Below are 72,089 nucleotides of genomic sequence, written 5' to 3' on the forward strand. Positions count from 1 at the left end.
AAAAAGAGGACAGGGGCCTGTTAAGATTAAAAAGATGGGAGGGGTAAGTATATTGAAATTTTAATGAAAAAAATAAAATATTGCAAAAGCCAAAGTGCACAGTAGCAGTGAGCTAAAAACCCATTATCCGCTAGCTTGCTGATGGCCCAGTAAATTTTTACTTGTTTAAATCTACCTAATTAGTCCAAATAAAAAATTATAAATGGGAGGCTTAAATGGGAAGGATAGACGGGCTTGGGCTACCAATACCTGCCCGTTTAAGTTTTAATTTTTTTTAAATATTTTTATTCTTCATTAAATAACTACATGTAAGATTGTGGGATTGAATATGATTGATATTATGTAATGTTATTTCATATTTGGTCTGTTATTTGGTATGCAAAATTTATTGACAGTTTCACAAGATTGCATACAAGGTTGCTATGCTAAAAAAACTGTCCAAAAAAAAAACTAAACGAGTTATCCTATAACCTGGTCAGTCCAAACGGATTGTCTCGTAATCCATTTAATACGGGCTTAAATGGGCTGCTATCGGGTTATGGGTTAACTCATACCCTTTTATAGGTTATGGACTAACCTCTGGGCTAGTTCATCCCACTTGTTGTTTAGCCCTAGTGCACAGTAGATCCATGGCATAATGGACCAACTTTTATTATATATAATTATATCTCAATATGTTGATTTTTTAAAGAATTTTTTACTTTTTTTTAATATTATTTTGATCAAGTTTTGGTATTTTCTGCAGGAACCAGCAATTGCTTCTTTAGCTTGTTTTGGAAAAAGTGCCCTACTTTAGAAGGCAACTTTCGAAACCAGCTTTTGGGTGGACTATTTTCTTCCTTTAGGCAGAACACTTTCAGGTCAAAAACCTAGTCCAATGGTTGATCCCAATTTCTTTTTTTAAACAAAAAAGAGTTACTCCAACATTATTATTATTATTATTGTTATTATTATTATTATTATTATTCAATGATTTAATTGAAAATAAGCACCTTGGTATTTAGGCTAAATGATACATCTGGTCTTATAATTTTGTATAAGGTTTTAATTTGGTCTTTTAATTTTAAAAAGTATATTTTTAGTCATTTAATCCTAAAATTTTTTTTAAAATGATGAAATTAAGATCTTAAATATTGATAAAATATTCTCAAATACTAATATATTAAGTTTAATTTTCAAAATATTTGTGATGGTTACAAAAAAAATCATCATTGAAACCTAATAATTTTAGGGTTAAAGAACCAAATGCATGTTTTTTAAAGTTAAAGGACTAAATTGAGACCTTGTGTAAAGTTAAAGGATTAAATATATACTTTAGCTTGGTATTTAAGCTAAGGATATAACTTTTCTGTTTTAAATAAGTATTTAAAAAATAAACAGGTTACTCCTATTATGTACTACTATTAAAATCAACCAAATTAATTACAGGTTAATGTCTGGCTATGTGCTAATTTATATCAATGCTCACCTTTATATAATCAAATCATAGGAAAAAATAGACGGCAACAAAAGTCATAGGAAAAAAATAGAAAATGCATTGAATTGAATTGATTGTCTATCAAATACATATAAAATTATAAATTGTAGCAATTAATACAAATTATAAATTATAAATGGGATTTTATGGAAATGCGTTGAATTAAATTGATTGTCTACCAGATACATATAAATTATTGCAAATAATACAAATTATAAATTATAAATGGGATTTAATTCAAAGCAATTAATGTGAACCTGAAGCAATCAAAGTAATTAATATAATTAATTGAAATTATATCACTTTGCCACATACAGTAGAAGCATAATTATTTTCAAACAATGTGTCAATAACTATTACTTTTATATTATGTCCCGTTATTGATATCTATTATGTTAAATTCACAATTATACATAGTTATGTATTTTAAGTTTTTTTTCATATGAGTTTATAACTATGTGCTATTAAATGCTAAATATAATTAAAGGACTTGACATAACAAATATAAACAACTTGATATAAATATTATCTTGTTTTTATTCTTAAGAATATATTCTAAAAACTAAACGAAAAAAAAGTGTTGAATAGTCCAATAATGCTTGAATCTCCCCTGGTAATATGGAATCCCAATTTCTGTTTTGACCAAATATATGGAATCCCATCCCATCCCAAATGGATATACTAAAAACAAGTAAAATGTCTTATTCCGAAAAAGAAAAAAAAGGCAAAATAACTGGGAAGAGAGAGAGAGAGAGAGAGAGAGAGAGAGAGCAAGTTGCTGGCCTTTTTAAAATATATTAGTTCAAATGATCAAAAAAAAAAAAATATTAGTTCAGAAGTCTGCACAGATCGAAAAACCTAAATAAATAAAGACCAAATCCCTCGTACACTCCCTATATTTAGCCTCCTCTGTTATGCCAATTTCAGAGCACTTGCCATCTTCTCTCTGCTCTCTCCCTCTCCCTCCCTCTCTCTCTCTCTCTCTGCGTCTGTGAGGTCCCAGGACGCTCCGTTTAAGAGCTCAGCCATGGTTGCCGCCGAAGTAATGCCCGAGACAAACCTCCAGAGTGTCTCTCTAATGGCAAAGGACCACACTTTGTCTTCCCCCAGAAGGTATTCCTTTCATTTCTTCTCTCTGTTCACACCTGCTCTGTTTCCCCCTGTTTGAAGCATCGCCGAACAGAACCAAGAGAATGAACTGAAACTCACCGAACAAATCTTGTTTTTCTCTACAGATTGGAAGGAAAAGTGGCTATAGTGACCGGAGGAGCGAGAGGAATAGGGGAAGCAACGGTAAGATTGTTCGTGAAGCAAGGAGCCAAAGTTGTGATCGCCGACGTTGAAGACGCACTTGGATCTTTACTTGCAGAGGCATTATCTCCTTCAGCCACGTTCTTCCACTGTGATGTCAGCTCCGAAGACGACGTGGAAAGCTTAGTGAAATCCACAATCTCTCGGTACGGCCAGCTCGATATAATCTTCAACAATGCCGGGATGTTAGGAAACCAGTCAAAGAACAAGAGCATCGTCAACTTCGACTCCGACGAGTTCGACCGAGTCATGCGAGTGAACGTGAAGGGTGTGGCTCTCGGAATCAAGCACGCGGCGAGAGTGATGATTCCCCGGCTATCTGGGTGCATCATATCGACGTCAAGCGTCGCCGGAGTTATGGGAGGACTCGGTCCTCATGCTTACACAGCTTCAAAGCACGCCATAGTTGGGCTCACGAAGAACACAGCTTGTGAGCTGGGGAAATATGGGATTCGGGTTAACTGTATATCGCCATTCGGGGTGGCGACTTCGATGCTGGTGAATGCGTGGAGAAGCGGAGACGACGGAGAAGATGAAGCAAGTCTGAACTTTGGGTTGCCAGTGGAAGAGGAAGTGGAGAAGATGGAGGAGTTCGTGAGAGGATTGGCGAATTTGAAAGGGACAACGTTGAAGGCGAAGGATATTGCAGAAGCTGCACTTTATCTCGCGAGTGATGAATCAAAGTATGTAAGTGGCCATAATCTGGTGGTTGATGGTGGAATCACCACTTCAAGAAATTGTGTTGGCCTCTAATCTTAGTTTTGATTAATTTAGCTTTGGATTAGACCTATCTTTAGTTGTAATATATGCTTTCAATTATTACTTTATATATAGCTCTCTGCTATCTTCCCCCTAAGAGGGAAACATTCACTGTGGTTTTAGTTGGTCATGTTTTATTTTTATAGTTGTGGTTCAACATGTAAAGGACTTGTTTAGGATGTTGATCTTTTGGTATTGTACTTTTTTGTTTTGCTTTTATGAATATTATTTACATTTATGCTGTTATGACGAAATTTATTTTTCATTTCAGATTACTGAAAACATCTTCTTTTTTTTTTAATAAACAACAAAAACATATTAATCATCCTTATATATTTTATTCCTTTCGGTTCTAAATATAAAACCTATTATTTTAGTAGAACTTACACTAAAAATTAGGTTTTATATTTCAGATCGGAGAAATATTATATTCCATGCTTGACGTTTTTAAGGCAATTATACAAGTTCTTTGGACGTTAAACTGAGTTGGAATGTATAACATTGTTTATAGTTTTATAAATTCTTTAATAAATGCGTTAGTTTTTTTGTGGCCAAAAAATAAATGCGTTAGTTTGATAAGTGAATCTCCATCCATTCTGCTCAACCAAAAAAAAAAGTGAATCTCCAATTTTAAATATTTTCATTGTCATGATTATTTCTATAATACTGACACGCCCATATCCTGTCCATTTGATGATTTTAGGAAAAATATGTAAAATAGTTTCCATTTGTTTTCTTTTTAAATTTGGAAAGGAGTCCAAACTGATCCCGTGGGAATAAAACCTTCCACTAAGACAATGCACCATTGTTATTTGAAAATTTTATTGATTAGAACAACGTTATATGTTTTTGTATAAAGAAAGTATTCGTACTCCAGTACACGAATTTAGATGTTTATGGCTAATAAAATTTTTAAATAAGGACTTTTTACTGATTTTCACTTGATTTTATACATTCTAGTCCCCCTATTCATAAGAGATTAATATTACCTTTGGTAGTTGATATAAGTATTAGTGGATATTAAAAAAATTAGTTAAATTAGTTTATAATAAATGTGTCTTAATTTACTGAAATTATTTTCTTTAATTATGTTCATTAAAAGTTAAAACTATCCATTGATTAGGAACCCTTTTGATATGTGCTATCAATACGGATACTTCGAGTAAAAAATTATTACCATGAATTTGAAAGGTAAAGCGATTTTATATTTAAGATCAAGGTAAGTAATATTTAAGATTGGAGGTAATAATTCTACTAATTATCTTTAAAACTTATATATAGTAGAGAGAAAAATACGCGATGTTTTTTTTTTTTTGCCTCATCACAAGATTCAAATCTTTTATCTTCAGAAAAATTAAGTATCTTTTACTTAATTTTCCGCCTAATCCAACTACTAATCAATAATCATACAAATAAAGATGGAAGTAATATTTTAGCATAAACCCGCTGACGGGAATAAAGCTTGGATCTTGAAATGATACGGATCTAATTAGGTAGGGAAAGTACAATGAATTAGAGAGATTAATAATATGCCATGCCATCTGAACTTTAATTAAAAAAAAATGAACACAGTGATTAATGGCGCAAAAAGACAATGATATGGTATTAAAAGTTTAATGGAGGAACTGAATAGATGCAGCTAATAAAAATTGAGCTGTCTTGCATCAATCAATTTCATTCCCTTCGTTTAGAAAAAGTCAAACAGCCTTTACTTTTAACTCTATTCTTGCCTGACTAGTTCAAGCATATTCTAGATATAAATTATTTATACGACAAAGTCTTATTTCTAAATATAAGTTATTTGTAATATATTTAATGTTTATTTTTTAATTTTAATTTTATTTAATTTTTATTGAAAGTAGAGAAAGAAATGAGAAATATGAAAATAATTTGTAAATATACTATGAGAGAGATTTTTTAATAAAAACAAAATTGAAAAATTTTGTCAATTTAATGGTACATTTTTTGATATGTCAAAATATGTTACAAGTGATGATAATCAGAGTGATACTTCTTTTTATCTACTATATAAACAATTTCAATTAATTCATCATAATAAAAGAACTGCGATAAGAACTCATTAAGTATATTTTAAATTGAATTTTTTTTAATTTTACTCATATTAAATGAGGTGGAAAAAAAAATAATTACATGCATTTAAGCATTGGTAAGGGAAACAGAATTAACAAATAAATAATAATTATTCTCTGAGCAGGTAACTTATATTTTAAATTAAATTATTACTCTAAGAATGATTTATATTATGAATTGGAATGGAGTGTGAGATTTTAAACCTTAAAAACCACTCCTCTAGCCCTATTTACAAGACAGAAAAAAAATATTTTTTGTCTTATTTATAAGTCATTTTATTAAATTTTCATCATGAATGTACTATATTGTCCTTCATTTATCATAATGTAGATAATTATTTTTTTTGAAAGACGTATATATTAAATAGAGGTAAAGTTAAAAATTTGCTATATGTTAATAAAGAGTTAATACAATTTAAGATTTTTTTTTATTTGTATAAAATATGTTGGAAGTACCTTATAAATAGGACAAGAGAAGTAGAATCAGTTATGAAGTGTATAGTGGCTTGAGACCCATACGTTGAGAATTGAGGTGATCATGTTACTGAGCTGGACCGAGGCGTGCTTGGCTAATTAAGAGCTAAGAGGGTTTAATAATTAGGGAGCCGCCGAGGGTTAGTGTTGAAGTTAATTAGGCTTTGATCAATTAAGGGGGTCAATGTCAGCAATGATCAATTAATGAAAGTGGCCTTAATTAGTTGTGACTTGTGAGCTTTGACTTTTGACTCATCATTCTCAACCTCGTTCGATGATTCTATTTTTAAATTAATTATATATTTATATTTATCATCGTTTTCCCGGCACCCTGATCCCGTATCTTGTCTTGGACCACACGCCGACACCCCCCATCTTTTTCAATTATTTACAGCCATAAATTAATATTACCGATAAGTATTTAAATACTTAGAAAGTATATCACTTAGCATCTAAAGATTTTTTTAGTTTTTATATGTCTTAAAAATTTATTTTCATGACAAAAATACACTGGTTGTTATCTATTGTTAAGTTTGACCATTAAATTATATAGTTTAACAAATACTTTTAATGATCAAACTTAACGACGAATAAATGTTCAATGCAGAAATGCTATGAAATAAAGAGTCAAAAAATTTCAGATACTGAGTGCTCTTTTGTGTATACTTTTAGAGTATTTAATCACTTTATCCCTTAATATTATTTCTGATCTTTAATATAAGAACTAGTTTGATATTTAATTTGGTTTTAAATATAAGATCTCAATATATTTTGTTTATTATATTTATTTATTTTTTTCAATATAATCTTTATAGTAGTTGCAACTTACGCATATTAAAAATTTCATTAAATGGTAGTTTCAATATACATAATTGGTAAGATTATTTTAAAAAAGACAATATCTATTTATTATAAGTAATTTATTTAAATTAGTCCATTTATTTTTATATTAATGACTGGGGCTACTAATCAATAACAAAACTTGAGTTCGGGTTAGTCCCATCTTCTGTGATTTTGTTCCCCAAATGAGTGGGTATAATCGTAAAGCTGGTTTTCCTACTCATTTCCTGTGTCGTCGCTTTTTCGTAAATAAGAATATATTATACAAAAAGACAATTCATTTACCATCACCTTTGGTCCTATTGTGTTCTAACCCCCATATACTAACTCTCTCCTTAATATAAAAATTAGGTAATTAATTTAAAAATATTAATAAAATTAGTTAAGTTAGTTATTTATAATAAATGTGTGTGTTGGCTTCACTAAGCTATCATATTTAATCATGTGTATTAGAAATAACATTTGATAGGAATCATTTAATGTGTACAATCAATAAGGATATTTTAAAAAAAAATTATAAATTTGACAAACAGAATGTGTTGAGATATTATATTTAGAACTAAACTAACTCAAAATTAGCTCTTATATTAAAAATGACAATACTCCACCCGAATACTCCTGGCCTAGTGGTGACTGGCTAGGCCACAAGTGAGGCGAGTCTCTGCTCTTTGAGAGCGGGGGTTCGAATCCTCACTTGTTAAAAAGGGTACAGGGGAGGGCTTTACTTGTCGCCCGGCCCGAATCCGGACTAGTCGATCGCTCGGGTACAACTGGCCCAAAGAGGCTGGGGCCCAGAAAAAGCGTGGTTGGATACCGGATAGTTTATATCAAAAAAAAAAAGACAATACTCCCTCCAGTTCATAGTATAAGATATTAGTTTTTTTGCCAACCATAATACAAGACATTAGTTAAACTTTTTCACAAACACAAGAAATGTTAGATGAGTTATTGAATGTGTTTTAAATGGACAAAAATTACTTATTTTATCTTTATTAAAGAATGTGGTTGTAAAATTCTTTTATCTCTTTCCCGCATTAAAAACACTTTTTTATAATAAGGGATAAAAGTGGAGAATTATAATTAATTATCATATCAATTTTTTATATTTTAAACCAAATTTTTTTTCAAAAAACTTTTAATATTTTTTTATTAGGCATAAGTATATTTTTATTGAATTCAATTTTGTTTAGATACTATGGAGCACTCACTGAATGTAGACACTTTTTCCAATAAGAATTTAAACACTGATACGTCATCAGTAAGTAAAACTATGGGATATTTGGATAAAATTCAAATCATGATTTTAAAAGTTATTTTATGGTATAAAAAGTAAATATGTTGAGAAGTTTATCTCGATTTACAGAAAAATACTTTTTAAAATTTTTTTTTTTTCAAATGCCAAATGCCCCTAACTCATTAAGCCAACCCTGTTGGTGACTTCTTTTATTTTCGACTTGGAGTATACCATTCTGTTTCTTATTATAGGTAACTTGTATTTTAAAAGTTTGTTGCAAAATATAAATCACTTTTAGTATAATTAATAATTTTTTTTAATTTTATCTCTATTAATTTAATAAAAATTAATTAATTAAAGTATGAAGTAATAGCTCATTGAAACACGTTCCTTTCTCTTTCTCTTTTAACTTTTTATTTCCTATACAATCCATCCTTTTCCTCCCCTCTCTCTCAACTTTGAATAAGGATAAATTTAAAAAAATAGATTAATTTAATGTATTTTTTGATTTGTGAATTTAGAATATAAATGATTTATAATAAGAAACATACTGGTATAATGCAAAGACGGAAATAGCGAGACAGAATAGTACAAGTGTACAACTAATCCGCCACACAAGGTTGAAATTTGGTATAGTGATTTGCCGGCAGGTCAAGTCAATAGAGAGAGGAGAGAGAGAGGCGCAGATTTCAAAACACTGTGGGGATGGCAGAGGAAGCTGTCGATGGTCAAGCCTTAGGAGGGGATGAGTTGTAAGGCTATACCTAAGTCATTTCTTCTAAAATTATTAGATAAAAAGCATTGGACAGAGACAGTGTTTAAAATAAATATATGAATTGTAGAATCCACGTTCAAACTTTACTCAAATGTCGAAGCTGTCAAAGATCGCGTGAATCATTTGTTAATAATATTAATTTAGGGTTTGATACAACCTCAATTTGACAGACTAGAAAGGTTAAGAATATCGAACACGAAACTGCTGCGCCCACGTGCACAAGCGACGCTACTTTGCCCTACTAACCCTAATTTGGTGTCAATTAAACCAGCATTTTGACAAACTGCTGCTTTAATTGTTTACATAGATTAATATAAATGGTTGAAGTTTGAGAATTGAGACAACCAGTTTTAACCAAATTTGACACTGTTCTGTTATATGTAGAATTTATCTCCTATATCTTCATATATATGATAGTTACTCACCATGACACTAAAATTGTTTGTTTAATTGCCAAATAAACTGTAGTATGCGGTTTTATGTGAATCTTTTTTTTTTTAAATCATATACAAAATTTATATATGAATCTTTTATTTGTGTGAGTGTGTTAAAGAAAGAAAGCCTTTTGATATGCCTATTTCTTTTTGTAGACAAACGTTTTATTTAAGATGTGTATTGTATCATTAGACGTGTCTCATGCCTCATCGTGATCAGTAAAAAAGAGTGGTTATCAAAGGAGAAGTGACTCGTTCTTGAAGTGTTTAAGTCTTATAAAATAGAACCAAAATGAAACCACAAAAGTAGAAAGATGAAGACAAGAGAATGAGATTGCTTTTGTATTTCTTCACTTGCATTACAACACAAATGACATGCCCTATTTATAGGCATAGTCTTACAAATAGGTTACAATTGTTCTTAAATGACAAATAGTGGATAATCAATCCCATGAATGTGAATGGAGGTGAGTTACAAGAGTGAATGGGTAGTGGAAGAGTAATGGGTAGTGGAGGAGTAATGGATGGTGGAGGTAGTGGAAGTTACTTGGAGAAGATGAAGAGGAAGGGGTAAATGGACATCCACACAATATTCATAACACTCCCCCTTGGATGTCCATTATACAAATATGTGCCTCGTTAAAAAACTTCAACTAGGAAAAACCCTATGGGATAAAAACCTAGAAGAAGAAAAAGAGTACATATTTATTGATATGTTATTCAGTGCTGCCTCATTAAAAACCTTACTAGGAAAAACCCAATGGGATAAAAACCATAGTCAAGGAAAAAAGAGTACAGCATGTGTTAACTCCCCCTCTTGGTAATATCAGTTGATATCTCTGAGTCTACGACATCCGATATCATGAACAAGCTTTTCAAATGTTGTACAAGGAAGTGACTTGGTGAACAAATCTGCTAGATTTTCATTGGAACGGATTTGTCGGACGCCGATTTCACCATCCTTTTGAAGATCATGAGTGAAGAAGAATTTTGGCGAAATATGTTTTGTTCTATCTCCTTTGATGTACCCTTCCTTTAGTTGAGCAATACATGCAGTATTATCTTCATATATAATTGTCGAGATCATTTTGCTAGAAGACAAGCCACAAGTGGTTCGTATGTGATGTATTATCGATCTTAACCATAAACATTCTCTACTTGCTTCATGTATTGCAAGAATTTCTGCATGATTAGATGATGTGACTGATATGGTTTCTTTCATAGAACGCCATGAAATGGCTGTACCACCATATGTGAACAAATAGCCTGTTTGTGATCTACCGACATGTGGATCAGACAAGAATCCAGCATCTGCATAACCAATGAGGTTAGTTTTGGGTACATTTGAGTAGAACAACCCCATGTCCATAGTACCCCTGAGGTAATGAAGAACGTGCTTAACTCCATTCCAATGTCTTCGTGTTGGTGACGAGCTATACCTTGCTAGTAGGTTAACAGCAAATGATATATCAGGTCGTGTGTGACTAGCAAGATACATGAGTGCACCAATTGCACTAAGGTATGGTACTTCTGGACCAAGTAGTTCTTCATCATTTTCTTGAGGTCTAAAAGGATCCTTATCTTTCTCCAAAGACCTTACAACCATCGGAGTACATAATGGATGTGATTTATCCATATAAAAACGCTTTAAGACCTTTCTTGTATAGGTTTCTTGATACAAAAAGATCCCATTTCTTGAATATTCAATTTGCAATCCAAGACAAAATTTTGTTCTTCCCAAGTCCTTCATTTCAAATTCTTTCTTTAAGCAACCCATAGCTTTTGCAAGCTCTTCAGGAGTTCCAATGATATTTATGTCATCAACATAAACCGCAATTATCGCAAACTCATTTCCAGATCTTTTCATAAAAATACATGGGCAAATTGGATCATTCTTGTATCCCTCATCTGACAGATATTTGCTTAAACGGTTATACCACATACGCCCTGATTGCTTCAATCCATACAAAGATTTATTTAACTTAATTGAGTATTGCTCTCGAGAACTTGAATTGTATGCTTCCGGCAACTTCAATCCTTCAGGGAGTTTCATATAAATATCATTGTCAAGTGAGCCGTATAAATAGGCTGTAACAACATCCATCAGACGCAAATCGAGTCCTTCTTTTACTGCCAGACTTATTAAATATCGGAAAGTAGTTGCATCCACCACTGGTGAGTATGTTTCTTCAAAATCGATACCAGGTCTTTGTGTAAATCCTTGGGCAACAAGGCGTGCCTTATGTCTTACAATTTCACCATTTTCATTTCTTTTTCTCACAAAAACCCATTTGTATCCGACTGGTTTTACATCTGCAGGTGTATGGACTACAGGTCCAAACACTTTTCGCTTTTCCAGTGAATTCAATTCAGCCTCAATTGCATCTTTCCATTTTGGCCAATCTTTTCTTTGTTTACATTCACTAATAGACTTTGGTTCATGATCCTCATCATCATTCATCACATCAAGCGCTATATTATATGCAAAAATATCATCAACATTGACTTCATTTCGATCCCATCGTATTCCATTCATAACATAATTTATTGAGATCTCATCATTTTCGCACATTTCAGGTAGTTGATTTTCTTTTGGAATTGAGACATTAGCATTATCTAATGACTCCTCTTGAATTGCAATTCTTTCTTGATTATCCTCGACTTGGCCATCTACATTTTTAGCTCCTTTTCTCTTTCGAGGATTTTTATCTTTGGAACCAATGGGCCTGCCACGCTTCATGCGTGCTTTAGATTCATTTACAATAGCAGGTTGTCCAACAGGGACATCAATTTTGATAGGAGCATTAGCAGCTGGAACATGTGATTTGGTCACTTTCTTTGGGTCAGTAAATGCGTCTGGCAACTGATTAGCTAACCTTTGTAAATGAATTATCTTTTGAACTTCTAGTTCACATTGTTTTGTACGAGGATCAAGTTGAGATAATGAAATTTCCTTCCAACTAATCTCTTTTTCCAACTGCTTCTTTTCTCCCCCTAATGTTGGAAATTTTGATTCATCAAAATGACAATCGGCAAATCGAGCCGTAAATAAATCTCCTGTTGATGGTTCTAGATATTTTATTATAGAAGGAGATTCATATCCAACATATATTCCCATCCTTCTTTGGGGACCCATCTTAGTACGTTGTGGTGGAGCAATAGGAACATATACTGTACTCCCAAAAATTCTTAGATGGGAGATATTAGGTTCCTGACCAAAAACCAATTGTAAAGGGGAGGACTTGAGATAACTTGTTGGCCTGATACGAATTAGTGTTGCTGCATGCAAAATTGCATGTCCCCAAGCATAATTTGGGAGATTTGATCTCATCAGTAATGGTCTTGCAATTAATTGTAGTCGTTTAATTAATGATTCTGCAAGTCCATTTTGTGTATGAACATGTGCTACAGGATGTTCAATATCAATTCCAAGAGACATACAATACTCATTGAAAGCTTGTGAAGTAAATTCACCAGCATTATCCAAACGTATTCTTTTGATTGGATAATCAGGAAAATGTGCTCTTAATCTAATTAGTTGAGCAAGCAACCTTGCAAATGCTAGGTTTCGAGAGGATAATAAGCAAACATGTGACCACCTTGTTGATGCATCAATTAAAACCATGAAATATCTAAATGGTCCACATGGTGGGTGTATCGGTCCACAAATATCCCCTTGTATACGTTCTAGAAATGTGAGAGACTCACTTTCTATTTTTGCTGGTGATGGTCGAATGATTAACTTTCCTTTAGAACATGCAGCACATGAGAAAACATGTGATTGTGGAATCTGTTGACTTTTCAGTGAATGTCCACATGAATTCTCAATTATTTTTCGCATCATAATAGTCCCGGGATGGCCTAACCGGTCATGCCAAATGTTAAATTTATTCTCACTTGTAAACTTCTGGTTTACAATAGCATGTGTTTCAATTGTGCTAATACGTGTGTAGTATAAGCCTGAAGAAAAGGCAGGTAATTTTTCTAGAATGCATTTCTTATCAGAAATTAAGTTTGTGATAACCAAGTATTCTTGATTTCCTTCATTTATTGTTTCAATATGATATCCATTTCTGCGGATATCCTTGAAGCTCAATAAATTTCTATTAGACTTGGTAGAGTAAAATGCATTATCAATATGTAATTTTGTTCCTTCAGGTAGTAATACATCAGCTCTTCCAGAGCCTTCAATCAGATTTATACTTCCAGATATAGTCTGAACATTGGCTTCTCGCATTACCAGAGAAGAGAAATATTTCTCATTTCTGAGTATTGTGTGAGTTGTTGCACTATCAACGAGACACAAATCTTCATTATTGATGTCAATAATGGTCATTCTTCATGAAAAAAAACATAGGAAAAGATTAAAAAGAAAACATTATTAATAAAAGAAAATATAATTTTATCATGAATAAAAACTCATAATTATATTTATTTTGGGGGTAATAACCTTACAAGTACAGAATTTATTGTGGTAGGTGAAAGAGCACACTTATAAGCAAAACATGAAAATATGCTTAATTATAGAAACTCAATTACATCAAGATGACTCATTTTTTAACACTTCCATCACCAATTAAGTGATCAATTCTTCCATCAGGATCGGCAAAGAAATCAGCAACATCCAAGTGAGTAACATCCATGTTGCCATAATCAGAATCGCCTTCTTCTCCTACAAAATTTGTTTCCACCTTTGGCTCTTTGCCTTTATTTTTATTCTTATTCTTATTTTTCAGCGATTCTTGGTAGAGGTCAACCAAATGCTTTGGCGTACGACAGGTACGAGACCAATGACCCTTGCCACCACAACGATAACAAAGATTTTCAACATGATTATTATTTCCACTAGATTCTTTTTGGTGATGCTCATCATTATTTGCCCACTTCTGGTGGGAACGACCGCCTCCACGACCACAGCCACGTCCACGGCCACGACCACGACCCCGTCCACGTCCACGACCATGGCCACGGGTTGATTCAGTTGCCACTACATTCACTTCTGGGAATGGAGTGGAGCCAGTAGGACGGGATTCATGATTCCTCATTAAAAGCTCATTATTTTGCTCAGCCACAAGCAAGCAAGAAATTAATTCAGAATATTTTTTGAAACCTTTCTCACGGTATTGCTGCTGCAGGAGCACATTGGATGCATGAAATGTGGAAAATGTTTTTTCTAACATATCTTCATCAGTAATCTTTTCTCCACATAATTTCAGTTGAGAACTAATTCTAAACATTGCAGAATTATATTCGATCACAGATTTAAAGTCTTGTAAACGTAAATGCATCCAGTCATAACGAGCTTTAGGAAGGATTACAGTTTTCTGATGGTCATACCTTTCCTTTAAATTGTTCCAAAGAACAAGTGGATCTTTTACGGTCAAATATTCAATCTTGAGCCCCTCATGCAAATGGTGACGTAAAAAGATCATGGCTTTGGCTTTATCTTGGTTGGATGCTTGGTTGCCTTCCTTGATTGTGTCTCCTAGACCATTGGCATTTAGATGGATTTCCGCATCTAATATCCATGATAAATAATTCTTTCCAGTAATGTCAAGAGCCACAAACTCAAGTTTCGTGAGATTTGACATGATGATACTATCATATAAAAAGTTAAATGAAAATTAATATTAAGAGAATAGAATAGTTATGAGACAAATCAATGTGAATAAGAAAATGGAATAATTATAAAACAAACCATTATAGAAATGATATAGAAATTTACCTTCTAGTTGATTAGCCTTACTACAACACCTTTCGATTACAAGAGCGCTTCGTGCTGATAACGTCTTATAAAATAGAATCAAAATGAAACCACAAAAGTAGAAAGATGGGTCCCCAAAGAAGGATGGGAATATATGTTGGATATGAATCTCCTTCTATAATAAAATAGAACCAAAATAGAACCAAAATGAAACCACAAAAGTAGAAAGATGAAGACAAGAGAATGAGATTGCTTTTGTATTTCTTCACTTGCATTACAACACAAATGACATGCCCTATTTATAGGCATAGTCTTACAAATAGGTTACAATTGTTCTTAAATGACAAATAGTGGATAATCAATCCCATGAATGTAAATGGAGGTGAGTTACAAGAGTGAATGAGTAGTGGAGAAGTAATGGGTAGTGGAGGAGTAATGGATAGTGGAGGTAATGGAAGTTACTTGGAGAAGATGAAGAGGAAGGGGTAAATGGACATCCACACAATATTCATAACATTAAGCACTATTTTCTTCAAGAAGAAATCTTTTGTCTCTTGTTGAGTTCTTCTATTATTCGTTGTTCCGTCACCTCGTAATCATACAGGAAAAGTTCATTTAATCTTCGAGAGTGCTATTTTCTGAATTATTGAGAGGTTGTAAAATACTCCCTCCGTTTCTTATTATAAGAGACATAACCGAAGTACGTTGATAAAAAAACAGTTAAAATTAGTTAAGAACAATTAATGTGTAAAAAGTATATTTTTTTTTCCAAAAATGCCCTCATTAATAAGGAGAGAGAGCATGAGAGAGATTAAATTATTAAAAGAAAGAGAGTGAGAGAGAGTGTGAGTTGGAGATAATAAATATGGGCAAAATAGTAAATTAACAAAAAAGTAGAGACAACTTGTAAGTGTCTCTTATATATAGGAACATGCCATAAGCATCAAATGTCTCTTATAATAAAGAACGGAGGGAGTATCTCTTAAGGACATTGTTTTGGGACACAACTCGAACGGTATATTATTCTTATGTTTGCAGATTTTTCCAACATTAGATAGTACTGCAGAAGCCACCATTTGTCATGTTATAAAATCAAATGTGAGTGATTATTTTACATTATCCTGTTATTATCATAAGACCCCTCTTAGAAAGTATGTGTATTAATTGGGATATAATATACTACCTCAGGTCCTTAATATAAGACCCTATTTGACTTTTATTTTGGTCTTAAATATAAGACTCCAATCCATTTTGTCTCTCATATTTACTCAATTTTTTCCAAGATAATCCTTTTAATAATTATAGTTCTAGTTAATATACTTGATTAGCAAGGATATTTTAGAAAAGACAACACCTATTTAGGACAAATAACTAACTCAACTTACTTCCTTAATCTCCTTAAATTAGTCAACTGGCTCTTATAATTAGGACCGGAGGTAGTATAATAGTAGGAGCAAATTAGTTAAGGTTGGATTTTTATGGAAAAATTGTTGAGGGCATGTTGGAGCAGTGGATCGGATGAGACAGACGAGTCGGATCGTTAGAAGGGTCCTAATCATGTGATGACAGCAACTACAAAGAAACTAGGATTCTCAAAATTAATATGTATTTTAATTTAAGTCCATGTTCATCTGGAACATCATATTATTTTATTCACCACCTGGAATGTTAATTAATTTATATATGCCCAACCAACATCTTGGAACAAGATCATATTTGATTGGAATAATCATCAAGACTATCCCTCAACTTGAGTTTTGCCAGACTGTTCATTTGGTGTAATCCCTATTATCCTATTAATTATTAATTAATACTCATTTGGTCCGGAACAAAGAGAGAGCAGAGAGTATATATTTATTAATTAATAATTACTTATTTATAGGGTAGAGAGCAAAGAGTTTTTTTATATTCTTAAATCTTAATATAAGTTGCCTCATTAAATTTATTATATGAATGTGTAATTTTACCTTTTATTTATTGTTCTATATACTTTTATTTTCTTAAAAAGGAGTATACATATTTAAATTGGGGCGAAGTGAGAGAGTTATTAAATTATAAGATACAAATAGTAAAGTTTAATTTGTGTGTTTTTGATTATGATGAAATGTACTGAAAATATCTTATAAAAATAGGAAGGCCTTGGTAATAATAAACAAAGTCCATGAAGAAACGGGGATATGAGTAGTGGGGTGAAATGAGAGCCCATGAAACTCAGGGCAGATCAAAGCCCATTTAATTGGGCTCAAGGCCCAGAACAAGCTCACACAAACACACACAAACGGGTGGGTTTTAATGATAAATGAAGTTAAGAGAGAAGGGTGGGAGCATTTGCATATGCCCTGATAGTGATGTTGAGCTTACTGTATATATATGGATGAATATGGGTAAAGAGAGGGGAGAAAGAAGCAGTGGACCCATGCCAGTTGGTATTTCTGAATTTGCAACTCACACACCAAACTTCTTTAAATCACCAAACCTACCTATCATTATATATCATCACCCCTTTTTAGTCTCTGTCCACATTTTATTCCAGCAGCTATTTAATTAATTTAAATAGATAAAAAACCAAATAAATTACTTAATTTAAACAAATGTAACATGATCTTTCTAAACTATCTTTAGGTAATACAGTATTACATTATATATCGGTTTATAAATTAGATAAATTAGTTTATGAAAAAACAATAAATATAAGAGATAAAATGAATTAATGTTTTATGTGTAGGATGAAAAAACCAACTTTGTAATTATCATAAGTCCACAGGCTTCTCCATATTTTAATTTAGATAAGCTTCATTAATCCATTTAACGTAACCCATATACTGAATGAAAAATGATCTTGTTTATTTTCAATATCTATCCCTTATCAATAATTTCAAACCCAGAGAATGAGGCCTATAGCCACATGGTATCTGGCAGGAAGTTATTAGAGATATATGGGATTCAACTTCTCTTTACTGATAAATTTTTAACAGACAAGAAGAACAAATAAGAGTGAAACCTTAGATAGATACATGGAAGCCACCGAACTAATAAGAGTAAAACCTTAGATAGTGGTGGATGCATGCAGCTTCCATCATTTGTCTGTTTCGGTCGGGTCCCTTCAACTCTCACCTCCATGCATCTAGCCATCTTCCTTCCCTTTCAAATCTATCCTTTTCAAAACATTATTACACACACACACACACACACACACACACTTTCTTGAAAGACATATTCATCAAACCAACTAAAAAGTGAACATACTCCTCCGGTCCTAATTATAAGACCCAATTGACTTATTTGAGGAGATTAAGGAAGTAAGTTAAGTTGGTTATTTATAATAAATAAGTGTTGTCATTCCTAAAATATCCTACTAATTAAGTATATTGGCTAAAACTATCATTATTAGAAGGATTATCTTGGAAAAAAATGCATAAATATAAGAGATAAAATGGATTGGGTCTTATAATTAGGACCAAATAAAAAGTCAAATTGGGTCTTATAATAAGGACCGGAGGAGTACATCGGTAATGAACTCATAATACTCCTCCGGTCCTTAATATAAAACCCATTTAATTAATTTGATTAGATTAAGGAAGTTAGGTAAGTTAGTTAATTATAAGAAAAGTGACACATTTTTCCTAAAATACCATAATCATCTTTCTTAATACCCTCTCTCATTCTTTTACTTGATTATGGTTGAGGGAGTATCTATAGGGGTAATTTAGAGAAAATTGATAAATATAAGAAATGGGTCTTATATTTAGGACCAAAACTAACTCAACAATTGGGTCCTATATTAAGGACCAGAGGAGTATAATAACATAGAAAAGTTATGGGTTTGATTCCGCCTGCAATCTTTATTATTTATGATAATTACATTCTAGAATGTTTTATGTTTAATTCCGAGGGTTAGAGTTGAGGCTATAAATAGCCTTGAATACATTTCATTTTGCACGTTTTATGATTTGAATAAACAGATTATTAAATCTCTCTCTCTTTTCTGAATTCTTTTCCCCTTTTATTTGTGTGGTATCCCTCCTCTCTTGTTGTCCTCCCGCCTTTAATCTCTCTCTCTCTCCTTTCTCTTTCTCCCCTTCCCCGTCTTGCATTACCATTAGTGCCTGCATTTTTAAATATAGAAAACATGCACACTTAACATCAACTTCGACTAAAATTGCCTGTCTAATATTTAGGAATTTTTAGAAAGATAATGAAGAATAACGAACAAGTATGTGAGGCGTGTATGGGTGTTATATATTGATGAGGTTTGACGGTGGTTGTGTGGGGTTTAATTTGCTGTGAATGTGATTGATAGGACCAAGAATGTTGAAACTACATGTACACGAGGGGCTTTTTAATGCCTCAATAGTTGGATCCAACTGTTTCTCTTAATTTCCTTGTCTATCAATTATTAGACCGTATCCGATATTTAATATAAGAGTTATTTTTTTATCTTATTTAAAAGGGACTTTCAACATATTTCATACAGACCAAGAAAAATTTTTAATTGCATTAACTCTTCATTAAAATATAATAACTTTCTAACTTTATCTTTATTTAATATATACACTTATTTTAAAAAAAAGAATTATCTATACTATAATAAATGAAGAATAAAATAATTCATTCATGCTAAAATTTTAATGAAATGACTTATAAATAGGACCAAGAAAAACTTCTGCTCTCCACCTTATAAATAGGATTAAAGGAATACTTAATTGATCTGAATAGATTAAGAAAATTAAGTTTATTATTTATAATAAATATGACTTAATTTTCTTAAACTATCATTTTTAATCATGACTACTCTTATATAGAAACCTAGCCCCTTAATATATGTTATCAATTTGGATACTTTAAAGAATGAATTACAAATTTGAGAGATAACATAGATTGATGTCTTATATTTATGACTAAATTTAATCTTTAATTAGCTTTATATTAAAGACCAAAAGTAGCATACAGCATCTTGCCTTATGTTAACCATTTGAGTTTTTTTTTTCCTTTTTACATGCACACATCACCTAGCATAAACTTGTCTAATCTATTTAGAATGTTTTATAAGCAGTTTTTCAATCATGATTTACGAAATACGAGATAAGTATGTGAAATTTTTTTTATCTCAGTTTACATGAAACATATTTAGAAATAGCTATATAAGCAGATCCATATGGGCGCTAAATCTTGGCGGATGTGCATGGGGCTTTTATTCTAAAGTGAAATGCAGTGAATAACATTAAAGTTATTGTTTAATTTGGTGTAAGGAGAAACATTTGCCAGGGCTCCACTACAATCATGTTGATTTCGATGTGAATGATTCAATTGTACGAGTCTTGAATTTCTTCCACATATATCTGTATGTGGCCCCTTCATTATTTAATTCATACACGTACCAGACCAAATCATTGGCTACAAAATATTTTCCACTCTCTCTTTTTGCTTCCTCTATATTCCTGACCGAGGAAATGCACACAGTTTGATTTGGTGTTTGGATTAACTATTTTTTCAAATGATTTTGCCGTGTTTGAAATAAATATGTGAGAGAAATTTAATTTTGATTTGCGTAAAAGTAATTTTTTAAGAGTTTTTAAAGGTTCAATTCCCAAACTCCCCTACTAGATATTACTACTTTTGATTTTATAGATATTAAGAAAATTAGTTAAATTAATTATTTGCAATATATATGTATTAGTTTCTTTAAAATATCTTATTTAGTAATATGATGTACAAGAGTGTGATATCAACAAAAAACTACTCCCTCCGTTCCTTATTATAAGAGACGAATAACCGAATTAGGTTGATCAAAAAAACAGTTAAAATTAGTTAAGAACAATTAATATGTAAAAAGTATAATTTTTTTTCTAAAAATGCCCTCATTAATAAGGAGAGAGAATATGAGAGAGAACAATGGTAATTTATTAAAAGAAAGAGAAGTGGGAAGGAGAGAGAGTGTGAGTTGGAGACAATAAATATGGGTAAATAGGAAATCAACACAAAAAGTAGAGACAACTTTTAAGTGTCTCTTATATATAGAAACATGCTATAAGCACCAAATGTCTCTTATAATAAGGAACGGAGGGAGTAATAAACTAACCCATATCACATTGGGAAACTGTACGTCGTTCGTTCATGATTATGATGGACAAGAGTCCTAATATTATTTTTAGGACCCAACCTAAGAATTCATTCTTAATGAAAAAAGAATATTGAAAGCAACGGATTTATCTCTTTCACTCATTTCCAGACTACCGTTGGCATCAAAGAGGCAACACGTACTGGACAAAACAATGAGAACATCGATCCTTCATATTCCAAAACTGAAGTCCTAGTTAAACCTTTTAGATTATACATACCTAAAACATCCCATCCAATTAAAGAATATTTTAATTTAAATAATAATTTAATTAACAATGTCATGATAAATATTTGAGGGTTCCATTTTGTTTTGTTGCTTTCAAAATAATACTGTGACAAAATTTTGGGGGTATCTACGTACTGGGTATTCCCATGTTTGGTTTGCACATAAATTCGGCCGAGAAGCTTAATAACAATGATCAATACTTTATTATCCTTTTATTTGGATGTTTAACTTATTTTGTCATCTGGGAGAAAATCCACACCGTCCGATCTCCAATCTCCACCGTCTATGCATTCTTTGACCTGTTCCTCCCACTTATAGTCCTATAAATACATCCAATTAAGCACTTGACCAGCATGCCCATGCACTAAGAAAGAGTAAGCGACTTCCCAATAGTCACAGCCCAAGAAATGCCAGCCAACGGCGATGTGGAGCTGACCACTCCGGTGAAGGCAGCCCCGGAGATGAACCAGAGGTTAGACGTGGCAGTGCAGAACAGGGCAACGGTGGAGGCACTGTACAAGGCGTTGTTGGGACAGGGGCACATGGACAAAGTGGCCAAGTTGATAGCAAATGACCTGGAGTATTGGTTCCATGGTCCACCGGGGAGACAGCACATGATGAGGATTCTGACCGGTGAGACGGCACCGAACAAAGCCGGCTTCCAGTTCGAGCCGAGGAGCGTGACGGCCATCGGCGACTGCGTTATCACGGAGGGCTGGGAGGGACAGGCGTATTGGGTGCACGTTTGGACGTTGAAGAATGGGTTGATCACAAAGTTCAGAGAGTACTTCAACACTTGGCTGGTCGTGAGGGACCTGAGGGAAACTCCGGCGGCACCGGTGGCGTGGGTGGAAGAAGATCAAAAGCAGGTGGAGAAGATAACGTTGTGGCAGAGTCAGCCTCGTGATCTCTACCGCCGATCACTTCCGGGATTACTCTTGGCCATTTAGCCACAATAATATCATCATTTTGATCTTTTTATAAACCAAAAAAGTGTACTTAGCATTTAATAACACGTTCATTTTCAAAAACTCAACAAATAGCGTCAAGCATTGTGAGTTCGGTACTGTATTTGGAATGTGTGGGTCAAATCGTCAAGTGCTCCGAAAAATAAATTTGAGAGAAAACAATAATAATGACTGTGTCAGAAAAAGAGAGAGAAAAACTATGAAGAATAAAGAAGCTTGAAGAAGCATATGCCGTAGTATATACATGGAATATATATTCTTGTGTTTTTAATATTTAATTTGCCTTCCTTTTCTTTGTGTCTTGCTTCTTTTTTGGAAGGGCCTTTCTTGTATTATTGTGGAAAAAGTGAAGTCATTTATCGCGAATTAACTTTCTTAGTTTAGAAGATCCATCATCCCACTTGATTCACCCTCTCTGTTACAAGGGGATTGACCCCAAAAGAGGAAATAGATTCTTATAAATTCATATTTGAAACATGTTAAAAGTAAAATGTAGAGGTTTCATAGAGTTTGACTTAAAAGTATATGTGTATATTGAAAAAGGAAAAAAAAAAAAACATAACACCCAAGCATTCATGACTTAGTGGTAAGAAGCTCGGTTTTGTTGGTTAAATATTATAGATTTGATCTCACTTGCAACTGTTTAGCTTGCTTTTTATGCTAATGATAATAATAAAGAACTTTATTAAAAAAATCAATAAAACTTTTGGGTGGGTTGAGGATGTTCGCAGCGTGTAATATAGTGAGAAGCTTGGCCATATGACTCTATAATGAATAATTAAATAAATAGTATGTCAGCGTCTACAGACACACACATATGGAATAAATCATTTATACTTGTACTACTCCTATTCTTAATACTCCTCCGGTCCTTATTATAAGACCCAATTTGACTTTCTATTTGGTCCTAATTATAAGACCCAATCATTTTGTCTCTTATATTTATGCATTTTTTTCCAAGATAATCCTTCTAATAATGATAGTTTTAGCCAATATACTTAATTATCAAGGATATTTTAGGAATGACAACACTTATTTATTATAAATAACCAACTTAACTTACTTCCTTAATCTCCTCAAATAAGTCAATTGGGTCTTATAATTAGGACCGGAGGAGTATAAAAGTTAGTTGACTAATTTGAGTAGATTAAGAAAATTAGTTAAGTTATTTATTTGTAATAAATAAGTACTACCTCCGGTTCTTAATATGAGATCTTGTTTGACTTTTATTTTAGTTTTAAATATAAGACCCCAATCAACTTTGTTTCTCATATTTATGCTTTTTTTTTTTTCAAGATAGTCCTCCTAACAATAGTAGTTATAACCAATACACTTAATTAGCAAGAATATTTTAGGAAAGACAACATATATTTATTACAAATAACTAATTTAACTTCTTTCCTTAATCTCCTCAAACTAGTCAACTAGCTCTTATAATTAGGACCAGAGGTAGTATTATTTTTTTTTTTCTAAAATACCCTTGCTAATCATACGTCATTTGGTAAAACATTTAACATATGCAATTACTATAAGGATTATCTTCAAAAAATAAATAAATATGAGAGACAAAATAGATCAGGATCTTATATTTAAGATCAAATTGAGAGTTAAACTAGCTCTTATATTAAGGACCAGAGATACTCCCATTAACCAAGGTTAGGGGTTCGATTCTTGCTTGGGCATGGAAAACGTTAAATCTCCTGGCCAGCTATTCCACCCTTCGAAGTACCTACAAATTAGTGAATCTAGATCAGTCTGGGCCGTTGATGTACCTGAAAGATGGTCTGCCTAGGATACCGGTTGAGATCACTCAAAAAAAGAGAGACTGGAGATAGTATTTAATCAAGAATTAAGGCATAAATCTGTCTGTTCATACTGCCGCTATAATAATATTACAATGCCACGGCTGTTTATTTAAGCTAATGTTCGTTACTTTTTAATGGTGAGCCTCACGTTCATTTATATTTTATAAATTAACGGGTGTTTGCTTAAATTAACCTTCGTAGCATTTTTGCGTCATTTTAGAATCTTAGAGTATTTTTGCACCTAAATGAATATTATGGTGTTAGATGTGTGCTCGGCCCTTAATTTAACTGCCAAGTAAGCATAAATAAAACAAAACAATTAATCAAGCAAGTAGCGAGCTAGGGATTTTAACATTTTGCTAAAAAAAAAAGGGATTCTAATAAAAAAGGTATATTTCTTAAGACGGCCACAAGAACAACCCTCCCAATTAACAAGAGGCTAAGCATATCCTATTCCTATTCTCTGTTTGTTTTCAACACACGCAATGTTATAATTGGCGTATGTGATGAACTGATGATATATCTTAAACTCGAATCTTGGTTCCGTAAGCTTCAAGGTTGTTGTCGTTGACCATAAATTGACAATTTATCAATATTAATATTAATATATTAAATGTTAAATAAACCATGAACCTTAAGCTACTTGTTCTTTTAGATTTAATATTACACATAAAAAAATGCAGTTTTTTTTGCCTGAAATAAAATAAAAAAAAAATGCGGTTAACCATTTGAATTCTACAATAGCTTAAAAGCATCCATAAAATTATTTAACTAACATCGCAAGTGGAGGATGAACAACTAATTTCTTAAACAAGCCATGCAAGTTTTGGTTCATTAACGTTCTTACAGGTGTCCGCGAAGGACTAGATTTAGGACATGCTTGAAATTTAGGATGAAAGAGACATATAAAGGAAGAATTTTAAAGGCTAAGTGAAAAATCGCCTTCATTATCCCTTCTTATTTGTCGACTTCCAAATAAAGGGAAAAAAAACCACGACCAAATCTTCCCTCCCCTGGTAACATCACGAGCATACCTTGAAGCTTTTAGGTATTTGTTTAGTGTCCTCTTAATAAAATATTCTTCTGATTCTTAATTCTAGTCCTTAATGTACGATCTGATTATTCAGTTGATTTTAGTTCTAAATGTAAGATTTATTTTTCATATTTATCAATTTTTTTAAACTACCTTTATTAATACTCTTTTAACTATAATTAAATAGAAGAGAGAAAGAGGATATTAAGAAAGATGATTATAATATTTTTGAAAAAAAATTTCGATTAACTAACCTACCTAACTTTTTTAATCTAATTAAATTACTTAAACAGGTTTTATGTTAAGGACCTTGTACAATTTTTCACAACCCTTAATGCTGTATTATTGACTTCATAATATAATTATATAGAAAAACCGCCAACATTCCAGTTCAAGACGGCGCCAGTTAGGCAGTTATAGCCCATGAATCAAACCACCGTCATGGATTTTATAATTTTTACAAAATAACATCAACATTCACTAAACCACCATTGTTGAAGGCTAGAATAATTATCTGTACCACACAATACACACAGTAACAGTTACCAAGCATTTTGACAAGAACTGTGCAGAAATTCTCATGTGGAGGACCTTTCAGATGCCAAATCAAGTAGCTTGCGGAAGAACTGGTGAGGATACATAGGTGGGTTCTCTGCTAGAGCCTGAGATAAGCATTGAAAGACAAAGTCAGCTAGAATCATCAGACGAATTGGACTAATTGGTTATTAGTTATGTTCCAGTTCTTGATTTAAAATGTCTGTGTGTTTACATATAGATCCCTTTTGTTGGATTTCATTTATTTCCTTCCGTTTGACACAAGGTTTCTTCCTCCACACACAGAAATTTCAAGTCTTTCAGATATCAAAACTGTGGTTTCACACTTCATCTCCCTCAAGCCATTAGGTGGGGCAAGACATAAAAATCTACCCAAAACCAGAAGAAAATCGCTCAAATTTATGTCAATGGCCTTTACGATTTACCGACTGATTTTAAATGCAGTGTGGAATGATGGCCCCATTCAACTTTCAGATGCACCAAAGTACGTAACTGGCGAATGCCTGATCCTTGAAAATTGAAATATTGCTTGAAAGATTAAGAAAGCAAAAGAATTTTATAAGTGCAGGAACTGACCTGATGAATCAGAACAGTGGAAGGTGTCATTCCAGGCACAGTATTCACCTCTATGATTAAAACCTACAAGTCATGAAATGATGGAGGAGTAAGAAAAATAAGTTGCAAGACAAAATGACTCCTTGATGTCAACAGAAATCTGTGAGTTCAGCATAAACATTAATAGCTCCTTCATTACATATCAAGGGGCATATCTGATCTAAGCTTGAGGAGGAATCAATGATATATCAATGGAAATGAGGGAAATGAGAAAATATGCCCCAAGGAGGAGATCAACAAACCTCTCCACTGTCAACATTGACAAATGCATCAATGCGCGAAAATCCTTCTAATTGTAGGGTGTTTGCAATGAGTTCAATATTCTGCTTGCAGGTTCTCAAAGCCGCTTCACTATTACAGAGAAGAAAGAAGATATTATTCAAGAAACCATTGATAAATTCAATTATCCAGGTAAAACTAGAATTTTCAGTTCATCAACGTGTGATATGCAAGGGAGATGTTAAACCAGCTTATAGAATATTAGATATCAGTATTTATTAGATTTGGAATTGAAACTATGTTTCCAAATATCAATATACCTGCCACAGACATTTTATGGAATTATAAATTTTTTTGGGCCAATTTTAAGGAATTATAAATAGTTCTTAGGTTTAAGATATCAACCCTGATTGCAGATTTAAGGAATTATTCAGGAGCATAATGATTCCAAGTTTATACCTACTTGTAACCAGGAAAAGGCTTTACTCTGTTAAGTATGGCAATCGAATGCCAATAAAAAAAATTAGTGATGGTCTTCAAAGACTAAGGTAAACAAGAGATTCCAAGACATTAAGAGATGTAGTCATGAAAATGATCACGTAAACAAAGTAACAAGTACCTCATGATTGACAAGGGAGGTGGAGTCAGATTGATGCCTGTCCCACCTGACAGACAATATTCCAAGTGACGATTACAGATAAGCCATTGTGAAGAGTAGCAGTCAAAATAAAGGAAAACAAAATAAGAAATAAAGACAGATAAGTGGAATCCCAACCGTAATACCCCAAAAACCAAATAGATTCCCAACATAAGAGAAAGAGTAGGGAAAAAACGAGCAGGTAAAGGACAAAGTGATATTTAGGTCATTTAAAGTGATTTGATGTTTACTTTTTATATACTATCTCCGGTCCTTAATATAAGACCTTGTTTGACTTTTATTTTGGTCCTAAATATAAGACCCCAATCCACTTTGTCTCTCATGTTTATGCATTTTTGTTCAAAGTAATCCTTCTAACAATGATATTTCTATCCAATATATTTGATTAGCAAGGATATTTTAAGAAAGACAATACATATTTATTATAAATAACTGATTTAACTTCTTTCCTTAATTTCTTCAAATTAGTCAACTAGCTCTTATAATTAGGACCGAAGGTAATATTTCTCAGCTCCAATATTACATCAGAGCATGAGGGGTAATGTTTATCATTATGCTATAGTTTCTGATGTGCAAGCATTAGAATCTTTTCCCCTTTTTCTTTTTTTTTTGGGGGGGGACCAACCTTGGAATTTTTCCTCTAGTGACAAAATGTCACCAGTTTCCTTAACAGTGACACTAGGACTAAGAGAGTGCATAGAGCCACGTTTGCCTATAACACCAACAGTTACTTCCACCCATCTACTGTCCCCTTTCCACATGAGGTTGCGCCCAGTCCCATTCTTATCTTTGGATGTGACAACTATTTCATCAGTCTCTATGAAAGGTTCAAAGATCAAAACCTCTGGAGGAGGATTTGGCATCTCAATCATGCCATGTGCCTGAGCACCGAGAAAAAAACGAGAGATAAGATGTCATGTAATAAAAAAAAATAAAAATGAAGAGTTCTCATTCGTATAAATAAACTTTCAGGTGAGCTTTGAGAATAGGAAGGAAGAAAAATGATCTCATAGCACGTGTGCATCATTAATTCGTTATTTTACTATCCCTTTTCTCCTCAGATGCCTTATAAAGTGAGAACCTATATAACTGGATTTCATTATTCCTAGTGCCATACCTTTGATAAGCTATTAGCAGGAATCCTTAGAAGACAGTCCTCTACTGCTTTTAGATATATCGAAAGATCCTTGGAACAACTGTATGAACAAAAGAATGTGAAGAACAATAATTGCTTTTTAAGCAAGGAATCAGAGGATGTACTGGAAACGTATAAATCACTGAATAATATGAAAACGAGCCACTAACAAGACATGCAATCTACCATAATCTGGCAACCCCAGTTGAGCAACCATCTTTTGCTGGCTTGACACACAGAGTTTCACACTGCAGCTTTGAGGTCAGCTCACACCATATATCATCTTTAGGCTTATTAAGAAGTTCAGATGTTCCCCGCACTTCCTTATTTATGGTAAGAACTCCTAAATTTCCAAGCTTTTATAACAGGGCATTACAGTCAAAAACATGTGCAATTGAGAGAAGTAATGTAAGAAAAGTCACCTTCTGTAAGGAAAAGTAAATATGATAGAAAAACATACATGTTTTAAAGCAAGAGAAGTTGCAACTTTGTCCATGCAAATCTTCGAGGCCATTGCACCAGGGCCTTCATTAGAAGAAAAAGGAGGAAAATTAGAAAGATTTTGGAAATAGGGAAACTAATTAGTACTTAAACTTTTGCTCCCTCCAGTTCTAAGTGTAAGAGCTAGTTGGAGGATTTGTTTTGGTTCTAAATGCAAGACCTCAATTTATTTTATCTCTCATTTATTATTTTTCCCCAAACAGCCTCTATTGGTTGCATGCATCAAATTGTCTAATCAACAAGGTTAGTTTTCAATGTAAATGATAAAAAAAAGGCTATTCTAGGGAGACTAATGCACATTCCTCTTTTAAAACTCACTTAACCATTTTTTTTAATTTATGTGAATTAGTAATTTAACTCGTACATTTAGAACTGGAGGGTGGATCTAATAGCCCAGCACACCAGCTGTGGAAAACTGAACAATAAACAAACCTGTATAAGGAACACCTTCGGCATCCAACAAAGATTGAAGTGTACCATCTTCACCAATGCCTCCATGCACTACATGTAACAAAAACCTTTTTAAAGACATATACACTCAATTTCTAGAACCTGCAATTCTGAAAAGTTGCCTTGCCACACATTTTACACTAGAAAACAAATACAACAGTTCTTATTAACATAGCATTCTTTGAAAACTACAAGATAACGTGGTATACTCTCCAACCCCGTCAGAACCACTGTTGAATCTTTAAATAATACCTAAGCTCTTTCTTTTTAAACTTTTTAACAAACAGTAGCAGAATAAGAAGGCATCTTGTTAACTGAAAAGGGTTAACCAAGAAGGTTCATATAGCTTGCTGGTGCACGAAGAAGTTCCATGTTGACATAAACAACTCACATCACGCATGCACATCCCCAGTAACATACAAATGGCGATTACTAACTCTTTTGCTCATATATAAGTTGAAAAAATGCTTGCAATGAGCACCTGCAATGAAAACTGTTGCTTGGACTTCCTTCGCTTGCTTGATCCACTGCCCCAGTGAAAATTTAGTGGGCAATTCGTCATCAATATCAAAGCCTGTAAACCAACTATGATCCTTCAAACCTTCCATAAGATCATTTATTACTGTCTTCCTTAAGTAAGATGTAAGTTCAACTCTGTCTGGTTCATTAGCTTCTATGCATGCAGCTAGGACCTCCTCAGTAGTATGTCGAAGCACAAGAGAATAACTGTAGAGAAAATTAATTTTGAATTGCATCATTCTTACTATATTCGGAAGATAAGACCAAGTGCTACATTAAATGTATGCTTTTCTTGTAAACTTGAACATTAGGATAGTTGAAGAAATTTGCAGTATGCTAATTTTAATAAATTAATGATTAGCTCAGGTACAAAATACTTTGAGTAATGCAACTTCCAGAATGCTTAAGTAGTTGACACCTCAACTTCTTAATTACACGTGTGCCTGTGGGTGCAAGTTGTTCTACTTAAACCTATTTTCCACCAAAATTGGATGCAGGCGCCTCAGTAGTTGTGCGTGTAGCAAATGTGGCTTTAATTGTTGTGATCAAACTGTTTAATTATTTAAAAGGGAAGACAGGATCAATACTTACGGTAAAGACCAAACTGTTCTGTTCTTTACATCATCGACCTTCTTTCCGATATCTGCTCCTGATTCATATTCACTTGTCGGAGAAAGTAGACATGGAATTACCTCAAGCTGTAAGGACAATTATTCCAATCTCAGACATAAATATCGAAGTTAAAAGAATACAACAGCTCTTACTTTAGTCATTGGTAAAGACCTAGATGTTATAATGAGGATAGATAGGACAGCTAGAATCTATATAAAAACATAATTTGTGCTTAATAATCTCAAATTCTACAGTTTATTTTTAAAAAAAAAATTTACAAGGAAGAATGAAAATTAAAACAGAGTACACAAATAAGATTCAGCATGTATACCGGTAAAACGTCACTATGTAAATTAAAGAGTAACATTGAAGTCTTATTAACCATGGATACTTACATCATTAAAAGCTTGCAAATTGAGCCATACATTTGTGCCGCTCATAAGAGATACTTGCCGTTCTGATGTATCTCCTCCAAAAATAACAAAAGCTTTCTGAGAAGCTTCACGATGAAGTAATGATTTATTAAGTTTTGAGGATTCAGACCCATTTGGCACATGACCTGTTATGCTACTGACTGATGCAATACTTGGAAACCGCAAGCAAGCATGGTGAATAATGCTCCTAAGGATATTTGTATGAGAAAAACCAACCTGTAAACATAGAAAGTATTTCGAGGAAGCAAAAGAATTATACATACATTACAATAAAGAATAAATGAAGTCAATTTGTCATCTATAAGGAATTTAACTCTTTCATCCGGTGGTTCTCCCAAAATCCTGATTCTTAAAGCATAAAATACAGTCAACCAGAGATTATGATAGATCACAGACAAAACAGGGCTGTTGACGCTGCATTTAACTTGAGATAACATTGACATAATGTCCATGTAAGGAAATAATAGCCTTGCTATATATGTAAAAACACATGTGAAAAAATAATTTGACAGGTGAAAAACAGTCCCAGACATGACAGGGAGGAACCCTGAGTATTTAGAAATATGAGGATTTAAGAATAATAAAAGAATAAAGTTAACACATCCACAAAGTACCTTAGAAGCTTGCTGAAATAGAAAACTGGTTTGTTCCATACCGCTTATCTGGCACATACAATGATATTATTATCAAGCAAAGATGAAAACAAGTTTTATCCATTTCCCCCTCTATCAAAAAAAGGAAAAAAAAAAAAAAACAGATCTCACCAGATTAATGTCTGTAAATACTATGGTACCAGGTTCGGTCCTTCCAAACCCACTTTCTGAAGACAATGATTCACAACATGAATTAGGCAAAAACCATCCATCAATACGTGCGAAATCTTGAAGGCAAAGCTTTTGGAATAATGCAGATGCCCCTTTACGAATATTTTCAATAACTTCCAAAGAAAATCGAGGAGGAGTGTGATAAGCAACCTGTGTGTAATAACTGCTTCATCCAATTAGAAAGAAAAACAGGCACAGGTTGAAATGAATTACATATTAAACAGGAAATCCAATAATCAATCACTTCATATGCATAAATACTAAAAATGACCTGTTGGGTTGGGAGATACTTCCTTCGATAATTAAATATTGCATCCTTCTCTTTCATATCAGCCGCACCACGGAATTGAAGTTCTATCTGTTCATCTAAACTTTATCGTTATTGTTACATAAAAAACATCCATCATGCATAAAATAATTGCAACTGGGATGACCAATATCTAAGAAGTCATTTCAATTAGGTTCATAATAACTTAAGAAAGAAGTGAAGGAATAGACATTATATGGGTAAAAGGACCACATTTACCTCAGTTGGAAGTAGTACAACAGGATGGCAATCTGAACCAGATCCAACATCAAGGACAATGGCTGTAAATTCACTCCCCCCTTCAAGAAATGTTTCAATGAGGACTTTATCGTCAATGCCCTATCACATTTCAAAACCAGTGAAATATATTAGTTAATACACAAGCGTGTTGCAAGTTATCACTCACCATAAGTGTAGCCAACGTGTATATGGACCTAATTCTCTTCACTATTCGTTCTCTTTGATTTGTTTCCACATTAATTGCCTCTTATTTAAAAACAAGACATCACATTATAAAACACCTGCTCCTAGTCAGGTGTTAAATTGATTAAAAGTACCTCTGACATGATTTCATTGGCTTTGACAATAGAATCAGCCACACCATAAGCAACTGTAACGCCAATGCTTGATCCTCCTATAGTTGGTTTTACCTATGGAGAAGAGATTTGAGAGTCTATAAGCATAATAAATTGCTTAACAATGACTTAACAATAGTCCCAAGTGACCATCAAATCAAGTTCCTTACCACAACTTTCCCTTGGTTGGGGTCCAACTGGTTTCTTTCAAACCAATCATATAGTTCCAGCTTGTTTGTTTCAAATCCCTGATTTCCACAATAACATCAGAAAACTCAATAGTATGTCAAGGGGGAAATTGGTAGCGTGACATAGAAACAAAACGTCGTACGAGATATTGGATGCTAGTATAATACGACACGACATGGACATATGGATTGGGGGGGGGGGGGGGGAGCAAAATATTGACAAAAACTTTCAATACCTGAACTAAGAAACTGGGTATTGTTATAAATCCATGCTTGCGGAGCAGTAAAGATGCTTCATACTGCCAATAATTTTTAAAAGGAAATTACTGGAGTCAGAAGCAAAGCCACACTAATAAATAGCTACAACGAAAACACTAAAATATTAAATAAAAGTCATCTAGATGTACACAAAATTCTCTGATGTGTCTCTAAGCTATGGAAGTTCCTCTGAATGTATTTTCAGATGATTTGCTCACATGCCACAATAAGCACGAAAATTTTTCCAGAGTATATATTTATTCACGATCTAAACGCTAAATTAAGCTTGCAAGCATAATTAGTTGCTTGAATTAAGACATTAAGTGTTTTCACTTTAGTGAACAGTGATGGAATGCATAAAATCTAATATGCGAACAGGAAAAATGTTACTAGTTCTAAAACTCAAATATTTTCTTGGTATCCTCTAACATTGCACAACAAAGAATTCACGATAAATACAACAAAGTACGCATTTCTTTACCTTGTCAAATGCTTGACGACATTCATTTGATCCGGTTCCAACAAACGGAACATTATACTGTTCCAGTAGTTCCTATAAATTCATCAAATTGAAAAATAATTCATGTTCCAACAAGTTTGAGCAGCCTAGGAGAAATAACTATGAAAATGCATATTTCAGTTAGAACATTGGTTATCAAAGGCTTTAGTATGCTACACCTGAATGGCACCATCCTCACCAAATTGACCGTGTATAACTGGAAAAACTATGTCCACAGCTTTCGCTAGATGCTTGGCAAAGTCAGATAAACTCTCGAAACTTTGGGCAAGGCTGCATGAATTAACAATCAGATCATATTAAAAAAAATGAGTGTAATTCACTCCTTGGCTTTGTGTATGAATAGATACTCAATATTTCAAAATGGCATGGCATAATAACCTTTCAAGTTTGAAATCAAAGTCCGATGGGGTGTTCGAATATACCTGCAAGAAAGATATGTAAGCGATTGCCATCCTTTGAGAGACAGGAAAAATTATCAAACTTAAATGGATGAAACAACTTGCACTATTTCTGTCCTTTTCATTTCACACATCCCCAGTTGAAGTTGTTATTTGCTTAACTGATGCCACTTATGGTCACTGTTTAATCTAGAATGTAGTGAAGTCAGTAGAAATTTTTGGAAAAACACCATGAACCTTTCAACAAACAAGATAGAAAGTTCATGTGCCCAAAACTTCTTCAACTGAAAGAAGAAAAGAACTTGTTGGAAGAGAAACAAGACAAACCTACTGCTACTACTTTTAGAAGAGAAACAGACATAAACAACGTAGTGGAAGATGCTGAAATATCGTCAAGCCAAATGTCCCCACCAAAATTCATTTTCAGTTAGTTTCATGTGCTGGAAATAACCAGAAGTTTTTCAGTTTTGTCAGAAACCTTTTTTTTTTTTTGGGGGGGGGGGGGGGAAGGGGGACTAGTAAATGCTGATTAAGAATGCTAGTAAACAATTCCAGACCACAAATTGAACAATAGCTAATAATAACAATGCTACACCACCAAAGATTCAATTAATCTTCTCTAATTAAGACCATCTAGATGTTCTAAACATCTTGTTCCTCTAGCAATGCTATGGATTCAGACTCTTAGAGCCATCCACTAGCCCAGATTTCATCTTCAACTATTTATATCAAAGAACAGTGGACCCTAGGAAACCAGATTAATGGACACAGAGGTGAACATCCAAGACCAACAACTCGTGACTTATAAATAAAAACTGTTTCATCTAGACCTTTCCATATAGTTTTGCTAATTTTACCTCAAAACGTAAAATAGCATTTTTAGTAAATTCTTAGAAAAGTAAATTGTCTGAACTCTAGAGAGAAATTCCAATGAAAAGCCTACTCCGATTGAAATGCATGTTACTTCAGGCTAATGTTAACACAGAATTATGACATTATAAGTAATTATGAACCCCAGTCCCCGCGTGACTTAATCATCATTTTCTGGATCAATTTTTCCGTTGACTGTAGCATCAGTTTCAATAATTAGTCATATTCAGTATTCTTTTAATATAAACTGGAAAATCCATTAGTAGACACAAAAGGCTACATCAGAATAAATCTTCTAAACTAACTTCATGGATCAAATTCCACCTCTTGACAAAAAGGTGGAGGATGATGAAGGATGCAAAAGTTCCCATCTAAGCTGTGGGAAAATCTAGTTAAATGGTTAGGCATGTTGCAAAAGTATTTGCCAAATCCTAAGATAAAGTAATCTAGCTTCCTCAACTATGTCCCTAAAAGAATAATTAAAGTCACATCCTCTATTAATCAGATTAACGGCTTCGACACAATCATCATATTCAGTATTGAACTGCATTGATTTCAGGTTTGGCCACAAAAAAGAAGGAAGAAAAGAAGCTAGATATGCCCTACAACATAGTTGGGTCCGTAGTTCAGAATTAAGATAGAAAAGCAGAATATTTTCAAAAAGCATACACTGAACGAACCTGAGCAGACGATATAGCATGTGCCTTGAGATTGCAATCTATATAATAGCAACTCACGTGCAAATCATCTCCCTGTCAGATAACACAAAGTATATGGAAAAAAGATTAGGAAAAGTTCATAATTTTTGTTCATGCATACGAAAACTCATTACTTACTGAACTCCCACCGGCTTTAATATCTTTTCCATCTTGTTTTTTAAATCTAAATAAAAAGGCACAACTACTAGCATTTTTGTTTCTTTAAAGCAAAGTAGCCACAATTGTGAGACCTTTCATCTTCATTCATCTAGTAAGTTCAGGATTGCAGAATTTTGTATGCAACTACGGAGCAAACTACCACCTGTATGTGATCAAGAACTGATCTAGCAGAATTGAGAGAAATCCCACGCTCTGCAGAAGGACCACCGCAGATGAGTCCAACTCTCAAGATCCTGTCTTTCTCCTCCCCTGCTTCCTGCTTCTCAAGAATTAGATCATCAACTACTTCTGTAGAGGCACGAGGAGGTACAGACATAAATGATCGCTTTCCGCAACATCGAATTAGATTCTGGTTCAAATTATAGAATTTAAGAGGGTGTGCGAAGGAGACCCTAGCATCAAATACAGTTCTAGTCTCATCCCTAGTGTAGCGGCTGCGAAACAACGAAGCAAGGTTGGAAATTTGAGAAACGGACGCCATATAGGAGGAAAACAATGTCAGGGAAGAGAAGAAAACGAGTAGGTTCAGACTTCAGAGGAAGTGAGCAAGCTTGAGTAGTCTTATAGTGACGAAGTGTGAGTGGAAGAAGAAGAAGCTTGTTGCTTTGTGAAGAAATGAAGTAGAAAATAGTATTCGGACGGCAAAAAGGCCCCATGAACCATTTTTAAAACATGATTTTTGTCTCAATACGTTGCTGATGATGCTGGAGTTTATATTCACCAGAGATTCCCACTCATTATAGAATGGACGAAACTCTAAACGGACTTCCTATTTTGTTCTGTTCACTTGACTGGATCTTTATCATCTTTTAAAAAACATACGAGCATCAAAATATGAGGGCCTTAAGTTTTAACCAACAAGAAGTAACAAAATAACTGACACTGGACGGCAGATCCCGCCTGCCATTACTGTTCCTGTCCCCTCTTCGCTCACATACACACTTGCTCCTTCCCGTCAAAACTATTATTACCTCTCGTTATTAACATAACAGTTCGTGATTTTTATTTTACTTTTAAATTTTAAATATAAAAACTTAATCTATTTTATTTATTTATTTATTTATTTTTAAGATGGTTCTTGTAATAATGTTAATTCTAATCAATATATAGTAAAGATATTTTAAAAAATATAACACTTATTTATTATAAATAATTAATTTAATTATTTTTTAATATACTAAAATTATTATATGAAGGACTAGAGATAGTAATAAAATTGTAGAATATTCATTATTATTTTTTGGTATTTAAAAATTTTTTCCTAAGAATTTTATATTTAAAACTAGGAACACTAAGAAGTTATCATGCCATTGGACGCCATAATTATTATAATACTCCTCCAATCTTTAATATAAGACCCATATTCAACTAATTTGATTAAATCAAGGAATTTAGGTAAATTAGTTATTATAAGAAATGTAATACATTTTTCTAAAATATCATAATTATTTTTCTTAATACTCCTTTTTCTTCTTTTACTTGATTATGGTTGAGGGAGTATCCATAAGAGTAATTTAGAGGAAATTGATAAATATGAGAAATGGATCTTATATTTAGAACCAAAACCAACTCAACAATTGGGTCTTATATTAAGGACCGAAAGAATATATATACATACACGTCTCGAGAGCTCTTCTCTTCCTATCCCATCCTTTTTCCTCCTCTTTTTTTTTTTTTAACCTAACCATCATATTAATATTTTAACATCTCACATTTTAATATTTTTAAAAATATTATTAAAATATTAAATTATAAAAATAAAAAATAATAAACTATAAACTCTATTAAAATTTAATTCTAATAGTTTGTAAATATACTAAATATTTTTAAAATTTTTTATATATAGTTTATAAAAATTAAAATTTAAACAGTTGAAATATGTTAATCTAAGAATTAGAAAAAAAAAAAAGATAAAAGAGGATGAAAAGGATATAAGAGAGGTTCCGACCCGCACATACACCCACCTTTGCAAATTCTATAATAAACACGCAACATCTCATAAATTTTGTTGTAATTTTTATAAATTTTTAAATTATGCAAATAATTGCTAAAATATGAAATTTACAGCAAGTAATACTAATTAATAAGTTATGAAAATGCAACTCACCTCAAACTCAATCAAATGTTGGCAAACAAAAAAACTCTAATTTTTTAAAAATAGATGAAATAATGATAATATGTATTACGACTAACTGATCGATGGAGATAATCTTTCTGATATTAAATTTTCAATCTACTCATCAAAGACTTCTTCCTATATATATACATATATATAATCAAATACAAATAGCCCTATATGCAATTCTTGAAAATATTATAACTGCCAAATTCCATTAGGTCTATTGGTACAAGATGACCCTTTCGTGACATTAGGCTTCGGATTCGATCCCCTGTTCATGCTTTGCGCCTCCCATCAAAATTTAAAAAAAAAAAAACACAAAAATAGTATAACTAATAGTGAAAATACCGGTTGTTCCTTTTAGCTTTCAAACTTAATACAGACTTTAGTGAAGAAGATGTTGGGCAAAATGAGCACTTAGGCCTGCGCAGTAGAAGCAGCCTTCCAGAAAGGGTTCTTCTTGCAGCTCCTTTAGTCTTTAACAATGAAAACGACGAGAATGATGTTCAGAAACAGAAACAAAGATGATCACCTCTGTGTTGATAAAGAAAAAATTTATTACACAAGCATACAGAAAGAAACCCGCTGAACGAGTGAAACAGATGGAACCAGACAAACAAGAGGAGAGAGACTATGTAAGCTGGAGGATTGTGATTTAGCCTTCTACCCATATGGTTTAATTGTTGTTATTTATTTTGTTAACTTTTGAATTTGATTCAAACTATTGACAAGTTATGATATACTACCTCCGGTCCTAATTATAAGAGCTAGTTGACTAATTTGAGGAGATTAAGAAAAGAAGTTAAATTAATTATTTGTAATAAATAAGTGTTGTTTTTTCTCAAATATCCTTGTTAATTAAGTGTATTGGCTAGAATTATCATTGTTAGTAGGACTACCTTGAAAAAAAAAGTATAAATATGAGAAATAAAATGGATTAGAATTTTATATTTAGGACCAAAATAAAAATCAAATAAGATCTTATATTAAGGATCAGAGGTAGTAATAGATTACAAGGAAGGGAGATTTGTTGGTTGATTTTTATTAGGACCTCAATATGAACCTTATTTATAGTGCAAGAGATGTTGAGATGAGAATTGTAGAGACAAGATCTTTATGACATGGTGTGTAGGATTTTTTCTTCTTTTTAAATTAGAGTTACCCATATTACCATTTTAAGAAGCAAAATCAAACCCGCAATTTCTTACAAGAGAATTTTCAAGCCATTAAACTATAAAGACCGTTAGTATGGCGATAGATATACATTGTCTTGCTTGGTACTATGTTTATCAGATTTAGTACAGCATACGCGTCATTTATATTTGTCTTTTTCTCTGATTTGCTGTCTGAATCAATGAATCCATGTGTGTGTAATTCCCGGGCAATATGATTTCCACATGCAACAAAGGCGCCATTCCAATCACATCTTCCAACTCGAATCATTATCTTAGCATACTTCCTTGAGTCCTTAATATAGTGACTTAATAACAACTTTACATAAATTAATAAAATTAGTTATTTAATATAAAATAACAAAATTATCATCAGCAAAAGTTATTAGTTAGAGACATTTAGTTAATTAGCTAGGAGTTTCATAATTACTTAGGGATAATGGATGAAAAAAAATTAATACTTTAACAAAACATGTAATATCCATGGAAAAAAAAACACGTAATATTATGAAAGAGGTGCTTGTAATAAGTACAAGAAGAACTGTGATTTTATAGACACGGCATTATTTAAGGAAAGGGGATTCACCAGCCCACTAAAACATTATCAAGTGGTTGCCAATAGGAGGGGAAAATATGATATCTGAGGTATTCCATATACAAATGATACACCAGAGAGACACAGTTCAAAGAAGTGTTCTTCTCAATCTATAGCTATACGCACACGCATCAAGTGGTTGTGAAGAGAACTCGAGAGAACTTATTCCTGTGATCTTCTGTATTAAATGATAAGGGCATCACAAATAATAGAAATAACAGATACCTAACCACTGGCCTTTACAAAGCTGATATTAGTTTCATTTTTAAGAAATTCAATAGTAACTGATTCACGTCAAATCATCCTCCTCCATTTCTTTTGCCTTCAGAGCTTCCTTTACTCTCAATAAAAGGGTGGCCTTCCAAGGATCCTACACGGAGATGTTTAAGTTACAAACATACAGAGTAACAAGTATAAACTAGAACATAATAGTAATGAGACTCTAGAAAAGTTAATAGGATGTTTTGGCATTCTACCTCGTTATTGTCCTTTCATATATATCTAGGTATGCAAGATGCCCATTTAACTATGAACAAGCAAAGCATGGGCATCTACAGATCAGACAGAATTAGGGTATGCAGTCTGTGCACGGAAAGAACTTTACATTGTATGAACATATGATTCCCAAAAGTCACACAAGGCACAATCATCATTAAAAATCTGTGCAAATAACATATTCTTAACAACGGCTGCATCAAGTAAGGATGTTTACCATTCCTTTTCAGATTAACTGGTTAGGCATATTAATGTGCAAGGCATGCCATGTAGGCATGTAGGGCCATCAAGAGCCGTGAAGGCAAAAACAAAAGCATGTTAAGGCAAACTAATCAAAGGAGGAGTAAACTTAGAAGAGAAATTTTTCATTTTCAAGCAATTGACATCAAACTGTTCAATAGAAATGCAACAGGCATAAATTTTTACACCTCAGTATAGCATGATTGGGTCTTTTATAAAAGTTTCTCCACCTCTCATATTTTTTATTGCAGAAACTCATAATAAACAATTTAGGGACTTTACCTAACTCTTGTCCTTTATCGAAACATAAGAAAGATAAGTTAAGACACGCTGATGTCAGATCTAAGATAGATGTAACCTTATTTAAAGAAAAGATGAGGAAGAATCAACCAAGGCTGGTTGGCTAAGATACATAAAATGTAGAACCAAATACTTTCCCATCTACAACCCTAACAAAGAAATGGATGAGCACAAGAATTCAAATAGTAGAATCCAAGAGGAAGGAACGAGAACGGGTGTAATGGATAATAGTAATTAAGCATACAAGACCAGAGGGTTTACAGGAAAGGAAAAGGAAGACATGCATCGGATCAACATATTTCATTTGAGACTTTTGTTGCTGGGTTGAGGAGCTTGGAAATTGGGATTCAAGAGTAAGGTCATTTATCATTATTCCTCAGACCAAAGCTTTAGTATTTACAATATACTTTCAGAAACGTCCAATATATATATGGGAGGAAACAGAGAGATAGAAGTCGAGGCATTTTTATCTAACTTGGCAAGATTCAATGCAGAGATCGATCTGAATAAATCTCCAACCTTTCTACAGAATAATCATTTTTAGATATCAAGCTATCAATATGTAATTCTGCTACTTAAAATTCAATGCAGAAAAAGAAATTATAAAGCTACTTTAAAAAGAAAAAAAAGTATTACAATCACCACATGAACAAGAGGAACAAGCTTTATTTCTCTAAGTGTTTGTTTGGATTAGTTTAAGTAATTTTGTATTGCACGAGATAGATATGTTAAGAAGAACTTTGTTTTGTAAAGCGTAAAAGCATTTTTTTTAGCGTTCTCAAACAAACACACAGGTGATGTTGGTGACGCTGATCGTATAATGCTATAGGGTTCTATCAACAATCATTCATAGAATTGTTTTTATTTTTTCAAAAGAAGAATACCGTTGAGGAGATCAACATTTCATGATATTTTTTTTACCACTCGGCATGTGAATGAGAAAAACTTGTTTTAAAGAATTTACATTCATTGACACCGGAAAGTTAAATATACCAGTCGGGTTATGCTATCAAATTCCTTGACCACTCCTGTAAATTTTGCAACATCTTCCTCATCAATTGCAGATGCCAAATCCTGAAAGGTGATAACACTTTTCAAATGATATAGAACAACAATTCTATAAATGGCTACAAAATGTTAACAAGCTGTGCAGATAGCAGTAACTGCATAGCAACTTTTATTGTTAACTTCGATCTATCCAAAGGTGAGATAATTTAAATAGGGTTTTTTTTGGGGGGAGTCAACATTACTAGCCAAATCGAACACTTACAGCTAAAAATTTGTACTCACGAACTCTGGAGAAAGTTGGATCCAAGTCCTACATGATCAATTAAGTGTGTTATATCAAGTGTTACAGTAAAACATCAACATCTCTTCCAAAAAGACGTCACTTTAAAAGACCTGATATCGCTCCAAGGAGTTGGTAATTGCAACAATATCCCCTCGGCAAAGCTGGCAAAGGCCAGCATTAAGAAGATGTCCTCTAACTCCATATTTCAGTAAATTATTATTCAGTGACTGTCGAGCAATATCTTCAAATATGTCTATTGCCTTCTGATACCTGGATATTGATGAATATCAAGTAGATCAATATACTTCAATATGTATCACATGTCACTTATTCACTACATCCATAATTTTCAATGGCAATAAAACATTTTTATACATTCTAACGTATGTGCTAAAGGAAAATCAGATGGCACGATTAACCTTAGTGAAATTAGATGACAACTCCTGGCATTTTAAAGATGAGAACGAGATGGAATTCCAAAGATGCACGCAAAATATTTTAGATTGACTGTTAAAGCTATATGAGGATAATTTCCATCATAAAAGTGTCAAAGTACATTATTGAAAACAGGCAGAAAAGTTCTCACTGTTGAAGTTGAGCAGAAAACTGTGCAACTTTCAATTTGCACTGGTTGGCAGAGGTTGTCGCATCGGCAAGTTCAAAAAATTCAGCAGCCCTGTCAAAATATAAACTGGCATTCTCTATGTCTTGATCAACCTCATACAGTTCACCAATCTCCTAAATTCAGGAAAGAAAAAATTCACCTTACTGTCAGCTCTCATAATTGTTATTAGTAGACCTTTATGAAGGCAGCAAAATAGCAGAACACACTTAAAACAGAGAGTTATCAAAGGACTAGGCGAAGCAAAGCATAGAACGGTACCAAATAAACACAAAGTACCTTGCAGTATCTCGCAGCTATGCTGTGCCTACCAATCTCAGTATAAAGGTTAACTGCTTGATCTAAGCATGATATGGCTCCTAGATACGGATTAAAACAATATAACGTTAGCTTAAACTTATTGGAAATAGAACAATCACAATGGTCATCGTGTCCATTAAACTATTCACTTATTGATTTAAAAACCAAAATTCCCAAACTATAGCTAATCTCCTGAATTATCGATCTATAACCCCTGGCACATGAACGATGGATACAGAAAAGATTCAAGCAGTGAAGATTGCAGGTTATTGAAAAATCTCCATGAGTATATTTCTTACTCGATAGTTAACGCTCACACTCTAGTATGTAACAAAATTTTATAGCGCACCTTTTGTGGATGTTTTCTTGTAGCAGTGGCCAGCATTCACATAAGCACCAGCAGCTTCATGTTTGCTTTCTAACTGTATATGTAAGTAAAAAGGACTGCTGAATTAACCCAAGAAAAATGGCGCAAAATAGGCTTATGAACATATTATGCCGACAGACCTTCAGATGGCACTTGGACAACTTGACGAAGACAGACCCTGCTCTGTCCCCTGAACAAGAGTTTGAAACACATCTTAAGCTAGCTATATGACTATTTTTTTGGACTCAACTAGCTATATATATAAGTATGAAGAATATAGCAGAACTCGGAAATTAAAAATTTTCAAGTTTGTAACTAAAAAACTTCCAAGACAGTGAGAAAATCAAGAGAAGCGAAATACGAACAAGATTTCCCGAGTTTGAAGGAATTGGCGGACTTTTCGAACAACTCAGCAGCATCTTCGTATTTGGAGCCGAGTAAGGTCCAGCCACTGATCTTCTTCTCTGCCCTCTTCTCGAGATCCTGTCCTTTCGCTATGAGATCGGCCATTGCAGGGTCCTTCTCTCTCCTCTAGGGTGGGAGAGAAGGTTTGAGAAGAATGGAATGGTATAAACGTATAAGCGCGTTGTGAATCGTCAGAAGCTTAATGGAAGGAAAAATCAAAGACAACAATCTCAATGACTCTACCATTAAGCAATAACTGAAGTCTGAACAGTAGGAACTCCCATTCTGCACTCCACCGCGCTGATCCGATGACGATGCCCCCAGGAATTCTTGAAACGACTCCCCGTTTAGCTGATGTTGTCGAAACGACTCGTAGTTTTGTTCTGATGAGGTGCCGATGCCGGAAATGATTATGATAAATTTATGGGAAAATTACTGTAGAGTCCCACAGAAGAGAATTTACTACTGAAAGATCCCATGAAATCATAAAATGTATATGAGGTCCCAAGGGACTTTATGGCAAAAAATTTCAAACGTGCAATTACTTTCTTGCCCTTCTGATTAAAGAAAGAAACTGAAGCATACGATTGAGAGAAAAACTCCTATCGGTTGTCATCTTCATGAAATCCGCCGCCGTCTCGTTCGTGTCCATCCTTGTGTGCTTCGACAGCTTCAATCTCCGGTGAGGTCTATCAGTGTCTGCTCGGTACATTGTCGCTCGTTGCTCCGCACTCCATCAGTCTCTGGTCCGCACTCAGTCGGTCTCTAGTTGGACGCCTCCAATCTCGTGCACGGTCTGTCGGTCGCTGGTTCGCACCCCACTACCAGCGAGCCTCGTGGGTTCCATCATCGATGACCTTCGCACCCCACCGCCGGCGAGCCTCTCTCTCTCGGTATATCATATTGATATTATCTATCACTGGTATATTTAGGTGAGGCGCTTCTCAGTTTCAGAGCAACAGTTGGCTATTGTGTAAGTTGTATTATTTAAATTTCGAAGTAATGTTGGCTATTGTCAATTGTTGTGCATAAGTTGTTATTACAGTGATTGAAGGTTGTCATTAACGACCCCATGACCTGTCCTGTTATGTAGGATAGAAGACTTGTGTAAGTTGTATTATTTAAATTTCGAAGTAGTGTTGGCTATTGTCAATTGTTGTGCATAAGTTGTTATTACAGTGATCGAAGGTTGTCATTAACGACCCCATGACCTGTCCTGTTATGTAGGATGGAAGACTTGTGTAAGTTGTATAATTTAAATTTCGAAGTAATGTTGGCTATTGTCAATTGTTGTGCATAAGTTGTTATTACAGTGATCGAAGGTTGTCATTAACGACCCCATGACCTGTCCTGTTATGTAGGATGGAAGATTTCTGTAAGTTGTATTATTTAAATTTTGAAGTAATGTTAGTTATTGTCAATTGTTGTGCATAAGTTGCAATTACCTAAGTGGAGCGATTCCAAATGAACTAGGAAACCTATCACAGCTCAGAAGTTCGTGAGTGCAGTATTTTAATGTAGTTTCTGGTTCATTTCATCCAATTTATGTTGTTATAAGGATGGACAAATCTCATTCATTCATCATATTCCTGTATTTTCTAGGGTTATATCAAGTAACTCCCTCAGTAGGAATATACTATTCTTTATATGTTGTAATTGGTTGCTCTGTATGTTGTCATTTACTATCCTGTATGTTGTCATTTACTACTCTATGTTGTCATTCACTAGTATGTACGCTGTCAACTGCTTATTTGTATGTTGTGATTGGTTAGTGTGAAGGTTGTTATTGTCTTGTGTGTAGGTTGTCATTAGCCTCTGTTAGTTTGTCGCTTGCTTATGTATAGGTTGTAATTTCCTGCTGTTCTTGTTGTCATTCGGTTTAGCGTGGATTGTCATTGGCTGCTGTGTATGTTGTGAATGGCACAAATGTAGGTTGTGATTGTCTGATGCGTAGGTTGTGACTGTATGCTGTGCATGTTGGATGCTTGTAATCCCCTTAAGAAATCCATTACTTGAAGGTTGGATGCTTGTGGTGGCTTGTAACTTATCAGAACAACCTACATGGTGATCAAGTGCTGTCTTTGCTACGAGAAAACTCCCAAAGCAAGAAGAAGAAATAAACGATGAGCATAGATTGTATTTAGTTTTTTTTTATTTGACAGCTGAATGTAAAGTTCAGATTTTGTTTCTTTATTTGACCATGTAGTGATAGCTAGATGTTAAGATATGTTAATGTGTATTGACATCATTTACTGATTATGAAGTTTTTGTAATGACATTCATGTGTTTTGACAAAACAAGAAATTCTTCGTTCCATACACGGATCATGTCCACAAATGCAGACTAAATAAAACTGGATAAACAAATGGTAACCATGATGACATGATAGGCATATATCACAATCATCTCTGCCACATCCATTTACAACCTCAACGGGGGTTGTTGACAACCCGAAGACAAGTGGTTAACAACCTGGGCAGTGTCCCTGACAAATCACTCTGTGGGATGCCACAGCTTCTAAATAGATTGTATTATCAGCATATATAACGACCTTAAAAAAAATTAAGAGCATTTTAAAGTTATTAACAGCTTTAATTGAACCCAATAGGATTACAGTAGATTTTTACTACAGCAATTCATTTACAACCTCAACAGTGGGTGTTGACAACCCGAAGAGAAGTGGCTAACAACCTTCGCAATGAGCCAAACAAATTTGTATGAAAACTTATCAGCAATGCTGTACCTATATAGTGCTTGTCTAAGGGCTACTGCATTAGGAAAAATTTATCCTTCTCCAATAACCAGACCCTTTCACTTTGTTGAATTCCTTTCCAAAATTGGGGTTGACATCACTTCTGAACCACATGGCAATGATAGTGGGTCTTCACTAAACACATTGGGTGGAGACATGGACAATGCATCTGAACCTTCGAACAAGTCTTCCATCCTACATAACAGGACAGGTCATGGGGTCGTTAATGACAACCTTTGATCACTGTAATAACAACTTATGCACAACAATTGACAATAGCCAACATTACTTCGAAATTTAAATAATACAACTTACACAATAGCCAACTGTTGCTCTGAAACTGAGAAGCGCCTCACCTAAATATACCAGTGATAGATAATATCAATATGATATACCAAGAGAGAGAGGCTCGCCAGCGGTGGGGTGCGAAGGTCATCGATGATGGAACCCACGAGGCTCGCTGGTAGTGGGGTGCGAACCAGCGACCGACGGACCGTGCACGAGATTGGAGGCGTCCAACTAGAGACCGACTGAGTGCGGACCAGAGACCGATGGAGTGCGGAGCAGCGAGCAACAATGTACTGAGCAGACATTGACAGACCTCGCCGGAGATTGAAGCTGTCGGAGCACACAAGGATGGACACGAATGAGACGGCGGCGGATTTCATGAAGATGACAACTGATAGGAGTTTTTCTCTCAATCGTGTGCTTCAGTTTCTTTCTTTAATCAGAAGGGCAAGAAAGTAATTGCACGTTTGAAATTTTTTGCTATAAAGTCCCTTGGGACCTCATATACATTTTATGATTTCATGGGACCTTTCAGTACTAAATTCTCTTCTGTGGGACTCTACAGTAATTTTCCCTAAATTTATTCCTATTAAGTTTGGGCAGAGACCGAAATTATATTTTTTCAGGGGGACCAACATTTTTTTTATAATAAAAATATTAAAATTATACATATTACTACCTCTGGTCCTTAATATAAAACCCCGTTTCACTTTTTGTTTGGTCCTAATTATAAGATCCTAATCCATTTTTTCTCTCATATTTATATTTTTTTTCCAAGATAGTCCTTCTAATAATGATAGTTCTAACCAATACACTTAATTAGAAAGGATATTTTAGGAATGAAAACACTTATTTATTACAAATAACTAACTTAACTTATTTCTTTAATCTCCTCAAATAAGTCAACTGGGTCTTATAATTAAGACCAGAAGTAGTATAAAAATTTTAACGATGAATTAAGGAAATAAGATCTTGAAATAAATCTATTGATATCAAGTAGAGTGGGGCCAATATATTCACCTAAAATTCAAAATGATTTGCTAGTTCCTTCAACTATTGTGGATATATTAATAATCATATATTAATGCAACAAGTCATACTAGTTATATGTGATAGCATAGTTTTTTTAAAAAAATTTTCAGCATTATGTATTATATGACGTTCCACATCTACAGATAACTCTTTTCCATATTATTTCTTTTTTCTTTTCATTCCATTATGTATGCCAAATAGCCATAACATGATATAATAAATCAGTTTAAATTAAAAATGTCACTACATCAAATAAAAAATATCATGTGAATAATATGCAGTAATGTACATAAGCACCCAAAAGACGAAGATGAAATATTGTTTATTTCCTCCCAAAATAACTTAAATCAAATTGGCTCTTCAAACTAACATATCATTACCCTGACCTTCCGTACGATAAAAAATAAAACATGTCAGTTTAAAAAAAATTTTTTTGGGGGAACCCCTGGTGAAAATGAGGATTTGAACTATGTACTTAAATTTAATATGGGCAACGCAAAATACTTTTACATTGGGTGTTGATGGAACCAAAAAGAATATATATTATTTATTTTCTTGGAAAAATATTTTATATGATCAACGCCAAATAATCGCACCAAATTTTGCCAGATAATTCCTTTGTTTCTTCTTTTCACAAAAACAATTGTCATACAGAAGGGTGAAGGATCAGAGGACACTTCCAATATTAAGGACCCAAATGGCCCAATCTAGGCAAAATAATGGACAACTACGCCATTATGGACTTAAGAGTATTGGTCAAGACAAAAACGTGTTCACTGACTCAACTGCATTGGGCCTAAAAGTATCGGCCCATTGTTCTTATAAATAGGTAGGATTTTTGTCGAGCCGGGAGCTTTAAGATTAAAACAATTCTATTCTAACTTATATTACCAACGAGACTCAAGTCTAGGAGAAGGGGTTAGTTTCTCACAACGTGATAAATCAAGATTCAAATTCCAACTAGGAGAGGTGCCCACATTTAGTACCCAACAGTACCTCGAATAGGAAAATACCTATGTTTTAGTGCAAAAAAAAAAAATATTCTCTGTTTTCATTTTCATTTTAGAAAAAATAGCACTCCTTTCTAAATAGCCTTTATTGTTTTCTCTCTAAGCATTATTGCTTCAGTTGAAAATTAAGTCATGTTCAGTGAGCTCTGGTAAGTGGTAACCACTTTATGCAATAATTTTGTCATAAATAGCTAATAAAAACTTGTGGATTGTTAAATTATACTTATTAATTTTTAAAGTTATCTTGTGATTGAATAAAAATTTTTTATTGAAGTATTGTAAAAGTTTTGTTCTGAATAGTTAATAGAAACTTATAAATTGTTAAACAGAACTTGTTAATTTTAAAATTGTTTTGTGATTGAATAATGATGAAAATAACTTATAAATTATTAAATTGAATTCGTAAATTGGATCCATGGACCAATTAGAACTTTTTGAAATTTATCAAACTAAATGAGTTTAAACTAATTTTATTGTCAACCTAGGTATAAAAATGAAAAGAAAAAAAAAAGCATAGGTTTGGGGAGACATGAACTTCATATGCAGTTATATTTATTTTTGTTATCCTCTTCCTAAATATAAAAACACATGTAAATTTTAAAGTGAGTGCATCCCAGAGGATAAAGTATAATAGTAGTAGTGATTATGATTCAACCTTTTTCGAATAAAAAGAAATTGATGGGCAAGAAAATATAATCAACACAAATAGAACCCAAAATTAAAAGGATGCCATTGAGCCATGCTGATTAAATCACACCTTGGAGATAGAGACTTTAAATATGGAAAAAAAACGATATAATCATTTAGAATTTGTGAATGAAATGGGGAAAAGGTGAACAAGCATGGAGAAGTGGGATATCAAAATCAGAATAAGATAACCTTTGGGTTGGAACAAATGCGAATATGGGAAGTTGAATTGGTTGGAGAAAGCAGGACCACCAACATGGAGGGACAAGTTAATGTATGTGCAAAAATGGATTAAGGATGGCTATCTTTCACTGAAATATCAAAAGCCACAAAATCAAAGTGGTGATCACGTAAGATATGTTCACCTACTACTATTTGTCTTCTTTCTCTTATTCCCTTTCTCCTACTTACACTTATTTATCACAATACTTGTATGTTATTTTATTTTATTTGTACCATCCTTGATAACAGAAAGAACTCAAGCATCCATCGTATTTGTGAAAAGTCAAAATCACAACTTCTTGTTTAATAAAAATCTAGTGAGATGTTTAGTGTTATTGAGTCATAAGGTCTCGATACTGAAACACTACCCCCAGTATTATTTATAAGATCTCATTTATAAACTACAAGCGAGGTTTTATAATTAGGACCAGAGGCAATATTATATTCTTCTTAAATTTAGTGGCAATAAACTTTTCGATTTTAAAACTAGTTAAAATTTTTTCTTTTTTGCGCAATATACAGAACTTGAGAAATTAGTCATCAAATTATTATAAATCATTAATAAAATAGTTTGATAAATATTATTTTTATCTTTATATTGACACTGAGTTCGAGGTTTTTTTCCTTCAAATTATGCGTGAAACATGATAACGATGCCATCAAGTTGGACGATATTAATGTTTTGGGAAATAGATCTTATCTCCTCACTCCATACGCCATCTCTATAATTTACAATATCCGTAGATTCAACAATGACATTTAACGACGGCACCAAAAAAATAAAAATAAACATAAAAATGACAATTTTTGGCCAAAAGAATTATCACATTCAAATGAGGAGTTGGAATATACATACACACACACACCCCTCCAAGGCTCCAATTTTAATATAAATTACACTGTGGACAAAGACTTTACGTGAAACGAATAATGATATAATTTTTTTTTTTTGTAAATTTCATATTGTGCATATAAATATATAGACAAATACTACCTCCGGTTCTTTATATAAGATAATATTTGACTTTTATTTTGGTCCTAAATATAAAACATCAATCCACTTTGTCTCTCATATTTATATTTTTTTTCTTTAAAGTAGCCCTTCTAATAATGACAGTTCTGATCAATACACTTGATTAGTAAGGATATTTTAGGAAAGACAACACATATTTAGGACAAATAACTAATTCAACTTACTTCCTTAATCTCCTCAAATTAGTCAACTGGCTCTTATAATTAGGACAGAAGATAGTACTATTTTATTGCAATATGTGAGACCTGAGGGAATATGTTTTAGAGCTAAAATACCATGCTAATGAGGCTAACCAGGGAGTAGGGACTAATGACAAGAATAACAGAAAGAGGGTCTATAAGCGAAGATATCCTGTAATGAACACATTTAAATAATTAATACTCATACTCCCTATGAATTTTTTTACAAGAAATAAATAATAATCTTACCTAAATCGAAAATACAATTAAGATTGACTAAAATATATATTTGGTCATTTAACTTTATACAAAATTTCAATTTGATCTCTTAACTTTAAAAACTATACTTTTAGTCCTTTAACTTTAAAATTTTTTTAAAAAAATAATGAGACTAAAATCTCAAATATTTATAAAATATTCTCAAATGCTAACATATTAAGTTTCATTTTCAAAATATCTATGATTGTTTTAAGAAATCATCATTGAAGCCTAATAATTTTAGGGTTAAGAGACCAAATGTATATCTTTTAAAGTTAAGGGATCAAATTGAAATATTGTACAAAGTTAAAAGATCAAATGTATACTTTAGCCATTAAGATTAATAAATATATTTAAAATTTATTTTTTTAATAAAAAAACCTATATTGATTATTTGATGTATGGTGTTTTTTTTCCTATTTAATAATTCCTATTTAATAATGTTAGCTTAATATATAATCAGTTTCCTTTCTAAGTTCCAATATTCAATAGAATGTATGATGGTTGTGTGAGATATGCCAAAAACAATGTTAGCTTCATAAAAGTGAAAAAAATTTAATAAATTCACAAGACAAGCAGTAGGCGCAAGGTGTGGAATTCAAGTCTTCCTCGTTGGAATAATTTGCCTTTTCCCATCTAACAACTCCATTATTATTCTCATTAAGACGAACCTTTCCTACGCAGGAATAGCCGAATAGGCCTCTTTTTCCGGCTTTTCATGGCCCTCACAAGGGTTGTTGGTTTGCTTTTCTTTTCTATTTTTTGTAACAACACAACTCATTTTACACCATAGGTAAAACAATAATCTCATTTGTTACCATCATAAAAGTGGGGGCACAGTATATATTTCATTTAGAGAGCAATAGCACACAATTTCCATTTTGTCCTTTAATTTTGCAAAAAAAAGTTCAGTTCTTTGACTCTAACATCATTAATAAAAAAACTGAACTGAAATTTTAAATAGTAATAAAATATTATCGAGTGTTTATATATCAAGTTTAATTTTTAAAAATACTACTGTTTAGCACAAAATATTATCATTTTTTTTACTTGCACAAAATATTATCATTTAAAACTTTATAAAAAAACAGTACTTACATCAAGTTGCTCAGATAAAATTAAAGAGATTATATTATAATATTACATAAATTTAGATAATCAAATGTCTTTCTTTGCCTAAAAAGAAAGTTAGAAAGAGAATAAAAACCGAACATCACTCTTTTTTCAATTACATGAATCATGAATGGATCTAAATTAGAAACTACTCCTCTGATCTTTAATATAAGACCCATTTAACTAATTTGATTAGATTAAGGAAGTTAGGTAAGTTAGTTAATTATAAGAAAAGTAACACATTTTTCCTAAAACATCATAATCATCTTTCTTAATACCCCTCTCCCTCTTCTATTTGATTATGGTTGAGAGAATATCTATAGGGATAATTTAGAGAAAATTGATAAATATGATAAATGGGTCTTATATTTAGAAACAAAACCAACTCAAGAATTGAGTCCTATATTAAGGACCGGAGGAGTAGCTTGGATGTAGGAAGACATGATGGGATAAAAATAGAGTTAATATAATTTTGAGTCTATCAAGTTTCTTTTTATTTTGATTTTGGTTTATCAAGTTTTAAATTATAGGTTTTGGTCCTTGAAGTTATTTTTTTATTTAGAATATTGGTCTCTATAATTCAATAAAAATCTGAACTATTTTATCTCTTAAGGACTAAAACCTATGGGTTGGAACTTCATAGATCAAAACCAAAATGAGGACATTAATTAATTTAAATGACACAAAAATAATATTAATATCTCAAATTTCTCATATATTTTATGCTATTAGTATTGATTGATCGAATAAAAAGAGGCTTGAGATGGTTTGGATATATACAGAGAAAGTCATCAGAGGTGCCGGAGAGAGTGATAAATCAAACAGTTTGGAGCCCTATAAAAATAGACAAAGGAAGACTGAGAAGAATGTTTAATGAAATTATTAAACAAAACCTTTATGCTAATAACATATCTAAAGATTTGGTTGTTAATAGAGCACAATGACATTGTGCGATACATATAGCCAACCCTATCTAATAGGATAAAACTTGTTATTATTGTAGTATTGATTGAACTATGCATCTAACCAAGAAAAGTAATGCCAATTATCTGCAGCCACCTATTAGCTTCTGGGCATGGAAGTTTCTAATACCTTGTTAATCACCATTATGTGACAAATCAAAAGTGGTAATACATGATTAACCTATGGTATTGATGTTAATTATTTAACCTTATGGCAATGAGGTCATGCATTACATAATTCTAATTCCAGATTTTGCAGTGTGATCTATTTGACTATATCTCACTAGGGACAAAGAAAAACAAAACAAGGAGATATTTGAATAATCATTTTGCTGATTTGTGGTTTGTTTAGTTTAAAACTTTTTCTCCTTTGATTAGACAAAATACCTATAGATGGAGCATTTAACTTTAGAAAATGTGCCTTGTTTTTGTCCCTGTCCCTACATAAAGAGAAGGTACCTAAATAATTTCATTTCATTTAATCTCATCAGTGTCAAATCAGAAATACCATTTCTGGGGAAATGAACAGAAATTGATCTTCTTCGCGTGCTTACGCTATCATGACGATATGATGATGGAACTGCTTATCTGATGAGTAATATTTTCCGATTCATAACTTTTGAAGATGATAAAGCTAGAATAATTAAGCCTTACTTTATAGTGGATTAGGCCCAGTTTAGCATAATCAAATAAACACATATTTTTGTAGTATTTAATATAATTAATATAAAATTGTTTATTTTTTTCAATTTCATTCCATTTTGAATATAGAATAAATTTCTTTAACTTGAAAACTTATTAAAATTTCACAAGTAGTTAGAAGGCTGAAGTCTAAAGTAGTAACCTCATCACCAACAAATTGGATCAGGTATTAAAAAGAAGGAAACTTTTTTTAAAAAAAATACCTCTAAAATTTTAAAATTTTAAATCAGGAATGACTACAAAAATATGTTATCATTTATTTTTGAAATATTATTAATTAGTATTAAAGTGTAATAAATAAGACTAATTTAAAATTCTAAAATTTAAAAATACTTTTTTTTAAGATTCTCCCAAAAAGAACCTCAGAAAGTTGATTTAATAGTGAAAGTAAACCAAGCACTATGAATTGTCAATATATCACAATATCAAAAGTATAGAAAGCACTACTCTAGTTTAATTCTATAAAATGCATTTTTTTGGGCCTGACCATAAAATATATTATGAACTTAAATTATAATTACATAAATTTTTTAAGTGTTCATATGACATGAAAATTGTTTGTGAATGTCTTCTAGAATGTTTGAGAGTTGGAAAAAAATCAATAGTTAAATAAGTATTACTAAATAGAAGGAATGATTTTTTGTATCTACTAATTGAAACATGTTCCGCAAACTATTTTCTTAAATACTTGAGGAGAATCTTAAAAAAAAGTTTAAAATTATTAAATCGTAAATAAGAAATTTTTATAAAAATGTGTTGTTATTTGTAAATTTAGTATCATCAAAACCTGTGAAAGTATTGTTATCAAACCTTATTTAAGATTTAGTAATTTCAAACTTTTTTTTAAGGATTCTCCCAACATTTAATTATGTATAGATAATCTTCAAAACTTTTAAATTCTGAGACAAAAACTCACTTGACATATTATACTCTTTCGATGAAATATTCTTTTTCAGTACGAAATATAAAATTAATTAAAAGATTTATTTTGATTTTAGATATAAAAACTCAAATGATAAAAATGTTTTGCTAATGGGAGTATAATGTAATTTTATTGTTAAATGTTAATGATTAAAGAGACATTTTTGAAAACTTAACACGCCCATATCGTTTTACAAAATAACTAGTAATTATTAAATTCCGCAATATCTACAAATTTTTTTGCCAGCATTCTCAATATCTATAAATTAATTACCTAATTAACTCCTAATGGGATGAGTAATTTGTTAGAGCTTAAATCCATTTCGTTACCTTACCATCTTATGATTATTAATATCTCAAAAAAAAAAGTGATGACACATTATGACTCTTTTTTTATCATTGCTTCCATTCCAATGTCTTGAGAATGTAATTAGATATAAATGTTCGTCGTAACCGTAACTAATGCAAATGAATAAAGGTGAATCGAAACCATAATGGGGCCCAGTAGTTAGATATTTCTTCTGCCTATACAGGAATTATATTTTCGAACTATGTTGGTTTTTTTTTTATCTGAAACTATGTTGGTTGAAAGCAGCGAATATTGACCACTCTGCTCTCGCAGTGATAATGAATAAATAATCACATTATGTTTGTGACTTGTGAAAAAATTAATTCCCACTTAATAGACCTAATTAAACTTCACTAATTAATTTCTTACTATATATTTAGCTCCACTATGACACATTGTGCTTGTAAGTGACACTCCCATTAAACATGCATGCCCACTTATTTTCCTCGGTTGTCTCCCCTCTTAACACCTCATAAACCACTAATTATATTTCTTAATCAATTAACTATATATTTCTCAAAGAAAGTGATGTCAATTGTAGGATTACAAAATTGACATGTCTAAGTTAAAATAATAGTAAATACGAAAAGGAGTAGCAAAATGTATCTTTCTTTCCACACGTTCATATGCTTCTATCTCATATTTTTATTTGGTAAATTATTGTCTTCTTGTACTCACATCACTTTCAGTGTCTCAGTGGAGTGGAATGCCACATCAATAACCGGCTGCATTCTAACATATCATATGATATCAAATACCATCCAAAAAAGTAGTCCTATATATATACAAATGGACCATGAAACTATATATATGATTAACTAAATTATAATGCCACTTTGTTTTACCCTAGCCTATGATGTCTTTTAATAATAATGTAAACTTTTATTGCGTAGTGTGTAGAGTCTGTGATATCATTGTCTGTAAAATATAATAAACATACACCTTGATGGGATTCTTAAAGTTTATGTGTTCGAGAAGCTGTAGTAAAGCAGCGCATAATTAATATAAAGATGTAACAGTAAAAATATGTATGAACTAAGTTCATCTCAAATTAAAGGCACACGCATATATGTCACAGCCTGGTGTGTGTGTGTATATCAGATGCATAGAAGAATTATTTCAGCTTCCATGTTGTATACTTCTTCTTACCTCCCGTTTTTAATATAATAGCTAGTTGGTGATTGAATTTGATTTTAAATATAAGACCCAAATCTATCTCATATATCAAATGTGTAATTTTTTTTCACAAAATATCTTTATTGATGGTAAGGGTTTCCCACCAAGGGTAGTTTCAATAAATATAATTAATAAAGATAGTTTAGATAAGCAAACACACATTTGTTACAAGTAACTAATTTAACTCATTTTTTTAATGTTTTTAAATTAATTATCTAGTTTTTATGCTAAAAATTGGAGCTAGTATAAATTAGCCCATTGCATTTGTATGGTAGGTTTTCACCATTAGAATTGCCAAGTGTCAAACTTTGGTTGGTTTTTCTACTCCATGTGCATGAACTAGTCTGGAGACCCAACGCTGGACCAAAAACTAAGAGAAAATGACACACTATAGGGCCTTTTTGTGACCCACCAGTGTCCTTTAGCACTTATACTTTATGACCCTTTGGTGAAGCCTAAACTAAAAGAATAATTAAGTGACTATATAACACGCATGAGTTGGAGTGGGAACCGCAAATTAAGGAGACTAGCTTGTTTCTTTTCTTGTTGTGTGTGTCCGTGTGTGGTTGGTGACCCCAATCTAGGTTGTTGCTAGACCATTAATTATGTGAGATGTGGCTCACTACTCTACTTCTTCCTGTTTCTATCTCAATGGCTACGTACATTTCCTTTGATCTTCCTCCTCTCATCACCTTCTATGCATATATAGATATCTCTGCTAGCTAGCTTAGCTAGCTAGCTGGCTGGCTGATAGTCATCTGTAAAACTAGCAATTTTTTTACCACTAACATTTTGATCATTTGTACAACTGATAAATGAATTCTTATAAAATGAGTTTAATAAGAAATTTTCTTTTATACAATTCAAAGTATTTTCAAATTATTTTGGGTTTTAAACTAATTGCTGTCAAATTAAAAGCGTTGAGATAGGTGAGACCTCTTATTATCTCAACTAACAACTTGTTAATTTAATAAGCAATTTTTATTGTTGTAGAGATATTTGTGTGGGAGCCGGTATATTTTATTTACGGTTGTTAGGGTAAGTGGAATTACTTGGCTTAGCTTATACGCTGATCATGCATGATTCAGATTTTGGATTACAACAAACATTTTGTTGCTGTGTACTGATTTCTTACAAGTTGATCCATTAGGATCTGTTCTGATTGGGTCTTTAATTAAGGTTTTAAAATGATGTGTGCATTTTGATGATATCTATCTTTATCAGTGATTTGTTTACTTTGAAATCTGACAGTGACTGATCAAATAACCCACTCCCAGAAAGCACCATACAGTCTTAATTACTTCTCTCTTACCAATTTTGAATCTTTACCCGATAACTTTTTTTGCCCTTTTAAATTTCCTCCTTCAAATCTTGACAAAGAAGCTCGTAAATGGGACAAGATCAACATGTGTAAAGAGAACGGCAAAATAGCCGTGTTTGAATGTGGCGTTTAATGATGCTCTCTATACATTCAACGAAACGTGTATATCATATGTCATTGAATGTTTGAATTTAAGTAACCAAAGTTATCGATTAAGGATAATGGAGCTAAATTTGACGAACTTTGAAGCGTGAGAATTCGAATGAAAAACAACAAAACAGATGATTGTGGAAGACCGTGGAAGACCAGAATTAATGGAGTTTACTTTGTCTTACATGTCGTTTGTCATGTTTTAAATATTATACAGGGCATCTTTTATCTGATCTGCGTGTCACTATTTCTGCATGTTACACCTTTGACTCCAGCTTTGGTACTTGGTCTTTTTTTGGGAGCATTATTTGAATCTTGTTGAAAGAAAATAAAACTTGAATAGATCATATGCAATATAGAATAAAATAAAAAAATTATTAAAAAAATATTGTCACATATAATAATTTAACTATAATATATACTGTATACTTTGAGAAATAAAGGAATGTTTTTAGGCAACTATAACCAAATGAGATATAAGATGGATACATAAAATTAAATAAGAGGTGAAAGTAGCATCTAATACCCTATTATTTATAGTATATTCGGCACCTTGATATTATTGTTCAGTTACATTTAGCGCCCTCATTTTATTTATGATTTAGGCTACTAGATGTACTATAAATAAAATTAAGGTGTTAAAAGCAAAAAAAAAAAAAATCAGAACACTGTATCATAAATAAGATTAGGAAGCTAAATGCAACTGAAAAATAATATATGGGCACTATTTTACCCTAGAATAATCACAAGGTTATTGGATCCCCTACATCCATAAACATTAGTTCAATAAAATTGTTTTTTAATGGATTTAGATAGTTAAAAATTAACATTATCAATTCAAATTTTAATTTTTTTTGTTTTGAATAAAATAAGAAATAGAAATACCAACAAACTATTAGTTGAGATAGTAAACGGTTCCACTCTCATAAGACGGAAAGCAAAAGTTTGAATTTCGAGAAACATATTTCTTTGGAGGACATAATTAATCTTAACATTCTTGGTTCGACAGAGATTAGTTTAAAGATATTTTGAGTTATCCCAAAAAAAGAAACAAAAATCATTTTTAACGATAAGTTAAAAAAATTATTAAATGAAGAATAACAATGAGCTAGTTATTGAAAATCAAAATAAATACATTGGTAAAATTTTGTTATGATTTTGTAATTGAAAGAGTGAAGGGTATGGCTTTATCTGACGAGGATATAATGGAAAGTAAAGGAGGGTGTCTTGGCTCAGGGAAAGAGATGCCATGTTTACTAAAAACAACTAGACCTAAGAAGGGTAGGGGCAGGGAAAGGTTGAATGGCATTGTCATGGCTCATGAAGAAGGAAGTGGACATGGAAAGAGACACAAAGCAGAGTGATTGTGAATGTGAATTCAAGGGATGTGGGTCTACCCTCTACCATCAAAGTAATTAGCCTTAAGCTCTACATTCAAATTATTTTTTTTAAAAAAAATTAAACAGTTGAAAACTATAAAAAAAATAAAATAAGAGAAAATGATAGAAGAAGACAATGAGAGTTAAAAAAAAAGAAAAGAATTTACAATTATATTTGTCTCCTCTAGAGAGACGAGATAGTTAAAGAGCTTATAGAAAAGCTAAAAATATTAAATCAGTTAATAAATAATATCCCTTAATGGAGGTAATGATAACTATTCAGCCAAGATAATAAATAAAAAATAATCTGAATAGATTATACAAATTTGAGTTATAATCCCAAACATATAATTTGCCTACAATTAAAACAAAAATTGATTGGACCACAAAAATTTACTGAAAATTGGCAACGCCCATTGGTTCTATTCCTGATTCATAACTAGAAAGTTTTTCTGACCCTTTATTAATCGGAGCTAAAATTCCAGAAATTAGAAATGCCAAAATATGAATAAGACTCGATATTATTTGAAATGCCCAAAAAATATCATATCCACAAGAATTTTTCTTTTTTCTTTTTGTAACTTCAACCAAATAAAATCTCAACTGTTTAGATTGATTGGACCACAAAATTTTATTAAAATAATTCCTTTTTTTTCCCCAAAAAAAATTAGATTAAGAATTTGTCCTTATCAGGTCTCGACTCTTGAATATATGGCCATATTTTTTCGCCTTTTTGAAAACGAATATTTTTTTGTTGGTGCTGCTGGTGTTGTTGTGGTTCATCTTCCACAGTTATTGTGATGTTGTTGGAAGCAAAGTGTCGCAGAATTTCAGATTCAGAGATAGTATTATTATGATCTTGTTGGAAGCAGTATGTCGCCGAACTTCAGACAGCAACACTTCTGGTTCAGACTCATTCCCAGAAATATTGTTCTGTGCCAGCCACCCATCTGGGTTTGGCTTATCGCAATGAGAAAAATATGCCCTCACTTATAAGTAAGCCATGTCCTTTTCCTTTTCTTTAAAAGACTCCATTTCTTAATATAAGAATTAGATAACTAATTTGTAAAGATGAAAAAAATTAATAAAAAATATATACTGACTTTCTTAAATTACAATACTTTTTTTAATCATTTATATTAAAACTTCGACGGGAACAGTTTAGGGGGAGAAATTATAAATTTGAGAAACAAGGTAGATTAAGATCCGATTAAAATAAGTTACCTAACTAGCTCTTATATTTAGAATCAAAAAGAGTATTTAGGATTTTTTCCTAGCTTGATCATGCCTTCTTCGTGAGAGATTAGAAGACAGAGACAGTGACTTGTGGGACGTAATGTAAAACTCCATGAGAGTCACAAACAGAGATATTTAAAGGAGGGTCAAGATTCTGATGATTTTCACACAGCCTAGGCGTGCTGCAACTTGCAATTAGCACATTAAATCTGGCAGTTATAGTTGTTAAAAGCAGCCATGTTGGTAAAGCTTTAATCTCCAGAATAATATATACCTACTCTGTTATATCTGTATCACTCTGAGGGATGAAAGTGACAACTTCTTCTGTTTTGGCCACATCTCTCTCTTTCTCTCTCTGTATTTTATTTTCCATTCATATGATCAGCTAAGTCCCAGTCTTCTAGTAATTCCAGAAGCCTCTTGAAATATAATTATTTATTACAGCTAGCTTTCCACTTTCTGTTATCTCCTCTCATCATTTTACTGTATTAGAAAATTTTCCATTTTCATGTCTAAGTGTTCCTTTTGTCCTTTCTCTTTTTCTCTTCTCTGACACATGAGATGATGATGATGATAAGTGTTGTACCTGCATTTAAGTTACTTGTACTATTGGAATTTCAGCTCAGAAATCCCAGCATTTTTACTCTCAGAATGATCTCTGCAACTCTCACCTTCAATCTAGTCTTGAAGCTTCTGATCTTCCTCTCTTTACTAAAATTATTACAGATATCATATACTGGTCAAAGTGTTCATCTATGTCCTTATAGTAGATTGCACGACCGGCACCATAATTTGAAATATTGAATACCAGAGACAGAACTGATGGACATAACCAACCCACAATCTATAAACATAATGAGTGTATTTATTATGCTATTGCTACTGTTTTTTTTTTAAAAATTATTGTGTGAAAAAGATTGGATTTCTCATATATAAGTTTTTAGGTTTGAACCTTACAAATAGAAAAAGAAATCTTCTGGAAAATCTTATATCTTATGTAATGCTTGGATCTAAACTAGTCAGTTATACTAGATTCTAAATAGTCATATGAAAGTTGGAGATAAAAGAACAATTTGAATGCTCGGATCTGGACTAGTTAGTTATAATGGAGCTGTGAATAGATTTGTTGGCTTGGAAGGGTCGCCCCCTATATGAGTCTCTGCAGTACCCAAACCAAATTAGTCAGCCTTTCGCATTGGACAGGGTGTTCACAAAAAAAAAAAAAAGAAGAAGAAGAAGAAAAGAACAATTTGAAGACTCAAAAAAGAGGAAGTGGCAAAATGGGATCTTGTACTAATTAGTAAATTAACACTCCAAGTTGCTTATAATAAAATGATGGCTAGGATCAAGAACTTGATTACTAATTGCTTTACTATTAGGTTGAAAGCTATGGAAGTACTATGGCTTCTCAGTTACATGACATCTTTGGGGTCAAAGTTTATGTTTTTAACTAAAGAGCTATTTCATTTGCTTAGTCTACTGTAGAGTAGACATCAAGCCCCACAATTTAAATACCGAAGGGATTAATAAATGTGACCAACATTTGAGGCAAAACAATTTAATTTTATTGATTTCTTGCCTATGGTAGGAATAGGATCCATCAACCTTTCAACTACACTTGAAGCCTTCTCAGGGCAACTTTGACCTATAAGAATAATCAAAGACATACCTAGCAAGTGGATCTCACATGGCTTAATTTTAATGATTTATTTGTTCTTCAACCTCTTATCTCCAGTTCAGTTCAGGTAGTATTAGCATAAATTTGTGTTTGTTGATTTTTGTATATTAGGTCATTAATGAAACTTGTTAGCTGATGCCAGGGCTATACCAGTAATTCACTGTATTTTTCTCTGATAAATGGTCCTATGAGCTGTGATTTGTAACAATCTGTTTGGATTGCGGAAAAAAAAACTCAGGTCCCACACCCAACTAAGCCTTTCACTTCTTGCTCCCACAAAGCCATACCCCCCTTTAGAAACAAACACGCCCTCCCATTTCCCTCTTTTTGTTATAAATGTGTAGGCTTCGACCACAAAAGCTGCAACTTCCTCCTTCCTTCCTTATTGTTCCCTTTTTTCATTTTTCACTCTCTGTTTCTCTCTCCTCTTCTCCCTCTGTAGCTTCTTCTTCTATTCTTTTGTGACAGAGAAGAAAGAAAGGTGCATGTTTGAGCAAGATGGAGAAGCAGGGCACGTGCAATTCTAACCCGTGAAAATCACATTCTTTTCTGTTTCAAAATGAAAAGAGAGGTATAGGTTTTCTGTGAGTTAGTTCTTCATGTGCCCATCTTCCCCATCATGCCCACAGCACCTTAGAGAATTGGGAAATGCAGAAAGCTTCGATCTTTAATGGCTGTTTCCCAAAATTTTCTGACCCAGTTCAAATTTCTGAATGATGCTTCACTCATTTGTTGAATTTGAAGGTAATTACTGTTCTTGGTACGTCCATCTTCCACTTTTAGCATAATTCTTGGTTTGTTGAATTTGAAGATGAGTACTTTTGCTGATACGTACTTGTTGTTCAGTGTTCCGCTAACTGCAGAATTGTTAGTGTTTGATGAAAAGACTGTGAGAAACTTGAATAAAAGGTGAGATGTAAGTAATTGGATGAACACTGATTTTTTTTTTTTTGGGTGGTGATCTGAATTGAGTGGTTTATTTGAAACTTTGAATAGCCCCTGGCGGATATCATTATTCACTCTGAACTATTTTGGTTGTGTCATAATCAGAAAAAGAACATGTCATATTAAGACAATGATTAAGGGTTAATTATAAGAATTGATCAGAATGATGAAGGCTGCAAGTCGTATTCTATCTCCTAGGTTTTCCATCATCTATCTCACTCAAACTTGCAACTACACTAATATTTCACAAGGCAAGAAGTGACAGTGTCTCTTCTTAATAATATATTATATAGGTTTAATTTCTTCAGGAAATATTTTAGAATTAAAACCTTATTAAATACACTAAATCCATGCAGACAAGTGTATTTCTACCATCTTCCCATGAAAAATAATTAAATAGAACAGTAGCTTAATAAAAAAAAGTATAATATATATATCCCCGTCTAATAACCTGCAGATGTTGATTTATTTACATCAAGAGTGTAAGAATAAAGCATACTCTACTATTTATGATTATGAGTTATGTATCATGTTATGAAGTCTCCATTTTATATTAATATTGATATGCTAACAAGAAAAATGATGGTAAAAGTGTTAGTGGCAGTCTCACCCAAGAAGGGGGTGAATTGGGTGAGCAATAAAAAATTTCACTGAATTGAAATAGTAAAATTAATAAAACAAAGAGCTTTAGAGTTAGAAAGATTTCACAGTAGATCAAAGACACTGAATTTATACTGGTTCAGTCTTAACTACTTGACCTACGTCCAGTCCTCAGAACACCTCTGAGATTTCCATTATGATCCAAGATTAATCGGGCTCTTGGCACCTCAGTACAGCAATTGATCTTCTCATTACTACCGGTAAGGTTGCAAACCCACTCAAGAGTCCACACTCTTGAGTTACACTCAGAAAGTGATTAAAGATAATATGTTAGTCCCTCTCACAGAGTAAATGAATGAGAAACACTGAAGCTCAGTAAAGACGAAAACAGAGTATTGAATGCAATAGTAAAAAATTTGCAGAAGGTAGCTCATGTATTCAATGCTTCTTCGTGCCTTTTATAGTTGCAGAAGTTTAATAACCGTTCGACGGAAGAGCTTCTAATCGTTGAGAGTTCGGTTGCGTGTTTTCCCAGTTGCAACGGTATTCGCCAGTTAGTGCTTTTGACATGGTAAGTTACAGCTACTGAATAACCGTTGGAGATAACCATTGAATTTTCTTTGTAATCTGGAACAATACTTCAATCTAATAAGTTTTTTCTTCAGAAAGAAATTTAGGAAGATAACTGATAAAATGACAGTAATATTCATATGGTAGAAGAGAAGTAAATCAGTCAAACATTAGATCCAATAATTATGAACTGATCATCCTTGATCGAAGATATGATCAATAACTAGTTTATTGATTATGTTATTGATTAATTAAGATGAAAGATTTTGAAACAGATAACTATATTTATCGATCAAGTTATGGATTAACTCATGATCGAACAAGTGATTGATAAATGAAAAGAATGACTTCACAAAAATTATGTAGAGAAAAGACTCAAGGTCAACTATGATTTTGAAACACTTAAAATAGAGTATTAAGTTGATCAGCAAGGTTGAGAAAAGCTCGAAGAGAAATATTGAGAAGATTCTTAAATCTCACTGTAGCTTCTGGTATTGAAAGAGTTGGATCATTGATCGAATAAGTGATCGAAAAATGTTTGATCGATCAATTTATCGATAAAGATAAACAGGAGAGAATTTGATTCTCAAGGTACATTGATCGAATACTTTATCGATAAATAGATGACAGAAAATTTGATCAATAAAATGAAGTTTAACGAAAATTTTCATAAAGAGCACAAATCCTAAGATGATCGAGTAAGTACTCGATCAGAGACTTATCGATCAAGTGATTGGTAATAATGTAGTTGAGAAGCTCAGTTCTGAAATGCCAGGAGCATGTTTGATCGATCACGTTATGTGAAAACAGAATATTCCGAAGATTAGATGATCGATCATTTTATTGATAAATTGATGATCAATCGAGTGATAAAAAAAAAACTTAAACAGTTTAAATCAGTGAAATGGTGATGATCGATCATTTGATCGATAAACAGTTGATCTATTAAGTGATCAATAAAGTAATTTTCAAAAGCACTTAACCAGAATAAAAATATCGATAAGCAGGTGAGATATTATGCAATGATAGAATAGGTTAGCAATAAAGCGGAGATCGATAAATGGTGATTAAAACAAAATATAACGAAAGTAGGAAGTTTTACTATTTATCTGTCTTTTCATTGATAACTCATTTATTGATCAAGTGATCGATAAACACTTACCAAAACTTGTGTCCCATTATCTATCAGTTATTCGATCACTAGATTATCAATCAATTAATCGATAATTTTCTGCAAACTTCTATGCAAAACAGTGTTAATGATGATCGATAAATTGATTGATCAACATATATAAATTGATTTATCTATCAAGTTATCAATTAACATTTCTGTTAAGTTATTTGTTTACACAGGAATTTTATCTATCATGTGATCGATAAATCCTTGATCGATCACCTGATCTTTAGGACCCGTTTGGTTAGATCAAAGAAGCATGCTTTCTTTAATTTACAATGTAAATGACATGCATGTCAAGATATAGATACATATGTAATACTAATCATGCCTTCTCATCATCACTATTTAACACTAATTATCTCTTTTTATTACCTCTTTTATTTGAGGGTATATATGATATGTTGCATCTAAACATTACTTTTTTTTAATTCTATTTTCCATTATTATTATTATTCTATTCCATTTCATTCTATGTACCAAACTTGCCCAGTAATACCACACAATGCCTGCTGCCATTCAAGAAATGTAATGACATTATTAATGTCTATAAAAATCGATTTCTTATAATAATTATTTGATTATATCCAGTATTACACCAAGTAATTATTAGAGTGTATTTTCAAAGGTTTAATATACTCCCTCCGGTCCTAAATATAAAATTCATTTTGTAGTGTAAATTACACTACAAAATAAGTGTTATATTTAAGACTCGAAGAGTAATAAGCAAGCAAAAGCTTAGTCTTTTGAAAGGTCATGTTTTTAAAATCATGATAAGAATAATACTCCTCCGGTCTTTAATATAAGATCTTTTTAACTAATTTGATTAGATTAAAGAAGTTAGATAAGTTAGTTAATTATAAGAAATATGACATATTTTTCCTAAAATATCATAATCAGCTTTCTTAATATCCTTCCTCCCTCACTTACTTGATTATGTTGAGGGAATATCCATGGAGGTAATTTAGAAAAAAACTGATAAATATGATAAACATGTCTTATATGTAGGACCAAAATTAACTTAACAATTAGATCCTATATTAAGGACCAGACGAGTATGTGATATTTGTCATTCTTAATGAGGCACTAATGAAGTTGCCTCAGCTTCATAGTGCATATGCTTTTTTATTTGAAAGCGACCAAAGTACTCATATGCTTTTCATTACCAACTAAGCAATACAGAAATTAAATATTGTTATTATTAATTAATTGTCTTGTGAGGGTCTCACACAGAAAATTAATCATCACTCATTTTGCTGATCTTAATTTAGTGATTAATTATGTCTGGGAGAAAATAGAAATATCAGCCGAAAGCATGTTTGAACTAGAATAAAAGTTTTTTTTTTCACGATTGACCTTTTATTTCATTTTATAGGAATATATATTTTTATGAAAGGTAAACAAAATAGGGATATTTTCGTAGGAATTTATCAAGGGATGGTATGTTAATGATAATTCATAAACAGGAGCACCATAAAATTTAAATATTATACATTGGATTTAATATACATGTTGGTTTTATATTTAACAGGAACATACAACTTATTGTTAAAAAAATTTTGTTTGCTCCATGGACGACAAGTTATTATGTTTAACAGTGAAATCTTTGTGGCATTATTTCATGGGATTTTCCCGAAAAAATTACCGGAAAGTCCTATAGCATGAGAAGACAAAAGGAGATGCCCACGGTACAAAACTTTTTTAATCTTAAAGTTGGTGGAGATCATATGGAAGCTTGCCAAAGTTATAACGTAAAACATACTCTTCACTTTTTGTCTAAATTTTTATTTTCTTTCCAGGCACTTTATGGTATTACATTGGACTGGTATGCACTTTATGGAATTATAAAAATATATTATTTATTCATAATTTGTGAACATTACAGTTACAGTTTTTCATACATGAATATTAAACTGTTCGACTGAGCCGGTAGCGCTATTTCGCTACTCCTCTTCTATTGTGTTTTTTGTTCATTTTCTGACAAATACAGTTTAAGTAGTTACTCAGCGAAAACAAGAATTAGGTTTTTTTTTTTTTAAGAATATTGATTTGATTAGTCTAAAAATTTCCATGAATAATATTCGTATGAGTAAAGAGCACGTTCTAGGATCTTTAAGAGAAGAGCGCGCGAGAGAGAATAAAAATTATGATCCAATAGCAACCACTTTTTTTTATTATGAATGATGAACAATAATGGACCTGTTTGGAATGACTTATAAGCATCTTTTCAACCGTGATTTGCAAAATATGTGATAATTATATGAGAGGAGTTTTGTTTCAACTTACGTGAAATGTGCTTATAAGTGATTTTAAATGTAATGATAAAAGTAGCCAATGTTGGTCTATTTTTAAGTTAAAATAAGAGTAAAATATCTAACTTCCCTTGCATTTTGTTTTAATTATATAGACCTCACCACTATTTTGAAAACATACACTTAAATCCAAATCGTTAACTTCGTTAATAATATTTCAAAAAATGTTTTTTATTTCAAATTTATATTGAAATACTTTCTATTTGTTAAATTACCCTTCATAATACTAAATCCCAAAATCTTAGTTAAAACTATATCGAAGAATTTAAGATTTTTTCCTTTACCTTAATTTTATTTTTTTATTTTTGATAATTGTTGTTTGTTTAATGCTTTTATCGTATTGGGCCAAAAAATTAAGTAATTTAGTTAGTGCAAACATGAATTTAAATGATTTATATAAGTTTCCAAACTCACATAATTTATATTATGTGATAAGAAAATAAGCATTCAAAATATTTTTTAGCCATTTAAAAAAAATCTTAAGTTTTAATATTTCATGAGGAACTAAAATTATATAATTCTATAAAAAAATTGAAATTAAAAATTTTGAAAATACATGTATTATAATTATTTTTTGTCGTATCAAAAATTATTTTTTATTTAAATGTTTAAATAACATTTATGTTAAAGAGGGATATTTTGGTCAAAATAAAAATTTAAAAGTCAAACTTAACGGTCAACTAACAGTTGGATGGATGAATGAAAATTGAATCTTAAAAGTATGAAGGAGGTTTGTGTAACATACATTTTAATTTTAAAGGAAATTTATATACGTTTTCATTAGAAGAAAGGTTTCTGTAATTTAAGTAAAATAGAAGGGCAGTCAATGTATTTTACTCTTAAAATAAAGTATCATTTGACATCCCACTTGTCTATGTCTTTAAGCAAATGTAAGAAAGTCCTTTCATTATCGTATGGGAAAAAAATGAAGATATAAGTTATTACCTAAATATTGTCAAAACTTCGTAATCTAATAACATCAAACGAGTCCCTTGAATCTTTCTTGATCATGGTGCTGTAAGTGAAATTGAATATGAAAAAATGATGACTTGTGTTTGTATTGATCAAAAGAGGTGTGTATATATACACACAGACACATAAAAGAGAGTTCTGTGTATATTTACATAACAGAATAACAACTTTATATATCAATATAACTTATCAACAGAATAACTGTGTTATTCTTGGCGCCCCCCACAAGCTTGAGCATATATATTTTCCATGTCAAGCTTGGAGGCGAGTTCATTGAAACGTGTAGGATGAAGTGGTTTAGTAATTAAAGTAATCGGCCAACTGACTTGATGAGAAAAAGTTGTATGATTTTCGCTTGTAGTTTTTCTTTGACTAGATAACAATCAAGCTCAATATGCTTAGTTCTCTCATGAAAGGTGATATTTGCTGCAATTTGAAGGGTAGATTGGTTATCACAATATAAAGGAGCAGTGGCCAAATGTGAGACATCAAAATCAATCAAGAGATAAAGCAACCAATGGATTTCACAAGTTGTGGAAGCCAGAGCATGGTATTGTGCTTCGGATAAAACATGGAGATTTGATTTTATACATTTGATTTGTTCCTAACCTATCACTTCCCAGAGAATTGTCTTAGGATTCATTCTCATGATGTTTTAATTTCATGATCCTTACGGGACAATATTAATTTGCTTTTTTGGTCCTTGTAGCCATCTTTTTTTCTAAAGATACCTCATATTATTTAAAGAAAGAAAGAAAGAAAGAAAGAAAGAAAGAAAGAAAGAAATGCTGCTAAAACTAAATTTACGAAACTCTATGGGCGTGACGGGCAAAAATGAGAGGCATTGTTGTCCAAAAAAGAAATGTGCCCAAGATACAGAAAAGTTCACACATATAATAGAAAAAACCTTAGGTTGAATCATTGTGACACAGAATATATAGTTTGGAGAATATATACATATAATGGGTAAGCACAAGAAAACTTAGAAGAGAAGCATTAGAGGGAGGAAGTTAAATCAGGGAAAGAGTGGGTGAAATTAGGGTGATTTGAAAGGGAGTGTTCATTTCAATTCAATCAAAGTGACTATCCAATTTTGTTGCCTTATATATATAGGCGTGCGATATGGGGTCACTTAGAGATAGGACTTCTTGTTGAGATGCTTGTTTCCCCTTCTTCTTTAATCAAGATGCCTCTCACTTTTTCCACTAATAACATGCCTCGCTCTTGCAACACATACTTAATATTTGTTCACGTGGGACTCTATATGTAAAATACAAAATTTATAATACTTGCAAACCATAAGCAAAATGACTCATTTATATATAAAAATGTATATATATGATATATATACATTCAATATAATATTCCATTTTAATAAACTACCACCATGGATTTGTCATTTGCTGCACCCAAAACTGGAATTGCATAATAAGATCAGCACTTATCTTAACAATTCCTTAAATATACCATATCTGATCCTTGATATAAGAGCTAATGAAATATTAGACTTGGTCCTAAAGTATTCTTATTCATTACACATGCTAAGAAATTTTTATTTAAGAGTATTCATCAACTTATATTTTATACAAATAATTAACTAGACCAATATTTTTAACCTATTCAAATTAGTTAAGTAACTCTTATATTAAGAATTGGAGGTGGTATGTACTTAATCATCATATGCAAAACCAACACGTACTGTCTCTTTTTTTAATTTTCTTAATTTCTTTTATTTTTATTATGTGTTTATATAATGTATTAATTAACCAGAGAAGTTTTCTTGCACCGACAAACTTTACAGTGAGCTGGGCACCAAAACGACATAATTGTTTGTTCCTTAGATGATGTTACTGTTGTCTTAGGATGCTTCCCTGACTTGATATCGACATCACTCTATACGCATAATGAAAAAGTAGGTGGAATTTTTTTTTTTGGAAATTTCTTATTATGCATTCAGAGAAAAGAATAAAAAGATAAGTAAGTTTAATTATGTGATATTTATAGATATATTAATAATCATGTGATGATTCATATACAATTGTCTCTCTATTAGGACATATCAAGGAAAGAATTCAATTTGATGTTTACATATATAAACAAAGCTGTTTTTTAAGGAAAGGAACCAGAAAAGTTAAAAATGAAGGGAATAAGCTTCAAACACTTGCAAAAATGAGTGCTTATCATAATAGAACCATATGAGTGACATCTCTCTCACACACGCCTTTTTTAAATATTCAGCTTCGAGACAAAACTTATATCTATACCACACAACAAAGCAAATACATTAAAGAGGGGAATATATAAGAGGAAGAGTGCATTATGAGAGTTTTCACATATGATATAAACTTACTCTTATGTTTCCTCTTAATAACTCTCTTGATAGTTACTCGAATTTATTATAAAATAATATTTCTTTTCTTAATTTAATCTACTGAGCATAGACTAGGGATAACCCAACAAAAATTATATACAGTCAATTAAAGTTATTAAAACTAACAATCGTGTAAATTTCTATCACTGTTTGGATTTCACTCGACAATTTTTGGGTGGTCACAGGGTAGGCTAATGAAAGAGAAGAAGAATGAATATGGGTGAGGCTTAGGACCAATCTCATACACAAAAATGGCTATCGAAGCTAAGCTTAGGTTGTTTAATGCTCACTTTACTTTATGCTCAGAGACATGTTGATGTCTTAGAACCTCTTTCATTTTCATAATTAATTTAGGATAATAGATCCTATTTATGGATGTGGTCCTTCACACCGAGACAGTTGTTGGGGTAGCTTACTATATTGACCATAGAGTACTTAGGTTGGAGAACTTTGTTCTTGAATCACTGTTCTTTGTTTTTTTAATTAAAAAAAAAAATCAGCCTTATACTTAGAATCTTGTAATACTCAATTCACTTACAAATAGGTGAACTCGGGTTAAAAATCTTTTCAGGACCATTGAGGCAGTCACCACTCACTTATTTGGACAGAATGGCTGAAAATTAAGAAAAAACCTCCCAAAAAAAATACATTTGAATTTCAGACTTTTAAATTAGTCTTGTTCACCATATTTTAATAACAAAGGATAATATTTAAAAAGTAAATAATGTCCAGTCTTTGAAGTCATTTCTGATTTGAGATTTTAAAATTTAGAGGTATTTTTTTAGGATTTTTTTTCAAAAATTAAATGCATAATAATATCTATTACTTGAAATACTAATATCTATTAACACCCTAATATTAATGCCTAAATTAACGATGTCCAATGAAATTTCAAATTTAATCAAATATATTGCCCTCTCATGGCATAGGGGAGAAGTTTCTAGTTCATATATATATATATATATATATATATATATCTCCTATATATATTTTTTAAAAACAGACATATATATATCTCCTAAGTT

The 72,089-nt window shown here is 32.3% G+C and overlaps 5 protein-coding genes across 8 annotated transcripts; 2 read left to right on the forward strand and 3 right to left on the reverse strand.

Annotated features, from left to right (window-relative positions):
- The first annotated feature begins 2,455 nt into the window (after positions 1 to 2,455).
- LOC114725258 (short-chain dehydrogenase reductase 2a-like) lies at positions 2,456 to 3,745 on the forward strand. Its single transcript, XM_028911746.1, has 2 exons — positions 2,456 to 2,590; positions 2,713 to 3,745. The coding sequence occupies exons 1-2, from the start codon at positions 2,505 to 2,507 to the stop codon at positions 3,539 to 3,541; spliced, it is 915 nt and encodes a 304-aa protein (XP_028767579.1). The 5' UTR covers positions 2,456 to 2,504; the 3' UTR covers positions 3,542 to 3,745.
- Positions 3,746 to 13,944: 10,199 nt separating this feature from the next.
- On the reverse strand, positions 13,945 to 14,985 carry LOC114725246 (uncharacterized). The gene has a single exon (XM_028911730.1). It carries the CDS (start codon positions 14,983 to 14,985, stop codon positions 13,945 to 13,947), a length of 1,041 nt encoding a protein of 346 aa, XP_028767563.1.
- Positions 14,986 to 21,851: 6,866 nt separating this feature from the next.
- LOC114725247 (senescence associated gene 20-like) lies at positions 21,852 to 22,589 on the forward strand. The gene has a single exon (XM_028911731.1). It carries the CDS (start codon positions 21,852 to 21,854, stop codon positions 22,392 to 22,394), a length of 543 nt encoding a protein of 180 aa, XP_028767564.1. The 3' UTR covers positions 22,395 to 22,589.
- A 3,045-nt stretch (positions 22,590 to 25,634) lies between these two features.
- LOC114725251 (D-alanine--D-alanine ligase) lies at positions 25,635 to 36,485 on the reverse strand. Of its 3 annotated transcripts, XM_028911733.1 has the most exons (25): positions 36,298 to 36,459; positions 35,909 to 36,200; positions 35,569 to 35,640; positions 33,999 to 34,042; positions 33,779 to 33,890; positions 33,582 to 33,653; positions 33,079 to 33,141; positions 32,825 to 32,902; positions 32,637 to 32,729; positions 32,299 to 32,418; positions 32,044 to 32,130; positions 31,713 to 31,922; positions 31,563 to 31,610; positions 30,910 to 31,164; positions 30,494 to 30,600; positions 29,865 to 30,109; positions 29,366 to 29,434; positions 28,893 to 28,957; positions 28,619 to 28,788; positions 28,415 to 28,493; positions 27,923 to 28,178; positions 27,259 to 27,304; positions 26,663 to 26,771; positions 26,382 to 26,444; positions 25,635 to 25,912 (listed from the first exon to the last, which is right to left on the reverse strand). In XM_028911733.1, the coding sequence occupies exons 1-25, from the start codon at positions 36,420 to 36,422 to the stop codon at positions 25,829 to 25,831; spliced, it is 2,964 nt and encodes a 987-aa protein (XP_028767566.1). In that variant the 5' UTR covers positions 36,423 to 36,459; the 3' UTR covers positions 25,635 to 25,828. The 3 variants fall into 3 exon arrangements, with proteins under 3 accessions (XP_028767566.1, XP_028767567.1, XP_028767568.1); XM_028911734.1 differs by lacking the exons at positions 25,635 to 25,912; positions 26,382 to 26,444; positions 26,663 to 26,771; ... (1 more) ...; positions 27,923 to 28,178; positions 28,415 to 28,493 and having other exon boundaries at positions 28,634 to 28,775; positions 36,298 to 36,472; XM_028911735.1 differs by lacking the exons at positions 25,635 to 25,912; positions 26,382 to 26,444; positions 26,663 to 26,771; ... (4 more) ...; positions 28,893 to 28,957; positions 29,366 to 29,434 and having other exon boundaries at positions 29,901 to 29,957; positions 36,298 to 36,485.
- A 3,057-nt stretch (positions 36,486 to 39,542) lies between these two features.
- On the reverse strand, positions 39,543 to 43,916 carry LOC114725254 (alpha-soluble NSF attachment protein). 2 transcript variants are annotated; one of them, XM_028911742.1, is made up of 9 exons: positions 43,633 to 43,916; positions 43,408 to 43,457; positions 43,250 to 43,322; positions 42,880 to 42,959; positions 42,565 to 42,713; positions 42,089 to 42,248; positions 41,958 to 42,005; positions 41,681 to 41,761; positions 39,543 to 40,022 (listed from the first exon to the last, which is right to left on the reverse strand). In XM_028911742.1, exons 1-9 carry the CDS (start codon positions 43,775 to 43,777, stop codon positions 39,942 to 39,944), a joined length of 867 nt encoding a protein of 288 aa, XP_028767575.1. In that variant the 5' UTR covers positions 43,778 to 43,916; the 3' UTR covers positions 39,543 to 39,941. The 2 variants fall into 2 exon arrangements, with proteins under 2 accessions (XP_028767575.1, XP_028767574.1); XM_028911741.1 differs by having other exon boundaries at positions 42,565 to 42,716; positions 43,633 to 43,914.
- Between the last annotated feature and the right edge of the window lie 28,173 nt (positions 43,917 to 72,089).

This window comes from Neltuma alba, unplaced genomic scaffold (assembly GCF_004799145.2).
Source record: "Neltuma alba isolate B1F8T4 unplaced genomic scaffold, ASM479914v2 tig00012235_pilon, whole genome shotgun sequence".
Lineage (NCBI taxonomy): Eukaryota > Viridiplantae > Streptophyta > Magnoliopsida > Fabales > Fabaceae > Neltuma > Neltuma alba.

Bases quoted from the DNA above. Each gene is read 5' to 3' on its own strand.
- LOC114725258 (XM_028911746.1), top strand. From the start codon at position 2,505: ATGGTTGCCGCCGAAGTAATGCCCGAGACAAACCTCCAGAGTGTCTCT. The intron at 2,591-2,712 runs GTATTCCTTTCA...TTTTCTCTACAG, and splicing joins ACTTTGTCTTCCCCCAGAAG to ATTGGAAGGAAAAGTGGCTA.
- LOC114725246 (XM_028911730.1), bottom strand. From the start codon at position 14,985: ATGTCAAATCTCACGAAACTTGAGTTTGTGGCTCTTGACATTACTGGA.
- LOC114725247 (XM_028911731.1), top strand. From the start codon at position 21,852: ATGCCAGCCAACGGCGATGTGGAGCTGACCACTCCGGTGAAGGCAGCC.
- LOC114725251 (XM_028911733.1), bottom strand. From the start codon at position 36,422: ATGGGGCCTTTTTGCCGTCCGAATACTATTTTCTACTTCATTTCTTCA. The intron at 36,201-36,297 runs GTCTGAACCTAC...GTTGTTTCGCAG, and splicing joins GCTTGCTCACTTCCTCTGAA to CCGCTACACTAGGGATGAGA. The intron at 32,419-32,636 runs GTACTTTTAATC...GAAATGTGATAG, and splicing joins CCAATGAAATCATGTCAGAG to GGCATTGACGATAAAGTCCT.
- LOC114725254 (XM_028911741.1), bottom strand. From the start codon at position 43,777: ATGGCCGATCTCATAGCGAAAGGACAGGATCTCGAGAAGAGGGCAGAG. The intron at 42,006-42,088 runs GTCTTTTAAAGT...TTGATCATGTAG, and splicing joins ACTCCTTGGAGCGATATCAG to GACTTGGATCCAACTTTCTC. The intron at 41,762-41,957 runs GTAAGTGTTCGA...ATCACCTTTCAG, and splicing joins GTGAGTACAAATTTTTAGCT to GATTTGGCATCTGCAATTGA.